The sequence below is a fragment of the Excalfactoria chinensis genome, chromosome 10 (assembly GCF_039878825.1).
Source record: "Excalfactoria chinensis isolate bCotChi1 chromosome 10, bCotChi1.hap2, whole genome shotgun sequence".
Taxonomy (NCBI): Eukaryota; Metazoa; Chordata; class Aves; order Galliformes; family Phasianidae; genus Excalfactoria; species Excalfactoria chinensis.
The window spans coordinates 12,187,815-12,243,702 of NC_092834.1; the positions used below are offsets into that span (position 1 = coordinate 12,187,815).

At 40.0% G+C, this 55,888-nt stretch overlaps 2 protein-coding genes across 3 annotated transcripts; one reads left to right on the forward strand and one right to left on the reverse strand.

Moving 5' to 3' along the window:
- Positions 1 to 11,096: 11,096 nt before the first annotated feature.
- On the forward strand, positions 11,097 to 29,165 carry TEX9 (testis expressed 9). Its single transcript, XM_072345360.1, is given in 13 exon segments — positions 11,097 to 11,183; positions 11,186 to 11,491; positions 11,599 to 11,684; positions 12,702 to 12,765; positions 14,151 to 14,221; positions 16,933 to 16,981; positions 17,963 to 18,048; positions 19,328 to 19,503; positions 20,932 to 21,014; positions 23,214 to 23,387; positions 24,962 to 25,096; positions 25,578 to 25,712; positions 28,505 to 29,165. Coding segments are annotated over 13 exon segments (1,530 nt in total). The 3' UTR covers positions 28,583 to 29,165.
- Positions 29,166 to 29,694: 529 nt separating this feature from the next.
- On the reverse strand, positions 29,695 to 35,028 carry MNS1 (meiosis specific nuclear structural 1). 2 transcript variants are annotated; one of them, XM_072345363.1, is made up of 10 exons: positions 34,963 to 35,028; positions 34,766 to 34,888; positions 34,537 to 34,664; positions 34,305 to 34,407; positions 33,603 to 33,832; positions 32,991 to 33,207; positions 32,805 to 32,912; positions 32,314 to 32,571; positions 31,627 to 31,752; positions 29,695 to 30,211 (listed from the first exon to the last, which is right to left on the reverse strand). In XM_072345363.1, exons 1-10 carry the CDS (start codon positions 34,963 to 34,965, stop codon positions 30,113 to 30,115), a joined length of 1,395 nt encoding a protein of 464 aa, XP_072201464.1. In that variant the 5' UTR covers positions 34,966 to 35,028; the 3' UTR covers positions 29,695 to 30,112. The 2 variants fall into 2 exon arrangements, with proteins under 2 accessions (XP_072201464.1, XP_072201463.1); XM_072345362.1 differs by lacking the exon at positions 34,963 to 35,028 and having other exon boundaries at positions 34,766 to 34,937.
- Between the last annotated feature and the right edge of the window lie 20,860 nt (positions 35,029 to 55,888).

Here is a 55,888-nt window from a genome sequence, read left to right on the forward strand (position 1 = left end):
CTTTTTTACTGAGGAAAGGCTGTTATGAATCTATGCCCTTGAAATTTGAGCACGATAGCTGGTATTCTCAAACTTTGTGTATGTAGTAACAGATTTGGGTTGTCAGACCCTTTGATGTTTGATAAAGGAATGTGGGTTCTATTCTTCATCTTTTCTCCCTCAACCAAAGTCATTTCCCACTATTCCTGCTGCTTTTTCCACCTGCTTTTGAGGTGGATATCTGGGAACTAGTTGACCTAGAACACTAAAGCTTTGTTTTAATACAAACTGTCTCCAGACCAGTGCTCTCAAGGAGCTGAACCAGATGCAGTAACAATGAGGTACCTCCAGGTTAAATGTTAAAGCCACCTAGACCCAACTATTGCAAGATACAAGAGTGGAAATCTGTGTTAATGAGCTCAGATCTACTCTGTATCTACAGCTGCAGTGCACATCGAAAAGACTTCAGACAACAAAGGATCAGTCCCAAAGGTAGTCCCTGTATCACGGTTTCTGCCACAATAATTTTGGAATTAAAAAACTTGACTTGATAAGGTAAAGAAATGGAAGAGTATAGGTTGTAAAGGGCTTGCTGAGGCCTTTTCTTTAAAACAAACAAACAAAAACAACCTCATATATGAAAGGGAATTCTAAAGAACTTGGAAATAAAAGGGTTTCATATCATATTACTAATCAAAAGAATATATAATTTGGGGATTGAAACATTAGGAAAAGATTCATAGTGAAAGAAGTAAACTTAATAAAAACTTAATAACTCAAACAGCACAGTGTAGTCATGGATCAAACGATGAAATAGGGCACTTCATATTACTTTCAGGAATGCTAGTTATGCTTTTCCTATCTCTTATACATTCATTACAAAATTCATTCTACTATAACCCAGACATAAATTAAACTGTTTCCTAAAGTTTGTTTAGAGAAACTTAACTTTAAAGACAAATATTAGCTCAACTAGCATGTCCTTCTGTAAATAAAGGTACAGTTTGGTTAGCATGAGCAGTATTTCAGATGGGTCCATTTCCATTCCAAAGTGGATGAAACAAATTTAGAAATCTGGCTCAGTAACACTGTTAGATAAGAGCTCTCATGCTTAGCACTGTATATGAGCTTAACCACTTTCCTGAGTTCCAGTTTGACATCAATCTCCATGAAAACTCACCTATTTTCAGAGAACCACAAAAATACTGTACAGGTAGGGAAAAAATATATTTTAGTTGTTGTACATTAAGCAGTGCTTCCTGTAGCCCTGCCAGATCATCAACCATCATTGTCACATAGGTAGCTTTGTCAAACTCTGATGCAAACATCAACAATCATCTCTAAAGTGCTCAACATTCCATTTTCTATTGGGCGGCTGACCACAGAAGGAAAAATGCAATTATACATGGCATGGAACAACATCATTTGCCGTTTTACTGCTAATGTCAACACATTTGCTAAAGCTGCATGGAAAATTAACCACAACCTTAGTTGAGGTGGTTTCTCCAGCACAGGCCAGCACTTAGTCATGGGCCAAAGCAACACATGGAAAGGATGCCTGATTGCTGTTCATGCTGTACTGACTTAAAGGATAAAGAGGAAAAATAATATATTTATTATTGTTATTACCTTCTTTTTCTCTCTTTCCCCAGCAACGCTGTATGTGAGCAAAGCCTGATTATATTGTTCAAGAAACACGGTCCTCTGCTAAGAGTTACTTTATCAAAAACCATTAAGATGATTTTACTATATTTTATATTCACTTAATAAGATTTTAAATTGAAAACATAATTTTATCTTCTGAAGTTTAAAATAAAACTAAGGAGAAAGATTAAGAAACTTCAGCAAATATAGTAAAACTGACTACATTAAAACTCATGTCAGAGATAACAGCTTCCTCTCCAAACACTGCCTTTACAGTGAATACAGCAGCTTTTCACTTTGCATGATATCATTTATTTTGTTTTACTGCACTTTTGAACTTGAAGTTTGCACTATGACTATCATTTATAACACAGCTGGTAGTTCTGTCTATTTAAGAAATGACAGGCAGGTGATGTTCACACAACTGAAGTCACCACTGTGGAGGTGCGACAAAAGTATCTATCAACCTCAGTAGAATATGATTGAGTTTAATCTTATTTAAATACATTTCAATATACAATGAAATGAAGCACTGCAGAAATGTGGTTATAATCACGTGAAGCACTACAGAATCATGGTTACAACCACAGCCACCTAATATGTTGATTTTGTCATTTAAAATAGATTAAATTTAACTTTATTCCTACTCTTTATGTGTGAAATGTTTAATTTATTCAAACTAGAAATAATTTTACAATGACTGTTTTCACTATTCAAGCTGTCAACAGTGGGAATTCAGCTTTTTTTGTTTGTTTTGCTTACAATCAGTTGTTTTTATCTCTATATTCCATTGGCTGTTTCTTATGCAGTGGCACAACCTTGAAAAATCTGAGTGGCAAACACTGTCCAAATGTAAGTAAACAAAATATCTATTCCAATGGATCTTTTTCTCTTGCTCAGATTTCAGGAAGAACCCACAGCCCAGTCTTTGAACTTAAACACCTTTGGAATGCTCTTTATGCTCAGTTCAGCCAACAGCATAAAAGCTGATGCATTCAAAATGAACACTAGCTAGGTTTTCTTCACTCCCACTATGTTACCCAAAGGTTCAGAGCACGTGAACACAGAAATTAATTTAATAATGCAAATAAATTATTTGACAGTATATCTTAAAGGAACGTACAGCCTTTTACCTGCTACTACATTGCTTGTAAATCTGTCCTACACCTCTCAGTGCATGTACAATATCTACATGAAAATGGGGATTCAACATCATTTGGAAAAGAGGACTATAGGGAGTGACAGGAGAGAAGCAAGAGCATTTTTCTGTTTCATTGCACATGTAACTAAGAACGTTTGTATTTATGTATTTGTTTTTGTCAGGGATTTAAAATTCTATGTGGTATTTATTTTCAGGAGGCCTTCTCAGTTATCTATTTACTATCGGCTGCTCAAGCACAAATCCTGGGAAATCTTAGCTCCTCTACAGAAAAACAAGTTGTGAGCATACAACAGAAACCTTCAAATCACTGCCAAATAGCCCCAGCCTGCAAATTCCGTATTCAATCCAAGGTTATATTTGCCATGGCAAGGTGGTTTCTTTGAAAGACAAAGTGCCTGACTGTCCCACAGTAGCTTCATCTCTGTATTCCCTCACAAATCCCCATTATTGAAGCCCTGGTTTAGTTTAAGCTAACCAACAAATTAAGTGTGACTGTTGCAGCGATACCTAAGCAAAGCTTTTGAATATGTTCAAGATATGTAACTTCCAAAAGGTTCAGTCCAACTTTAGTTCAAATGTTGAAAACACTTGTGCTTTTCCTGTGGCTGCCTTCTCATCAGAGATGATCACTAATGTTGTACTTGGATCTCAAATGTGAGGACTGCTGTAGAGTGCTGTGGGGCATCCTGCAACTGGAGATGACTTCAGTTGCAATTGTGGGTGCTCAGCATGCTTAAAAATTAGGCCATGCATTTTTAAAAGCTATCAAGTACTGTGCTGTTAAAATAACATCTCTTTTTCATGTGGCAGAAGAAAAAATATCACAAGAATTTCTGCTGGCTCTGCAAATAACAATTGCTGTCAGCATTTGTTTATGAAAACCAACAAAACCCAACAAAATAACATTCTCTCTCTACCCAATTCTGAATTACACGTGTCATTATAATTAGTGAAAAAGTTTATGCCTCACATAAGCTAAAAGAATTTTCCAAAGCAGTTTACTGCACTAGCAAGTCACATACATTCACATAACACAGGAGCACATAGGTGGATTTTTACTTCATTTTACTACACTGCTACCGGATTTCTATCACAGAGCAGGAATAAGCAGAGAAGCCAAGGGCTGAATCGATAATACAACACGAATTAACATTTCTTTTATCATACAGTATAGAATGAGCAAATGCCAAAACATGTTATTCTAGTTTAAGGCTACACTGGGAATATATCATTTGTGAATGCTAACACTGACACTTTAAACATTTTAGAACTTGTTTGTACTTGTTAGATAGCATTTATTTGCTTGGCAGTGCTACACTATGGTCACTGAATATTTCAGATTACATCTTACTCTGCACTGAATGAAAAATTAATAAAAATACGTAAGATGATAATAAAGGCCAGATCTGCTTTGCTGTTGACAACACTGCGAGGTAATTTTGAGTGAATTTATCTGCATTCACCCTTGATACACACAATCAAACATACAATGTGGCAAATCTCAAAAAAGCAACAGAGCACTAAAGTGTTTTCTAAATGATTTCTTCGCTGCCTACTGTGTACAGAACATACTCTTCAAAGTGAAGAGGAATGGGATACAAGTGATGGCACACTTACACAAATAAAGTGTTTGTTAAAAGAAGAGAAGCACATTTGGCTCATTTAGGCAATAGGGGTTTTTTTGGTACTAAGTGCATGACTGGATTTCTCACCAACACCACTGTGGACAGTAACAGCAACTGCAGACCAGTAATGAAAAATGGGATGAATGGAAATAGCATGAAGAGATTTGCAGGTGCTCCTGACCTAATTGCACAGCTCTGCATCTGGGTGATAAGACTGTTTCTTTTCCAAAATCTGCCATGTCAAGAGCATGTCCTCCCTTTGAAAAGTCAGTTCTTAATAGCAACTTGGTGCCTCCCTTAAATTTAAGTGACATGGGATTTTTTCCTTTAGACAAAAGTGAATAAAGTTGCAGTCTTGGTTCCAATGATTAAGTAAAAAAAAAAAAAAAAAAAAAAAAAAAAAAAGGAAAATATTTAGCTCAATATTATTTCTGGTTTGCAATAAGTAAAATTAAAGTTTGGTAGAAGGGGTCAATGTTTTATTTCAACTTCCGTAGTTTTTGTTTGAAATAGGAGGAGGAAATAACATGCATTAGAAAAAAAGCAGTGTACCTCCCAGAGGAGAATGATGAGCATCTGACAAAACCGTCTGGCAGTAAAGGGATGGATTTTGGTCTAAGGCTGAGGTGCAGAATACTTTTTTTCTTTTTTCTTTTTTAATTGTAACTTCTCACATGTGTGTATTTCAGACAGGAAACAGTGTAAGATTCCCAGTTTCCATGAAATTAATTATTACTTTAGCAACAGTGTATATATAATAGCAGTGCTTCAATGGTAGGCTCAGCTAGGAAGTGATGTATCTGACACTGCAGGAGGAATTTCCATCATCAGTGAAAGATACTTCTCCTTTGTTTTGCTATTGCCATGTCTCTGACTATGCTTTTTTATTTGTTTTCAATGAGGCAGACTGACAACTGTTGTATTGTTAAACTAAATTCTTGATGGTTTGGGTTTGTTGTTTTTGTTTTTTTGTTTTGCTTTTTTCCTGTATGTATAGGCTTTTTCTGTTTGGTTGGTAGGTTGGTTTGGCTTGATGTTTTCTTCCCATTCCAAAAAAACCAAGCATCTTACAACAAAAAATCATACACCTGTCATAACCTGGTAATATTACAGTGACTACTTTGAAGAGTGGTTTGGAAGAGTATTTGCCGAACCTTTTGATCCATAGTAATCAGAACAGAAGTGCCCAAAACCCAGAGATTAAAGGATTAGGCCTCAAGAAAGACTTGTGGTATTTCAAGAAAATGTGACTGATGCTCACCACTTATTTTTTACAGTGCTGATGAGATTTAGTGTTTAAGGTCCTTTCCTGTTCAGACATAAAAGCTGCTGTAATCAGAGTATTACTAGGGAGAACTACTCTGGTTGTGGGGATTCAATATGTTTAAATTGTTGAGCCAAGGTTATTGTTTGGATTAGGTTAGAAAGGATGACAGAAATAAGTAAGCTCCAATACTGCAGCAAAGCAGAGAAGAACAAAGAAAAATGTTTGTGTTTGTACACAGCATTCTGGAAACCCCAACTATGCTAGTGATAGCTATATAAAAATAATTCAGAATAGCCTAGCAACTAGATATTGTATATGTATATCTACACAGGCATTAGAAGCAGAGTAAACATTTCCACCAAACTGAAACCGATATGAAAGCAGAACTGGAGGCAGCGGAGATGGAAAAGACTTACTAGGTCAGCCTGCCCATCCCCCAGCCCTGTTGTCCCTCAAAACCTGTGTTCTTGGTTCACACATTCCTCCTCTGTGTGTTCTGCTTCACAACACTTAATGCATAAACAACAACATCCATTAGTGTCATCGTGCTACAAAACATGCAATAACAGGCTAAACTAACAGTAAACTGTTCTAGGTTATCTGTTGGTAAGGTCCAAAGATTTTTTGCAGACTTCATATATCCAAACAGCTAGCAGCTTTTTCATAAGAAATACACAGCTATTGGTAATACTTGGTCTTCTTTACAATTTAGAGAGGCATTGGAAAATGATGAGAAAATACCAGCATAAAACTATGCTCAGATATGCAATTGTACCATTTCAAACATTGCTGGATTATTATTACTGATTAGGGAAAACAAACAAACAAACAAACAAAACAGCAGCTGTCTGAGGAATTCCCTCCATGTCTGGATTATTGATTTAATAGCTACACATTGTCTAGATCTTACCACTCCACTAATGTCTGAAAATGCTGTACGTGAGTTTGCACTATTATCTTCTCTGTAATAGCACGAGAATTATGTATTTTATTAAAATCAGTCTGATCTGGGGGAGAGTTCAGGATTGGTTGTTATTTCCACTGAAGAACTCCACACAATAGAAATACAAAATACCAACTGTATCTTTGAAAATAAAAAATTAAGGTATTTGGAGCTAAAAAAATAAAATAAATTTTATAAAACTTTTCAGAAGACAAAATATTGAATTTCACTTACAGTTCACTCAAAAATTATCCTTCCTTTCTTACCCCTCTAGGCAACTGGAAGTAGAAAAATGAAGCAGAAATGTAAAACAGGAAAACTATTGAAGTGTAAAAGGGGATCTTAGTGTTACAGTGGCTTAGGTTACAGTGATACACTTAAGTTTTGGTACACGTAGGAAGGCTGGGTAGATATATGGTAGACAAAAATTGCCTGCTAACTTTACAACCCTTGCTTGTCAGCGCGTGCTGCAGTCAGCCTGTCTCTGCTTTACTTCCTTATTACTTGGTTCAGCCTGCTCAGGCTGTGGTTTTTGTTCTGTGTGAGCCTCCCTGTGCATGCCCTGCTTGTGAAGCATGCAGATAAAAAGCATGGTGTGAACGGCAGCTTATGTCACGTGCACAAGATATGGCAGCGTTGTGGGGTACACTGCTGCAACAGAGGCAGCCCCAGAACACAGGCCTTCTTTGAGAGCAGATTGAATTGCTTTGGATTCACTTGCCTGAAAACGTGGGTGTTGACTGAGAAAAGTAACAGTATTCAGAACTGAGAATGTAAACATAGTACAGTAAACAGTCTATTCATGACTGCTTAACCCTGAGCAGGGTAATCTAGCAGTACAGACTGTCCTGGTCAAAGAAACTTGCATACATGTGAGAATGATACAGTTTGTGTTTTATTGCCTCAGTAAACCATCCCTCTTTCCTAGGGATGGAGGATGCAGCACACAGCAGTAAGTCCTGTAAAAGCCATTTCCTTCTAGAGTTGGAATCAACTGAGGTGGCATTTTACTACAGGTCTCTTATATATGAATTGAATTTGTTTTACCACGTTAGCAAGGACAATACATAAAACCCTTAGTGTGATTATTGGTCTAAAAATGGTAACACTTGTGCCCATACATGATGTTACTTATGCTATTTATTTGTTTAGCATGGGCCTAAAAAACCAGCAACAGTGAAATCAAACCAACTTGAGCAGCTGTATCAGTTGGTTCCTTAACCTGGTATATTTGCAATGATTTTTGTGGAAGTATATATTGCCCTAAAACACTATTGTGAATATGTTGTCCTAAAATACTATAGTCTCTCTGTTTTTGACAACTAATGAGCATATGAATGAAAATCGTGCGTCTTCCTAAAGTGTTAGCTGTTGATAGTATTCAGATTTCTGCAAAATGTTACAAGGCATGGAAAAGTCAACATAATGAATCTTGGAGACACTAAGCCAGTGAGAATATACTATGAACAAAAACAAAACAAAAGTATTTAAAATAGTGAAAAGCTCAATATACAAGTATTCATATTTTTTTTTTGGAGGAGGGAAGGAAGATTATGAAATTAACGCCTGCAGAAGACGGCCATAAATAACAATTAAATAATGCCTGCTTTTGTTCTAATAAAATATAAACGCTGCATATTGATCCTCAGCTGTCTTCTGCAATAAACTATTCTAGCACAACAGCTATTTACAGCCTTCTGTTCTGAACCACTCCTACCAGCTATACTTACTCAGCTCTTCTGTTCTATGATTTACCTGCTCCTTTGCTGAAAGATCAGCAATGCAGTGAACCACTTGTAATGCATGCATTTTTGTTAGAGCCATGTAATTCTGAGACCTATCAAAACCTTCAAAAACAAAGAAAAATATGGAACACTTAAAAAACCACAGAAAAATGAAGACATGCTACCTTTAAACATCAAGAGATACTAGCAATAGGTCCTAGCTATAGCTCAGAATGATGGCAGGTATTGATCCACTTGAAATCTGCATTTTGTTTCAACACAAAAAAACACTTTGATATCACAGTCACAATGCTTAAATTAACTTTTTGAAAATAAATAAATGGAAACTGGAAATCTGTGAACAAAAATTGCTAGATAAATCTCAGACCTTACCAACACTAGGCTTTCAAGTGCTTTTTTGCAGATAAACAAGATCAATTTTTCAAGCCCCGTATGTATCTTGCTATTGGCTGTCCTCTCTAATATAAGCCTATTCTCTACCCAGTTACCAGCTAAGTATTATAGAATTAACCACAACTGTTAAGGTCACATGAAATGAACGTAAAAGTGATAAAACACAAAGGGATCAAGAATATAACACAATCTCTTATTTCTGTTTCCTAAGTCTCTGGAGAAATACTTTAAAGGTTCACTAATAAATACTTATCTAAGCATACAAATCTTTTCATATTATTTCAAATAAAGGTAGTTGAATTTTAAATCCAGTACTGATTGGATTTAAATATTTCAATAAATCATATTAAATAAATCATGTTGTGAATCATAGAAAAATGTGCAAATCCGCAATCCTGGTATACATTTATGTCATCATTCCCATAGGGCTTTACACAAAGAGAACTCTGTGTTACAGTGTTAACATATTTCATCATTTATGATATAACAAATTACCCCTCTTTTGTTTATTAACAGTTAGCTTAAAGCTGGCTAGAAAACTACTGGCTCTAATCTCTTTAATTTCAACCAGTGATTTTGTTGCCTGAGTATCTAGCTAGCAAAGATCCCCTAGCTGATATTTTTGGCATTTTTTGCCTGCCATTATTGTACAGCTTTATCAAATAAGAGCTTCAAAACCAGCAGGTATATTTCTAAAATATTCCAGTCTGAAAAAAAAAAAAAAAAGAAAAAAAAAAAAAAAAAAGAAGAAAATACTTTACTTTGGGAAAAAAATTTAAAATGTATTAATTGCTTTTGGAAAAGTGTATGTCTGTCTTTGTAGCTTCCATCCTGCCACCTCACTGTCATTCTCTAGCTCCTCTTTCTCTCTTAAAATCTTCCAAAATCTCACTCTGGAGGCTCAATCTTTATTTATAGAGGTTATGATGCTTTAATCTGTCCTGGAATCAACAACTTACCATTTAAAATCTATCCTTCCCTCTATGGAGTTCTGGCTTCTAGAGTTGCCGTCTCCCTTCCTTGTTTCTCCAAATCAAAAGCTTAACTCGCAGAGTTAAGCATGACATTTGTTAAAAGGCCATCACTAACCTATTGCTGTTCCTATCAGTCAAAAAAATAACTGTAATGGATTGACTTCTTAGATGACTATTTCTTCACAAAGCTCTGTAACTTTTTTTCATAGACTCGACTTATTCTCTCATATCAATACTAATGTTACCCTCAAGGACTTTCATTTTCCATATTGATAACTGTTTTTTGTTGTGGTTTTTTTGTTTTGTTTTGTTTTCCTTCTGCTAATTACATTTGTCCTGTCTTTCATTTCATTCCCATTTATCCCACTACACTTCATGTCTCAGAACTCTAGGTGTATCTCTTCCAAGCACATCTCCTGTTTTTTCAACTAATACTTCTGCAGAAAGCCTCCAACTATGCACAGAGCCTTTATATTCGGTCAACCAAGTCTTTATGAATTCCTCCTTGCAAACCTCTTAATTGAAATCACATACAGTCTATATAGTTCAGAGTATAGAGCTGCATTACTGTTGCTATACAGATATCCAGATATACATGTCATAGAATCATAGAATCACCAAGGTTGGAAAAGACCAACAAGATCATCCAGTCCAAACATCCACTCATCACCAATAGTTATCACTAAACCATGTCCCTCAACACAGTGTATAAACGTTCCTTAAACATCTCCAGGGTCTGTGACTCCACCACCTCCCTGGGCAGCCCATTCCAGCACCTGATCACTCTTTCAGAGAAGTAGTACATCCTCACGCCCAGCCTGAATCTCCCCTGGTGCATACGTGGCTGTATGCATGTTTGTGCTCTCAGACAGACAGAAATGCTGATGAACTGACCCTGTTAAGGCCATCTGGATCCATACCTCTGACCCTGGGACTCAGTGTTGCTCAGTAGGATGTTTTTCTTATTCTTCCTCAGAGCTGCAGCATATGGAGCAGTACAGGACTCAGGGGCTGCCAATGAGGGAATCAACCTTCGTACAGAGGGGCATCATCATCTAGAAACGCATGAAAGGAAATATCACTGAATGTGCAGATGAGGGGGAAAGCCATGTGTGAAAAAGGGAATGAAGCAGTGTGTGACAGGGAGAAATGCAACAAAACCAAACAGTGTGGAGATGAAAAGCAAGAGGACAAGACTACAAAGAGACAATAAAGCAGAAAACGCACAGATGAGAGAGCAAAAGAACAGTCTGTGGGGTGGGACTGAAACAGCTGCCATCATGAAGTGATGACAGAACCACAGGCAAGGCCAAAAGGCTAGAAAGGAAGAGTAGCAATAAAGATTTAGTACAATATCGTGTATAATGGCACCTCAGACAGCATCCCTTCTCTCTCGCCCCACTGGCCGGCAGCCCAGTGACACTCCGGGGCCTCTGGGCTGGGGTCCATCCACCCGCGCCCTCGGGTGGGCGCTGCTAGAGGGCTGCCACACGGTGAGGGGACGCATGACCAATGGCTTCACTGTCTCCACTTGGCACCAAGATCTGAAACGTGGCTGCCTCTCGAAACCCGGCGGCGCCAGGAGAGGCTTGCCAAGGCTTACGGACCGCGGCGGGGAGAAAAGAAAGCCGTGCCTCGACCCACAGAGGCGGAGGGGACGGGGGACGAGCGGGGACGGTCGGTTGCCAGGGAGAAGGCGACGCCGCGCGGCAGGCTGCGCGCGAACAAAATGGCGGCGGGCGGCAGCGGCCTGTGGCGGGTAAGGCGGCGGTTTGGGCGCGGGGTGACGAGCCGGGGGTGGGCGAGAGACGGGAAGCGATGCGGTGCAGAGGGTGCGGGCCGCACGCTGAGTCGCCCTCGTTGCAGGTGTGCAGAGCGCCGGGCGGCCCCTCGGTGCTCGCCGGGAGCGATGCGGTGAGCGGCGAGCTGCTGGCGCGGGAGGAGCACTACAAGTAAGGGGCGGCCGGGGGGCGGCGGCAGACCCTGCTCACCTCCCCGGCACCGAGCGCTGCGGGCTGGCGGGGAGCCGGTCCTCGCTGTCCGAGTCTCTGAACCGCTTGTCCCACAACGCACTGAGAGCAAGGCTGTAACTTCTTCCCTTCCATCACCGTGCCGTGCGGGGACCGCAGCGTGGCTGTGTACAGCGTTGGGCCTTGCTTCGCTCGGGGGCTTTAGGTTTTGCTACTACTTAACAAAATGGCGTTACTAACCTGCATATAAACACAGTGACACGTTTTAATTATATATTCACGTCATTGAACGCGACTGCTTCTCTAGTCCCTGCTTCGAAGTACGCTTCAGGATCGTGACTGAAAACAGAAGTGCTGTGGAGTTAAAGATGTAAAATATGGTTTAAGCAGTAACATGACAGAAAACAAGGGCACCCTTTCTGTGTCAGAAGGACTGTGCAGCCTGGGGGAGAGACCTGAGAGCAGCCTTTCAGTGTCTCAAGTGGGAGCTGTAAGAAAGAAGGGGGGACTCGCACTTCAGTGGGGTGTGCTGTGACAGGACAAGGGGAAATGGCTTCACGCTAAAGGAGGAGGGTTATACTGGATATAAGGAAGTTTTACAGAAAGGGTGGTGAGGCACTGGCACGGGTTGCCCAGGGAGGTGGTGCTGCCCCATCCCTGGAGGGCTCTGAGTACCTGATGGAGCTGTAGGTGCCCCTGTTCAGAGCAGAGGGGTTGGACTGGATGGCCTTTAAGCATTCCTTCCAACTGAAACCATTCTCTGATTCTGTTATAGTCTAAACATGCGTACATGGTGTTTTATTACTATCGATTTGATAGAAAGCCAGGACACTGAATCAACGTGAAGAATTTGCTGCTCCTTTGTAGGAGTTATTAACTATTAACATTGTAGGAGTTATTAACATTTCACTTAGTTCAGGCAGATGCTACCAGGCGCACACGTACATCTTTAAATCTCTCAGAAACTCATTGACAAGCATTATTACTGTACTTTTTCAGGAGACTGAATGCAGAATTAGAAGCAAAAAGAGAAAAGCTGATGCGTCAGACCGAAGAAGTAATGGTGAGTAGGTTATGCAGGCTGTTATGTAATTCAGCCTTGGTTCACATGGACACAGGCTCAAGTTTCAAAAGAAATTATTTTGACCATGACAACTAAAAGTAGTTTGGTTTCAAATTCAGTCTAAGCTTTTCTTGCCTCTTCCCAACTCCCTTCCTTCAAAACTGTAAGCTTCTACTAAAAACACGTGCAGTAATAGTTTTTAATAGAATTTCATCAGGTAAATGGATATTCGCATAACCATGTAGAGCATTTGCTAAAAAAGCTTTTTATGATGTTTAAGCATAGCCTCTGCAGACGGTTTTATATCTTAAATGAAATGCTATTTTGGTGTTTGAAAACCAGATGCTGAAATAACTAGTGAAATACATGGCTGAAGCTGAAAGGAGTACCGAGGATAAGCAATATAAATAGAAAATATGTATTCAGTTAAAAGGAAACTTTCTTAAAACAGGAAAAAAAGTTCCTGTTTATTGTTAGTATTATCTTTTAATGTTGGTGTGGCTTTGTGCCGATTTTTTATATGAAAAACTGGTCAAGTTATACAAAAAAAGAGAGCTGGGGTGATCTGTTTTATACCCAAGACGCCTTTACAGAACGTGCCCTTCTTATTAGAAATATTCAAAATATGGTTTCACTCAAATAAAAAAGGTTTGAAAACCAAAACATTTTGCCTATTATTGAACGTCATTCTTTGTGTCCTATGAAAGCATACATTCCTCTAGAGTTCTGGTAAGTTGAGGCTGTGTGGCATTTGAACAGAAGCAGATGAAGCACCCAAAATAGCATCTAGTCTCTTTCCTTTGAAAAACAGCAACCAAACTCCTCTAAACACAGCTGCGGATCAAATATTATTGGGACACTTAATAAACCATGTAGCACTGCCCGATCGCACAGATGCACATTTAACAACAAAAGAGAAACAAGTCAAAATTTAAAAAGGAAAGCAGGATAACTACTTTTAGCTCTGGATTATGCTTTCTAACCATTTCTTAGCAACACAGAAGATATCTCAACATTCAGTGTTTGACTAAATTCTTCTCTAAAGAACGTAACAACATATCAGTGTCTGAATTATGGCTGTATTGTATGAATGAAGGCTTATATTTAAGGCTTATGCTGCAATACAGCAAACTGAAAGTTTGTTCTACCTCCTATGCCCGAACTTCAGAGAAAAAGGGAGGGTAACAGCATCTCAGAAGATGAGTTTGCAGAAGACATGTACTCTGCAGCAGTTTTTTGATTCCACGGTACCTTTAACAATCCTTTTCTACAGTAGACTTAAGTTACCGTGTCTTCTATATTTCCACCATGATTTACGAATATATAATTTCTCTTTAATAGTTCATATTCTCCCCAAATTGACTTATTTCTTTTCCTTAATAAAGAAGAGCCAACAAGAGACACTGTCTAGACCGATTTCCGTACAAACTAAGTACTGTGAAGATGGCAAACAGAGGTATGTACTTTACAATTGCTGTGTGTATTTCATGGGGAATCTCTGGTAATCATCTGTGCTCCCTGACTTGTCCTAGCTGTGCTTTGTAGTGTAGACCACTGGATTAGTGGAGTCTAAATATTATCCTATTGTTTTAAATAACTGATACTAACCCAGTGTTCCTTGTTTTCAGAGAAGTCTTAATTTTGCTGAAGTATTCTATCTAGGAGACTAAGTAGTTCAGGTATCTGTAAAAATGCAAGTAAAAGAAGCAGGTTCATTTACAGTACAGAACAGTAGACATTCAGCAGTAGGTGGCTTTTAACCAGTTTAGCTTATAAAGAAGTAGTTTTTATCTTCATTCTAATTTTACTTGGGTTAAATGCTGTGGAACAGGAAATGCACTATTTAAAGAAACAACAACAACAAAAATCCACAACAAAGAAATCCAAGATAGACAAACATTCAGCTGCCACCGTCTGGAATGTTGCTGTCATTGCACTTTACATACTTTCGCTCTGTAAGAATTTATGCCCAGATGTGGGTTTTGGCCTTTATGTTCAAATCTGTTAGCTGTAGAGTGGTACCTGGCAGTATTCACTCAGTTGTTCAAAGGTACGTATATTGATAGCGCTGAAAGTGGCTAAGTTGGAGATATGCTAATATACAGTTTAATGGAGGATCTGATCTACTAGATTACTACATTTGTGTCAAGAAGTCTGTGATGGAAGCCTGTACACCAGCAAAAGCCTTTGCTATTATAGTAACAGTTATTCCTGAGCTATTTTGAGGCTGTCTCCCTAAGGTGTGAAGGTCAGGAAAAAAAACGAATTCAAAAAACACCATCTCTTGTCAGTATAGCCATGCACTGCAGGCATATTCTAGTACATAGATCTTCTTCAGTTTTATATTCTGCTGGCTGAATTTTGAACACTTGACAGAAGGCTTTTATGAACTTCAAAACCAAGCTGAATTATGAGTAATTTCACAAATGAATGTGATCAGAGGAATCAGCCCCACTAAGAGAGTTAACAAGTGTGGTGGTATACATTTGAAATGAACAGAAGTGCTGGAATCGTTACAAAAACGTTGGTAAGTAGTGCATTAGAGCAGCAGCTATTCTACCAATTACTTATATAAATTAAAAGGTCTTAAAACAAGCACTGTCTGTATTATGGTAAACATGTGTAGAGAGGATTGAAATCCCATGCTGGAGTGAAGAAAAAATACAAGAGTATGTTAGGAATCAGGCACAGTGATTATCCATGAGTAAACATTGAGGCCATTCAATTAGATTAGTTCCAAGTATTTGATATGTATTTTTCCTGCAAAATTATGCAAGCAAATTTGCCGTAAGTCCAAGGAAGCACCTAAAATCTTTTTGAAACAAGTTCCATTGTTTCCTGTATGGCAAATGAACACTAGAGATGCAGAAATGAGGGAAAAACATTGAGGTTAAGTAGGAGATAGAATGAGAAAAAAGACAAGCGGCAAAAATTAATAAGAAAATATTCAAGTCATTCTCTTTGGAGAATTATATTTTAAAATAAGTATAAAATCTCCTCCATTACTTATGTTTTTGCAGAGAAACGTGAATTACCTAGAGACAAAGCAGCTCCACTGACACTGCATTGAAATCAGCTTTTGTTTACACTACTGCTATTCAGAGCATCACCAGGCTCACGGAGATGGATCTGTGTGCGCATGGGCAGGCATGGTGTAGGCTTTGAATAGGATTAGCAAACACAAAGGGTTTGCTCATGCACATGCACCTCGTATTTACATGCTGAGATGGAATTGCTAAACATCAGCTTCTGTTTCAGTGTCACTGCAACTGTCCAGCTACTATTTGTATATCTTTTGGGGTTTTACACATTTGTTTCACTCACCAAGCAACTATAGAACTGGATTGCAAGGCTTTAAAAACGGGTTGCTGTGGGAAGGAGGAAAAAAACCCAGTAGGGATAAATAAATTTAAGAAATTCGGTGAGCAATGAGGTTTTTATTTATTTTGTGAGGAAGGCCAGGGGACAAGGGACTCAGCAGGACCAGATCAGTCTATTGATCATAAGAACACTTTGTTTTCTCAAGCATCAAATGCTGTATTTTCATATTATTCTGAAAACATAACTCTTATTTCTGTGGCAACAGCTCCTCACTTTCTACGTCCTCCATAAAACTAGCCAATAGGAGGGGAGCGTGAGGAAAGTAGGGTAAATAGACAAAAACTAATCATCCTATTCTTGAAGTCTGTTGCCAGCCACACAGATAATTTCTCCCGTGTTGGTTTTGGTTTTGTTTGGGTATGTTTTTATTTTGGATTAATACAATCTGGAGCTTTGTTCAGATCATTCTTGTTGATGAATGGGCATCTACATTTTTTTTAAAGGCAGGACCTAAATATTTGTCCAGATCAGCTGGGCCAAAATGTTGCGGTGACTTGACGTGCCTGACATTTAAAATTCATTACAAATATAAGCTTATGTGTTAACTGAGGAGTTAGAAGCTGTAAAAAAGAGGTAGAAAAAGGTAATCACTCAGGAGACTGATAGAGATGAGACTGCAAGAATGAGACTGAACTTATGATTGGACCTGGCATATGTTCCTACATACTGCTGATGGTAGATGTATCTGATGTTACTCTCCTAATTCAGGTGATGGTGGATTTTTATCACAAAAATGTTGATTTTTGCTATACACACTCAGTGAACTTAATTCTTCTTTTTCTGCAGAGATCCACTCTGTCTTAAAGTTTCATCTCTTACACATTCTCACACCAAGGTATCAAACTCAAAATTATTCTAATTTTTCTTCTGCCTATTACTTCTGTTTTTGAGGCCATGCTGCATAGGGGGGTTACACCGGTAGGAAGCCTGAGGAAAAGGATGCTCAGAGCAGACTGTTAGAGGGACAGATGGAGCAGCATCTCCAATACTTATTTCTACAGCTCCACCACTGGATAAATAAGCTTCCATTACATTTAATTTTTGTATTCTAAATTTCTCTTCTGTAAAAGCTTTCTGTCACTTGTCAGAAGCGCTCAGTGTTTCAAACATCGATTTAAGGATTCTAAGTACAGAACACTGGAACATAATTCATTCCTTCCTTTCCCCAGCATAAGACTAAAGGCAATACTACAGTCTTCTTGTAGTCAAAAGAATGTAATGCAGGATGGAAAATGCAATGGAAAAGTGAGATTTAAATTAGGAATGAACTAATGTAACTCCAATTAGAATTACATTGAGTCTTTCAGCAGATGAGTTAAAGTTTCCAGATTGTTCTTCACACTTATTTCTCAGAGTACGGTAGACTCGTTTTTGAAGATCATTTACGTGTGTGAAAGAAACAAAATATTGTTAGGTCTTTCTGTAGGGAACTTAAGATTACAACAATACTGTTTGGGTTTTTTTAAAGACATTTTTGCAGATATGATAAGCAGTGTTGAAAGAAATGCAGTCCACAACAAATAGTTGATAACTTGATAATACCTCAGAGCTTTCCTATCAATTAACTTATTATGAGTGCTTCTGAAAAAGATCCTACAAGGACTCAGTATATATAATTCGGACATATGGGCATAAAATATGCAAGATAATGACTAGTACAATTAAAACTGGAAAAAAAATTGAAGATACTGAGACTGTGGAAATCAGAGGTTGGGCTTGGATGTATGGAAAAGGGGGAAACAAAAAGACAAAACACACACTATCAAAAAGTCTTAACTAACTAATAAAAATCCCTATTTTCTGGGAAATCTTACAGCCATCTAACAAGAAGAAATGTGCTTCTGCACCCATGGCTCAGAGCAGAACGCATTCTGGAAACAAAGGGAGAAGAACAACTTTGAGGTATATTATGCACGTGTTTTGTTGTTGTTTATAATTAAGAATTTTGGTTTTTGTCTCATCAGGCTATTTTTATTCATACATGCTTCTCCATTTATCTATATCTGTACAGCTAAATGCACCAAACTTTTTCTGTAGTGCAGCTCCCCCAGGTAGCTGTCTGGTTACCTAAGCTCACCTCCACTCAAGCTTTTCTGGAGGCTGACAAAGTTAGGCTCTGCTAACTCCATAAGTAAAAGGGTGCCCAGTGAGCACACTCAAAGTACATCTGGGGCAAACAGAGTGCCCACCAGTGGTGCAGGCTAATTTGTGATCAGACCTGTTATGAGAAACGTGAGGCCTTCTAGTTTCTCTGCTATTTTGGTGAATCTAGGGCTTACAGAACTAGAGAAAGTCAGTAGCAGTACCACAGCATTCTGGGGTCTTCAGTTTTTGCTGAATAGCTACATCTCTAATAGCAAATTCAGGGTCATAAGACCAAGAAATCGGGTTCTGGACAGAAGAGTAGAGAAATAATAGCAAAATGTTTGTGGATAAAATCCTGAGAGCAAATAAAAACTGCCACAAGAGAAAGCATGGACACATAAAAATAGGATAAAAAATGGTCTGCATAGTGACAGAACATGGAATCACTGCAGGCCAGGAATATCTTTTTTGGGGGATGTGGAAGTCACTTGTGGACCCTTTCTACCCCTTTGATTCCAGTGAGGTTGTGCTGGCACCATATCATGAGATTTAGGAACGGTGTTGCACAGGTGCAGAAACTATAAGGTGAACCCAGAGCTGTAGGAGAAAGCCTGTGTAGCATCTGTGTTGTACACATTGTGTTCGCTGCTGTTATAACAACTATTGCAACTCCTAAGATTAATGAACTTTCCTATCCAGACATGAGATGTAGGAGCTAACAGACAAGGGAAAAAGAAGTGAAACTTAAGACAGTAGTTAAGTCCAAAAGAACATTCCTGTTTCTTTCCCTAACTGAGGTATGAAATTGTTGGATGAGAAAGAGACAGTACTAAAATCACAACAGTAGAAAATAGCAATGTATCTGCTTCTACATTATAATGCATAAGCTGCTATAATCGTGAGGAAGATAATAGTATTTTACATAAAGAAAATGAGAAATTGCTGTTGATTAGTTTTTGTGAGAGCAAGCAATGAAGTTATATATATAACTTATATATATATATAACAAATACTATATTTCTGTACGTTTTGCCTTATAGTATAAATGTAAAATAGTGCTTGTGTTTGTTTTTTTTTCCTTTCTGCTTGGTTTCAGTTCAGAAATCAATCTGGAAACACAAATTGCTGATGGTGGTGCAGTGTTGGAGGACTGCACTGATTTTTCTTTAGCAAAAACAGTGAATGAAATTGAAGGAAAACTAGAGAAAGGAGACTTGCCAGATTGTCTGGATGATGATATTATTCCAAGCACTGCAAGTGAAACTGGAGCAGGTAGGTTTCCTCCTATGGTTACATACGTTATTTGTACTCCCTGACTGTTAGTAGTGGTTTCTCCTGGGGGGGCAAAAGAAAGTTTTGTGCCCTGAAATTATGTTAAAATGAAAAGGTTTTTCTTAAGTATTCCTAAAGGAAGATGAGCCTTCTTACAAGGCTAAAGTGAGCATGAAGTCAGATTCACTGCAGCCATTAAAGGAACACAAAAAAACTCATGTAATCTAACAGCTGTGTGTCAACAAGCATCATTTCACAGAAATAGCTTGGTTTTTCACCTCATGTAATTGTATGCAAATCTTACTTTAAATCTTCCAATACAGATCCTCAGATTTTTATTTATTATAACTCCATTTCGTTGCTTTGTACTGCTTTGGAATCTTACACCCCGAGAGGAGTTATTATTGGTGCTCATGAGAGTGAGGATTATTTCTGTTACTTTAACCATGAAGTGAACTGAAAACACCGTGGAATGATTTATCCTTCTAAAGTTTGTCGTTGCCTGTTTAGAACGCCCCAAATGCCTCACAGGCAGCAGCAGTTCATCTTTAATGTAGAAAAGAAATTGTTGCAGAGCAGATTAGCAGCGTAATCTTGCAGAGCAGTAATAATTATCACAAGCAAGTAAACATAGATACTAAGTAGCCCCTGTTACAGAGGGACTGGGCCCACCCTTACTCTGAGGAAAGATTCTGTAACCAGGTCATTATAGGTAAAAGGAAAGCTGGTTGCTTGGTTTGGGTTGTTTGTTGTTTTCTTTTTTGTAATGGGAACAGTAGCAAACACCACCTTAAATGGGGTTTAAAGCGAACTAAACTGAGCATTCCGCAGTCTGTAACTGAATAAAATAACCTACTGCCACAGGATGTTGTGAATACCTATATATAATATGTTTTAAGAAGAGAAACGGTAACGCAGTATTGTTAGAAGTGTTCTTAAAAAAGCACAGACTGCTCTGTAGGGGGGTATTTACCTATTAGGAGGGGCTTGCAGCCTACATTCAATTCCTTGTTCTGAGCAGCATAACGTTAGTTGTAATGACACAAATTACAGCTGCAGATTGATGGCACTGTAGAACTGCCCTATGGTGTAATTTCCTTGACTTCAAGATTAACACATGCTATAACATATATATAGTGCAGTATGACAAAAGGCCCCAGAAAACTGGCTCTGATATTTTAGAGGTGCTCTTTCCAGTCCTTAAAAAGAAAAAATCCATCCAAAGCTTTCCCTAAGAATGAGAAACTTGCAACCTTTGTTTAGAAATGTTAGTTTCAATTTTCCTATTTCAATTTAGTGAACTGTCAACATAGAATGCTTCTATTTAAACAAAGAAGAAAATGAATTGTTCTTACATTGGTCTTGTCTCTTTTCTGCACTGAGTTATGAGTCTTTGGGGATATTAAGTGTAACTTTATATGTCTACAGAAGCACAAGTCAGGTTTCTTAAGGCAAAGTTACGAGTTATGCAGGAAGAGCTGGATAGCATCATGGGTGAATGCAGGAGAAAGGTAAGTTTTCTTATCTGTGAAAAAACCCTGAGCCTGTTACAAATAATCCCTACAAATAAACCCCTTCCTTTTACAAATAATCAGAATGTCCTCACCTTTATTTATGTTTTTAAGGGGTTTTTTCCCCTTCATTTAGTAAAGAACCAGGGCTCTGGGTGTTTTCTTAATTTCCCAGGAATTTTGAATTGAGATTAGTGATTTCTGGATAAACGTGACCTTGAAGTAAGAATGAGGAAAGCATTCTGCATGGGAAAAAAGAAACAGAAAAGAACGATTGGTGCTGAAGATGTGCCCAGCTCTGTGGGCACACACTGATGCAGAGTGCCATGTCTGTCACTGCCTGAGAAGGGTGAGGAAGGGATGGTAGCAGCCAAGTATGGTATACAGAGGGAAGACAAGTGCTGCCCAGGGCTGGCTAATAGGGGGAGAGAGATGGGATGAGACGATAGATAACTTGCAGCAGTTTAGTCAGGTACTGTGGGATATTTTGATTAAAATAGATTAAAAGACCATTCTCAAGATTATACTTGTTCTGAAGGACTGTGTTTGAGATTGCATATTTCACTGAGTCAGACTACAGATTTAATGCAGGATGTCCTGGTATGTTTCTGCTCAAGTATACTGCAAGTGAGCTTTTTGATCCGCACTGTCTGAAATGCTCAGACACCTCTAAAAAGGTAAAACCTGCAATAGTTTGTGTCTCTCTGCCAGAAGGAGCGCCTCTTTCTCAGACCTTTCTAAACAAGCACAGTCTTTGAACTGACTTTCTGTTTTCCACAATGAGATGATGGTTAGTTACAGTCTATTGATTTCAGAATGGTTTTTCCCTCCTGTCCCCCAGGACCAATTTGATGATGACTATTAGGACAAATGACAAACCCACGTGTTTTCTTTCAGGGTTTTGATTTAGAGTTAAGGAGCATGACAATATTTATTTCTTTTTGCTGGAGATAGATACCTCAGAAAATATTTCTCCTATATATTTTTTTTTTCCTTTAGTTTATATTTCTACTCTTTACTGTATTTCCTTTGTTTCAGTGCAGCTGTTTCTGCATTTTCATATCTCTGTGCTGTGATCTGAATGTATCAACATCAGATTTTAGGGACGTTTTCACTTCCAAATCAAATTCCATTTTGTCAGCAGCTATTGAACTTCATTGTTCCACACCCAGAACGCCATGAAGTTCCATTACTGTAGCAGATGGCAGCAGAAAACAATGTACCTATTCTGCTTCCATCACACTGTGCATCATTTTGGGTGCTAGATTATGTGGTGCAGAAGTAACCTTATTATCAGATAATTTTCATATTGGCAAATCACTGTACAGTTATATTAGAAGGAAGCCTGTTGGAAACATCCAGAAGTGGAAGTTTCTAAGGTGTTTGTGGTCACTGAACACTTAAGATAAAGCACACATTTCTCATGTGAGAAGCATGCATTCAAGCAAGATTTTTAGGATAGAAGGGTAGGGAGAGACTCCATTTCTGTACGTGCCTTGTTAAAGAAATGAAGGACATAATATATCCCTGAGATAACTTACATTAGAATTCACTTACAGTTTTTAAAAGGTCATAAAAGTAGAATGTCTTTAAATTATAAGGCTTAATGCGAGCTGTAATTGCCATTAGGTCACAGAGCTAATATAGGATTCTCTTGATGGTAAGAGAAACTTGGATTTGACGTATCCGGGAACATTAGGTTGCTTTTAAGTCAAAACCAGATAATCCCTTCAAACATAAAGGACTGATTTCTTAGTAATTATATTCTCTTCTTTTCCTGATGTGTACATTTAGCTCTTCTCACAAGAAATCACCACATATCTCTGTGCCATTATTCACATTACTGTTCACATCACTGTTTTGTTCTCACAGCCTTTGAACGATGGGGATTAAATGTTTGACGTGTTATCACAGGACAGGCAGGAATAGAAGACTGCAGAAAAATACACAGGGAGAAAAATAGGTGCTTTTTTCATAGTAGTGCCCTGCTAAATGGGTGGTTTGTTTTCTTAGTTTGTCTTCACACGCACTGTGCAATCCATCAGGAAGCACCTCAGGATTTAAAACCAACAGTGCTTTCCAAGATGACAACCTTCATATCTACAGCATGTATTTTGTAAATAAGAGTGCAAATATATGGCTATCGCATTTTTCTCCTGCAATGTTTTCTGTTTGCTTTTGCTCACTGCTGACAAACAGGATGATGAAAATCAGAATTTAAAATCTCAGCTTAAAGATACCGAAGAAGAAAGGAGGAGACTGCAACGAAAGATGAGCACACAGCAGTGTCAGGCTGAGAAGTACAAGATGTTATCACAAGAAGCAAGCAAAAAATGCGAAGGATTACAGCAAGAGGTTGCTGCCCTAGAAAAGGTACTGCAGATATTAATCTCATTTATCTCACAGTGGGGGAAAATCGTCAGATGCTCCCTTCAGACAAGTTCAACAGATTCATATCCATCAATTCCATTCACATTCCCATCTTTGACAACAGTTTGGGAAAGTGTATTTTGAAGTGTTTAATCACTTTGTAAGAGGAAGAAATGATCCATTTTGCTACTTGATTTTCTTCTGCTTCTACGGTCGCATTCTGTATTTTATGCAACAGATAAGCAGGAGACAAAGCAACCTTTACAGAAACTACCATCAAATCCATATAGAAGACTTGAAAGTGTAAAAACAACCAAAAAAACAAAACAAAACTACAAGTGGAGGAAAGGATGGCTCCTTGTTCTCTGAAATGGTCTTGTGTGTAAAGCAGCCACTGCGGGTTGGATGCCCAGTCAGAGCAGACAGCCTTACACCCAGCTTTGTTTGTTTGGAACTTTGTCTAAGAGCAGTTTTTCTGTAACTGCTGAGAGCTGGAGGGGTTGACAAGAAAATGGTGTAATACTGCCAGTACTGGGTGGTAAATGTAATGGAACCAGGAGAAGGTTTGACTCAAAACATGGGGTAGACAGAACACGCTGTACAGAATATAAGTCTCCTTCCTCAGTTGCCTTTGCTTGGCATTTACCTCACTTGCTTCAGTTATTCCTAATCTGGTGCGTTTTCTAGAAGCTGACAAGGTTTCTTACTTGATTTGATCATGACAAATAATGGTGCTACTTTAAAATACTGAGAAGGGAGAGCGTGGAGAAAGGCAATTCAGAAACAAGAGAGCCTGAGAGTTGAAGGCTAACAAAAAGGCCAGCCCCTTTCCTTGTTTGCTTAACAGAATGTCTTCAGGTTCCCAAACTTTGGTAGCCTTTCTTTTAAAGTCTCTTCACAAATGACAAACTGTGCCAGAACTGCTCATCCCTTCTACTTTGTGTTTTATCTACATTCCCCAGTCTTTAATCTCCATTACCGTGTTTCTCAGCTTGGTCTCTTTTCCTTATTTCCTGACCTGCAGCACTAATACTTATCAGAGATGAGAGGGAACTGTTTTGATTGTTGCCATAAACACTCGATGAACTATTTTCAGCTAGATGAAATAGTTGCTACCCTGAGGCACCTTAAGCAGGCTGTTTTAACTTCTTGTTGTTAATTACATGTGAGAATCTGTGAGAAAAAGAGGTAAAAAAGAAAAAGCAGCTGCAATATTAGCTGCTGTTCCGGAATCTGCTCCAGGTTGGACACAGCAGCACTTGCCAATTTTTACACTGCACATACAACTTCATTTTTTTCCAGGCAATCCCATGGTCTCACATGGTCAGTTCCACAGTGCATTTAAGGGAACTGTAAGAGAGTTTTAGAAAGACATACCCATCTTCAAGATGTACAAGGTGAAAGGAAAAGAAAAAGGGCACCAGAGTAGTGAAATTCACGTTCTTTGATTCTGTTTGCAGGCCACGCTAATCCGCTCAGATTCTCATGGAATCAGCCTCACTGTACATTGCTTTTGTAGCATACCCTAAAATACCACAATTCATAACATTTGTTTTTATCCTTTGCTTCCAATGTAGGAATTAGAGAATTTAAAGCGTGCACAAAAACAAGCTGCAAGCAGTCAGAGTGCAACAGAAGTTCGCTTAAATAGGGCCCTGGAAGAAGCAGAGAGGTGTAAAGCAGAGCTGAATAAACTGAAGCAAAGTAACAAGGTACGGTGGCTTAGAAAAACAAAGTCTGGGATTATTCAGTAATGCTAGAAGGAACCCGGAGGCTTGATCAGCTTTGGAAGTATGCCATCTTCTACAGGCTACCCCAGCAGTAACTTATAGCAGCTCAGCAAGGGGCCTGGTAACTTATTTCTACTGATAGCACTGCAGGAAGAGAGGCATAGAAGAGAATCGGAGCCTGATTTCTGCCCCTCATTTTTGAAATTAGACATGCCTAAAAAGAGAGGGAGATAGACTTAAACACCTAATAAGTACACAGGCAAACTACAATATTTATCTTGATAGAAGCCAGTAAATACCCTCTTTTGAGTTTTTATTAAGTTTTGGTGAGGGAATATTTTAAGGCATCCAGTTCATTTCCTGATGTTTTGACTAATATTTGCCATTTTATAATGTTACGCCAAGTTTCTCTGGTTAAAGCTTTACTTCAATGTATAATACATTTCTTGCCTTCCCATTGCAGGATGTAGCTAACCAAGAACTCAAAACAATTGAAGAATTAAAAGCAGAAAATAAGAAACTGCAGAAACAAAAAGGAGAACTAATAGCAGGTTTCAAAAAGCAGCTGAAGTTAATTGATATTTTAAAGAGACAAAAGGTAAGAACCTAAATATTGTTGCTTTTCAAATAACGTGGCTAAACTTGTCTGTTTTCAAGTAACGCACATAAACCACAGCCCCAAGAACAGGAATTTTCAGTGCAATGGAGCAGCTACTTCACTTTCATTAGCACACACAGCTACCATCCTCTTTGGAATTGACTCAGTTCCTAACTTGGAATATATCTTGTCATGGTGAGAGACACTGACAAGCTTTGAGACCAAGAGTATCTGTTTGTTTAAGAAGCAAAACGCTGTTCAGGCAGTACCGGCAGGCAGCTTTCTGTGGCACTGCATCAATATGATCCATTTTAGCATGTGAGGTTTTGCTGTGTCTTTTTCTCCAGCATGTTTCTTATTCTATCAACAGCTGTACCTTAGTGCCCTCTCATGATTAAACCATTACATTTCAGCCCCACGTTTTTCCTGGGTTCTCCAAGTATGTCCTTCTCTATTAACATTGCTTCTTGGTATTTGTGTTGTGAGGGGTTCTGTACATGTGAAGAGCTGGAACAAAGTGAAAGACTCTGTAGGTTTTGATGAAAGCAAATCAAAGTGAAAAGAGTTTGTTGTATAAGATGTTGCCCAAATTTGAAGTATCAGTGGTAAAGTAAAACTACCAGATAAAGAAAGCAAGGAATGGTGACTCAAGCAGAAGCATCTTACAAGGAGTAGCCTTTATGATAAGAAAAAAGAGCATTTACCCTTCAGAGAACTGTGGTGAGAACCTGACACTTAATAAACACTTGAACTTGTTGAGCCTCCATAGAGAAAGAACAGTTCTGTATGAAGTGACAACTTCCTAACACAGACTGCACATACTTATCTTAGGAACAGAGAACTACACTGTGGAAATACACCCTGGGATTTTGATTACATCTACATTGAACAGAGGAGGACAGGGAATCGGAATAAGAACAACTGGGACTGCTCATGCACCACCAGTAAAAGCATTTTTCTGTCCACAGCAGAACCAAGAAGAAACACTGGAAATAGTGCTAACTTAGCCCTGCCTTGCACTCCTAACTGCTCACAGTTATTTTGAGAACAGAAAAACCACAGCATTCACACAACAGATACTCTAGACCTGAGCTACCGCATTCTCTGCAGCGCCAGCTCAGAGAAAGGAGCACCAAGGGACAGCGCTTGACTGAACCCAAACCAGCATCAGATAAGCTTCACAAAACTTAAATTAAAAAGACCAAAAAACTTATCAATACTGTATCAAAACTGGTTTATAACATTTATAACAAGTTAATAAAAACACGTACTCACAGAAAAGCATTGCTGCTTGGTAGCTGACCCTTCAGAACAGGCAGGAGCTGGAAGAACTTGAGAATGCTACTAATGCTGCCTTTATCCCTCCCACCAGAAGGAGCTGGGAAAGGCAGCTAAGCTCACCTGACACCAATATTCATAATTACCAGAAGTACTTCAGGTTTATTTCATTTCACAGCAGCTCGTTGCTAAATTAAGGAAAACCTGGCCTGGCTCACTTGTGTAGTGTGTTTGTGGATTGTGATGCACCTCACCTGAAGGTGAGGATACGTTACTGCATGAATAGCAGAGGGAATAAAAAAAGCACCCAAAGAGTATCCATTAGCAGGATGAGTTGCAGTTGCCAGCAAGTAGTTGTTGGCATTCAAACTGGTCCCTTTAGATGTCCTCTGCCTGCCTCAAGATCACAGAAAGTCTTAGTTTTAAAAGGGATCTAGGGAAACGAAACCTGGGTTTTAGGCTGTCTGTGGGAATGATAGACACTTACCGAGCATTGTTTGGAACCAGCAGAGCGTCTGTACATACACAGGGAAAAATCAGACACCTGGGAGATGTGAACTGTTCCTGGTTCCTTCAAAATAGTCTGTGTTTAAAAAATGCATTCTAAGCAAGAACTGTTTACCCAGGACGCTTCCCTTGCCACTAGAAATGTTGATAAGAGATGAGGATGAGAGGGGTGAGAATGCGTGGCGTATTTGTGACATTTACTGTGAGAGCAGCTGCAAAGCAGTGAACTTGCAGGGCTTTCTGGCTGCTGCTCGTTTTTGAGTGGTAGCTCTGTGCAAATACACTGGCCTGAAAGTCCCTGTTTTCTCCTCAGTCACCTTGGTGACATTCTTGAGAACAATTGTATTTTTAAATCAGAAAGCAGCCCTGTAGTAAGCTTAACATTCTGTTTGTTCCACTCAAGGCACTGTTCTGTATCCTACGTGTATGTGCCATAATGGGCCATGACTTACAGCAACACAGCCATCCCTCAGCAAGGTGTATTAATTTAATGCTCTGCTTTATCCTTTTGCTAAAATACTAATTGAACATGAAATCACACATTTAGCAGCACTACTGCTCTGACTGAATCTTAGTGATACATTTGATTTGTATAGCTTTAAAGTTAGCTGAATGTTATTGGCTTGTAACAATGCACAGTATTCCTTATGTGCTTTTTAAGAGTCCACAGGAATGGTCAGTTTTCCAGTAATTTCTATGCTCTGTTAAAAATATATATATTTAAAGCTATACAAAGAATTAAGAAAAGCCTCCAGTCCTTTTACTAGAGCTGAAGTTGCGATATTAACCATAACATGTATCACAATCCTCACATTATAAAATCAAACTGTTGAAGAAAATACATACAGCAACTTCATCTTAAACAGGTGAGCCTCCATCAGAACCAGAGCACGAAACCACAGCACGATGGATTGGAAGCCCCTTCCAGTCATGTAGAGATCTCAGTGTTTGTCATTCATGCTGCTGTATCTTCTGCTCCTGATTTGTTCATTTTTTCTCTCTTTCAGATGCACATTGAAGCTGCTCGGATGCTTTCTTTTACTGAAGAGGAATTCATGAAAGCTCTTGAGTGGGGAAATGATTGATTCAAACTTGTTTGAAATACAAAACAGCCGGTAGGTTGTTCTGGCACTACAAGTGTATGCTAATAGTTAACAAATAGATCTCAGTGAATGGATTTTGGTCATTTTGCTCACGTTGAAATTATTTCACTTTTAAACGCCTGATAGGTTGCTTTGGAATGTCACATCAGTGCAGATTTGCTGTCTGTTCTGTAAGGAGCCAAGGGGCACAGAGAGCGGGTGAACTTTGTTATCTGTTCTTCTGTTTCAGCATTCAGAACTGATAGATGAGGTAATATTCCGTCTGAAGAGAAGCCAGAATGACTATAACCTGATTCAACTTATTGTTTAAAGTTCCTATTTTCTTTAGGGTAAAAAATAAATATGTATATTTATATATTTCTGTGGTCACTATATACTGGTATTGGATACAGACAGGAGCGATGGCTCCATATCACAGGTGCTCTACATACATTATCTCCTGGAAGATTTTATGATCTCATCAGTATAACCAAGTATTAGATAAAAATGTGGGTGTAGATGAGCCAAGCATATGATGTACACTAATGAACATGAGTAATAAAGGCCTGGCTGATGAAGTTTTGTTAAACCTCAGCTATTTCAGTGGATTCCTCCCTGAGAGTGATTTGGTAGAAACATGAGACACAAAGAGTTTGATTACGTGCTGAAGTGGTTATTAGCAATGACTCTGAAAGGTGCTTACAGTGAGAGCGGGGCTGGTCTCTTCTCACTGGTGACAGGACGAGGGGAAATGGCCTCAAGTTGTGCCAGGGTAAGTTCAGGCTGGACATCAGGAAAAACTTCTATACAGAAAGGGTTGTGAAGCTCTGGAATAGGCTCCCAGGGAGGTGGCTGAGTCACCATCCCTGGATGTGTTTAAAAAGTGTTTGGATGTGGTGCTCAGGGACGTGATTTAGCAGAGGGTTGTTAGAGTTGGGGTAGCATGGTTAGGTTGTGGTTGGACTCGATGATCTTTAGGGTCTTTTCCAACCTGAGCAATTCTATGATTCTATGACTGACCTCAAAATGAGAATTACATCTCAGGTTCTACTGGCAAAGTCACGGAGTTACTAGCAAAGTAACTCTGGTCTACCATTAGTGATTTACATTACTTACCTTTAGATTAGTAGTTTAATAGTACAGTGCAAATGTAGATACTTTTTAAACTTACAAACAGAAACAGTGCATGAAGATCATCGTATTGTCTGTCATGTGATACCCATCTGAGCTTACACTGCCTCAGGTTTCTGCAGGGTGGCTGAAGAAAGAAAGCATTTCTAAACATTGCTCCATCATGAACTCAGCTGTATTTGTGTAGCTGACAGATTATTGAGAAATCTGTAGCAGTTTATTCCTGAAAAATGTAAGTGCACTGAAATAAGACGAGCTGTTCATCAGTTCAGAACTCCAGTCTTAAAATGGAGATTTTTACGAGAACAAAAACAAGTTCCCTGCTGTTAACAGCAAATGGAAATCTTCATTAGCAATCAGGTGACACCTAGCGGCAAGGCAGGAGTGCAGACAGTGGGAATTTCAGCTCTCTTCCAAAGATGGATTACCTCTTCTCTTCTGATAAGCCAACCTGAATTCCTCACCAAGCATGTTAACATCGTCTTCACTTTTGAGTATTCCCTGGAGAAAGAAGCACCACAAAAGATAAAAAGAAATTAAAGAGATCATTGTGGAGCTCTGATTCTTTTTTTAATGGAAATGATTGTATAGCTTATATCCTCGGAACCTGTGTTACCTCTGAAAAAAACCAAATAGCTCTGAAAACCATCACCAAAACTCAATGGACGAGTTTCTAACTGCTGTACTTGGTGCTACCTAGAAGTGCTTTGTATTCAGGCAAACTATGGTGAGAATCCACTAAGGATTGTCACATAAGCACTAGACAAAAGACAGTGTTCACCTGCATTGTGTTTCTAATAAAAGCGTTCTGAGGCAGCAGAGCACATCTGTAAGTTTAGCAAAATCAAGAAACTACACTGAAAAGAGGCACTTTCTTGGCTGGGGCTTCATCTCCACCTTCAGGTGTGCTGCAGTCATATGGGAGACTTCGGAGCTAGATGGAACTTTGCTACCAATCCGTTGTGAGTGAAGTGCCATGCAGTGTGACACCCTGCTCAGGCAGGGTTAAAGGACGTCAGTACCACGGGGTGTACACGAGCCATGGACACTCTGAAACAGCCAAGGCTTCTCACAACAGTTCAAACCAGGAAATCACATCAAAAGCAGCAGCCATTTGTGTTGCGCTTTAATTGAGTCCTCATTGGAAATTAACTCTCTGAGTCTCTACTTCCAAGTCTTACCAATTCATGCACAAAATGAGGATACTGATTATTTGATGAAAAATAAAATGTGCTGTGTTTACAGTGTGTTCCTGTACTGCAGAACATAATCTCTTTAGACATCCGAGTAACTCCCTCCCTCCTCTAATCGCATCTTTACATCCTAAAGCAGCTCTCTGTTCATTTGGCTGATCTTCGTGATGGTGAAATGTAATATCAAAGAATTTGTACTTCACTCATGTCACAAGAGTTGCTTCCATCTTTATAACCTTTAAAAAGGATGAACAGAGTGAGTGCTGCCATTCTTCTGTGAGCCCTGCCATTTGTTGCACTGTAACAGGGAAGAGGCCTCGTTTCCATGCCAATATAAGACATACAAGGCAGCCAACAACACAGCTCCTAAAACCCAAATGGAGTTGGTCAAAACTGCCTTTTATTGGAGCCCTTTCTAGCTGGAAAAGGCCTGCTTTAAAAATTACATTCCACATCCCAAAGGCTTTGGTTCTGCAGAGGGCTGTGGAAGCAATCAGCAAGCTCTGCACATGGCCTCAATAGGGCAGTACAGCCCAAAGCTTCCCAGTGTTCTTTTACTGCTTTCTAATCCAGGGTGAGCTCACAAGAGCCGATACAATAAGAATACTTATTCCATGTAATTCACATGGCTGACAGCTTTACCTTAGACTAGCCAAGAAAAAAACACAACAGTCTCTAGAACAAACAAAACAAAACAAAAGCATTTAACAGACAATCACTTACTCTAGGAAGATAACCCAGTAATTTAGACGCGTGTTCTTTCAGGAGTTTCTGTCTCTCTTCTTCAATAACTGCACGAATGTTTGCTTGTCTTTTCTCCTCTAACTGCCATTCTTCAAGTTCTCGCTCCTACAATAAACAAGCAAGTCTTGCTGAGTTTCAGCTCCGTGAACATTTACTTCCACCAACAGAAACTAAGGATTAAAGAGGCGTGTGGTTGGTTGGTTGTTTTTTTGGTGGAGTAGATTTTTGAACTTTCATTTAATTTTGACTCTTGGTCACAAGCAAATAGGTTTGAAAAGAGTGAAAAGTGTGTGTAAAAGAAACAAAGTACATGTGAAGTAGAAGAAATATCTCTGACAAAAGAGACCGAATAGCAAGATACGCATCCTCAGTTGTGCTGGCTGATCAGGGAGGCTGAGCTGATCTCATGGCTCTTGAAGAGCTCCCTGCAGAGCATGCTGGGTATACAAGGATCTATAGGCTCTAACCTTTTAAGCTGTAACAAGTTAGCTCCAAAAAGATGCCCTTCTTGTCAACCAAACAAGGGCCTGCCTCCCACCCCTTCCCCCCAGCCACTTCTCCGCAGTTCTCCTGTCACCCTTCCCTACGGCCTTGATGTAGGATAGAGTATTCTCATGGTAAAATGTTTTGGTTCAGACCAAGGGTGAAACTGAAAACTTCTCTTACTTTATCTGCAATGAATTGTTTGTGACGGTCTTCGATAAGCTTTTCCACAGCCTTTCTGTGTTCAAGCTGTTTCATTCTTCGTTTCTGAGCATTCATTTGTTCAATACGATCATCCTCTGCAAACTTGGCCTGCATCTGCTGTCTGAAGGCTTCTTCCTCCTCTTGCACGGCTTGCTGCGCTATCTTCTTCAAAGCAAGCTGTTCTTCATACACTTGCCTTAATTCTAGGCGTTGCCTTATTCTCTTCTCCATTTCTGCCTATAACGAAAATTCAGAAAGATGCAACTTATTTAAGTACTTTGAAGAAATTCATCTTCAGCCAAACTGATTTCTTGGAGAAGAAAATGGCAGCGGCTGTTACTGTCTAGATAATAAGCAGCGTGGTACCTGACAAGTGCCAAAATACCCATACACCTATTTGCAGAAGTCCATGAAAATCGAGCTTCCCCACCGCCAGCACAGACGGTGCTTCAGCTGCTCCCAGCACTCACCAGCTCCTTCTTTCTGTCCATCTCAAGTTGTTCTTCCAGATACAACTCCTGGCGGGTTTGTTCCATCTCGTCACGCTTCTGCTGCTCTCTTTCTAGATTCTGGGCAATCTTTAACAAGGAGGAAGGATTTATAAGTGAGAGAGAAAAACACACAATACACTTTTCTACAGTTGTAACTTTTAATACCATGTCCTGAAGTCGTTGTCTTTTCTCCTCCATCTCTTTAACTTTGGCCATCCGATCTTCTTCTCTTTGTCGCTGACTGTTGGCAAACTCCACAATTTTCCTGTTTTCTTCTTCCATCTCTTCCCGTTTCCTCTGCCTCCACGCAGCTTGTTCCTTCTTAAACTCTTCGATATATGTCTGAGTTGCTCTCATCTTCTCCAATTTAAGTTGTTTTTCCCTGCATAAAATAGAAAACAAAAGAGCATTGTTTTTTACTATACTGGGGAGTGACACTAAGCAGACCACGTGCTCACCATTAACAGTATATTCAAGACTACAATTTAAATGACCATCCTTACCCATTCAGCTGGAAACCAGATGTCTGAATTGCAAATACTTACTAATGAACTCCCTCTGAAAAGGACACAAGGTGGGCTGAAATAAGTTGAATATTCTGGCTCTTAAAATAGCAAAATCCATGTGAGTCAATTTCTTGTTACTAAAATGGGACCAAGAAATACTTATTGAATAGGAATGATACTCTGAAGTGGCCTTTAGCCAAGGAAATAAAGCCTACAATCCTATACGAAACTAAATGCAATTAAAAAATGATCAAAATTCAGATTCACAAACATTTGATCTTCCTCGTAGATCTTCCTTATGATTTCATCAATCATGAGTTTCTCTTTCAGAAACTCATCATAGACTCCCTGCTTCTTCCGCTCCTGCTCCTCGAGCTGCTTCTCCAGCTCTTGTTGATACATTATTTTCTCCTCATTTCGCCTCAGTTCTGCCAAGCTTTCTTCTTTAGCTGCCCTTTCATACTCTTCCTTCATCTTTTGGGCTATTTCAGCCTCACGCTTCTATAGGAGAAAATAAAAGAAAAAGCTGTAAAAGTTTCCTTTTTACTCCATTACTGCCCACTCAAAAATTACACAGCACAAGGAAGGAGCGCTGTGTGATGAAACCAGCCTCTGTCTCCCCTCTACACACACTCAGTGCCTCACCACACAGAATGTCTCAGCTCAGGAAGAACCCTTGGAGAGAATCCCCATTATATAAATGACTTGAGGGCAGCTATCAGCACTTGAAGGCAGCTCTATGTTTATGTTTAACAGTCCTAACATTTCCAACCGCTGTGCTGCAATAACTGCTCACTGTACAACAGCAGCACAGTGCCGCATCCATCCCAGCCTCACTCAGTGTTACAGAGGCACCGAAACCACCACCGTGTCCCCCCACACGCAGCTTCTCACGCTGCTGCTTCCCCCCCGGTGCCAGCTGAGCCTCCCGCTGCGGTGGCTGCTGCACGCCGGGGAGGACACGCGGAATTACCATTTTCTCGCACTCGATGGCTTCTTTCTCAGCGATCTGCGCCGCTCGCTCTTTGTTCAGATAGGCCGCTTTTAGTTTGTTCTCGAGTTCTCGAAGTTCGAGACTGAGATGAGGGAAAAAAAAAGAAGAGATAGAGTGTGTTATGCTGCGAACAGCCCGGTGCCCACGGGGGGAAATGCTACTCGCAGTGCGGGAAGCAGCTGGAGGCTCTGCTCGGCTCTGCGGGCGGTACCTGTTCTCCCGCACTTGCTGCCTCTTCTTCTCATCGTTCAGCTCCTCGTGCTTCAGCCGCGCCAGCTCCGCCGCCAGCCGCTCCTCCTGCAGCCGCCGCCGCTCCTTCAGCTGCCTCTGCTCCTCCTCCTGCGCGGCACGACCGGCCCCCCGTCACCGCCCCGCCGTCACCGCCCCGCCCCGCACCCCCCCCCGGTGCTCCCCCCGCTCGCGGTGCCCGCCGCTCTCACCGCCCTTAGGGTCTCCTCCAGCCGCCGCTCCTGCTCGATCGCCGCCCGCAGCCTGGCGGCCCGCAGCCGCCCGCCCCGCTCCTCCGCCGCCGGCGGCAGCCCCACGCTGTGCCACGCGGCCGCCTGCGGACGACAAGAGAGCGCTGGTACCGCCATATCGCCGTACCGCCATCCCGCCGTACCGCCATCCCGCTCACCATCCCTCCGGAACAGCGCCACGCGTCGCCATGGCAACGGCGGAAGGCGACGGCGGAAGCAAGAAGCAACTTCCGGTCAGCCGAGGTGTGAGCGCCCCGCTCCGCGCGGCGTAACGGCTGCGGAGCGGTCAGTGCTGGCGGAGCTGAGCAGCGCGTCTGGAACAAGAGTGAAAAGACGCTTGTTTCGCAGGCAGCTGCAGGACGCCCCTCACAGCCGGACGCTCTCGTGTGTCAGACACAGACGTGTCTGCGCTGCTGCCGTTTGGAAAGTCCCGGCTGCACAACCACCATCAGCTGCTGCCCGTTCCAGCCGCTCTCCTTGCAGCGCTCTGGCTGCACCGCCCTCTGCCTACAGCAGCAAACAGCCCGAGGCTGCAAGGCCCGCTGCAGCCAGCAGCACACACGGCCCTCGCTCAGGGCAACGCAGTGCTGACAAATGCTGCCGTTTGCAGCCGCAGTCCCGCCGCCCTGAGCAGCTTTGCAGGTTGATTTTCCAGCGCATTTCAGCAGATCCTGCCTGGTGACAGTGACAAACGTGCTCCAGCTGAGATTAGATACTGGGTCGTGCTGACTTTGCAACAGTACAAAGCGCTGCGGGGATAACGGTGTCACTGTGGGGTAATTTACCTTCTTCAGATGAAAAGATTAATGCGAATTAACAGGAAAGGGTCTGAGGGATCTGAGCGGTGGTACTGATCTACTAAAGGCACAGATAAGTCACAGGGAAGCTCTTGCCTGCCTTCCCTGATGGGGGTGATGGATGGAACAGCAGATGTAGCAGCCGAGGGGCCGTCACTGCCAACACAATCTGAGCACTAAGAATAACAATTACTTTTTAAAAACTTATTCTGCAATAGAGGAAAACACGTCCCAGTGCAGCAGCAGGCAGGAGTTCACTTTGACTTATGAGATCATGGACTGTAGACAAATGTACTACACAGGATGAAGACAGTCAGTGCTCCAGAGCTGTTCAGCAGAAGTAGAGCTGCTCCTGATGATGTTTTAGTATTTAGCTACAGCGCTGAGTCCTCCAAGGAAACAGTTGTTAAAACAAGAGAATTACATACATTCCAGACCACACACAGGTGAATTCTGCTCCACACTGATGTTACACTCTCATGCTATACAGAGGATTCTCACTGGCCGTATGCACAATGATTACTGCTATAAGGGCAGGATGACACCAACACAACTCCTTAGCTATTCTGTGGGGAGTATCTTTAGAAACACAAACTGTAGAGTAGTGCAACTTCATTTGATTCTGTTTCTGTGCATGCAGGCAGCCCCTTCTAGCTCATGTGTTGACAAAACCATTTTTTCACCCCACAGTGTCTTACCTCTTTATAATACTTTCAATTCTTCATTTCCATATTGGCATTAAATGTAGGTACTTCTTGAACCTTGCAGACCAAACCCATTCGAACACTGTGAAACAAAAGCAGAGAATCAGGACATTGTTTCTTCGCTCAGTGTCAGGTCTCCTTTCATACAGCACTCAGGATTTGTTCAGGCTCAATGTGGGCACTCCCTTGGGCTCACTGCCCATTTCTTTCACATCTTCCCATTATGTTTCTGTTTCCCTATGGTTTCTGTCCTATTATTCTTACTCCAATCAACACCAGGTTTGTGGCTTTCTGCATCTCTTCCATTGGTCAGCATTATTTACCCCGCTTAGTCATTTTGTAAGTGTTCTATATTCTGTAGTTTCTTAATATTTCAATCTATACTGCAGTTCAATTTCTTCTTACAGATACCCTGCAAAAAGACAATGACGACACCAGCAGCAGCAGCAGCGCCAGGTTTCGTACACCATCCAGCAGGAATGTGTTCCATTCAGTGAGCTGGGAAATGAGCTCTTACAGCACACAGCACACTCCGAGCCCCCTGCCAGCTGGCTGCTGGATCCGCACGGGTTATGGAGCATTTTCCTCTGCATTTGGCACATCTTTGCTAGCATTTGATGATTAAAAAATAATTAGAGCGCCGTGTCCACCACGCTCTTTTTAATCCAAACAGCAAACACGGGGGAAAATACAAACTACGACCACCAGGCTTTCTGCTTCACCTGTAATCACTTCCTTTTTTTAGGCAAATGTCTGATGCAGAACACATATAGAGAATTTGGTACGACTACTTCTGTAATGGCACTTCTGGTTCGTGCAGCAAGAGCTTTATGCACTCACATCCAAACTCTTCTCCTCCCAGTTAAACTGGAAATGAGTTGAGATCACAAGTTCAATTCTGTGATTCGAGCAATAGGAGTGAGTTCTTTCTGATGCAAATTCACACCAATGTTTAGCCAAGGATCTAAATGCTGATGGGTGTGCAAGCTGGGCACATAAGACCTCATCCAGAAGCATTTATGTAGTTTATTCAGATTTTTAAATGTGAGCTCTGATTTATTTGTTCCTCCTCCCTATAGTGTCCCCCACAGTGCAGCACGTGAAAAGGCAGGAAGGCACCAGCACCCTGCACTGCCCGCTGCGTTGGAAGCACCAGACCCAGGTGTCTGCATGTGTCAACTGGAATGCAAAGACAACACCAAGAAAAGTGCTTAAAAGAAAGCAGCACCCTCTGCTTCCTGCACGACACCATCAAACACAGTAACTCCAAAGAGTTCATTTTAACATATGTGGATAATTAAATAGTTGAGGAACTCAACAGCAGAATTCAGCAGAGAGGGAAAAAAAATAAGAAAGATGTCATGTTCAAAATTCAACGTCTAACAAAGAATTGAACAAACTAATCTATAACCATAACCCTAAGCCACAACATCTCTGAACTAATGGGGAGGACAACTGAAGGGTAATAAACAGAAAAGAAATGTCAATCCCAGAAAGGGCCGAGAGCAACGTGAAAGTAATTCTGCTCCCTGTGTCCATCTCCCACACTGGCACCTGGCCCTGCAGCCAGCCCTGGCAGTGCCACAAGCCCTGGGCTGCTGGAAGCTCTGCTTCATGGCCCCATGTGGGGACATCTGTGGGTCCTGGGGCAGCTCAGTGCACTCCCTGATGTTTTATTCAAAACCCTTCAGAGAAAAGAACAGTACACGGTGGTTAATGACACATTTCACTGCTGCTAAAACAGCAAGTTGGTGGTAAAAGAAATGCAATTCACCAGTTGACTGGGCAGCAGCAGCTCAGCACAACACTCTCCACCTCACACGCTGCTTCTCCACACACTGCATGTGCCACTAGAAACCAAAAGCTGTGCTCACTTTCCCACCCCACAGCTGAGCTCTCATCCACCCCTTCCTTCCCCAGGTCAACACATCTCACCTGCTCACCTGATACATCAAGTAAGCCAAGCAGCTCACCTGAGATCAGATGATGCACACACACACACACTGCAATGAGTAGCTCCATACAGTTGGCTGTGTGCTGATGCTTTGTGCAATACACAAGCCTGGTACTTTTTGAAACGAACAGTTCATCTGGAATTACATTTCTACAATTTAGAAATCAAACTTAACCTAATTTGCTGCAGCTGGACACCACCTGCAGAGTGCTGGTTAAGTACTCTGAACATTACATACTTATCTTTTAAATATTGATAATGCCATTCTTCATTTATGTGACACCAAGTCCCACAGGGAATAATTATGCTAATTAAACCTTAATGATTCTTGCAAATAAATGATCAAACAAAATTGCTACTGTTGATTTATATTAATGGATGCCTTTAGGAGGAGATTTGTCAGGACGTGCTGCTTCTTGAATCCCAATTCATCTTATTTAGCAGAATAATGTACATAGTTTGTAGAACAGATTAAGCATTTAAAATATAATCTGTTCATAGAGTTTCTGCAGTTCATAACATTCAAGTGTTGTTATCTTGCCTCATGGCAATCTGCATTAAGTGCTTTAATGGTATAGAACTTTTTCTAGAGTGTTTCTTTCCTTTCTTCCTTAGGGAGATGTGGCTGAAAGAGACACATAGTTTCTACTTTTCTGTTATTACTGGGCATACTTGAAATTCCCACCTCACATCCATCTCTTCCTTTGAAATTTTAACCAAGCTCATTTGGAAACCATTTTACAGAGGCTTGCCTTCCTTCTAGATAATACAGACATTTGAAAGCAGTATCAATGTGCTTCTTTTATTGCTGACTGTAAGACAGGAGATGTTTTAATTGTGTGGGAGGAAAGGAAACAGCAAGGAACATGAACATTCTGAATTGAACTCCAGCGGCAGAATGAAGACATGGGATGCTTTGTCTTTGTGGCAAATAACACCATCAAGTAATCAGCAATTTGCTACAACTTCCACCTATCCACAGATTTTCAGGACTTTTTTTTTTTTTCCTTTTTATCTCCTTCTGCTTGTTTAGTTCAGCATCTCACAGAAGGGCTACATAGCCGTACTAGCATGTTGTTTCTCCCATAATGTACCCAGCTTCCACAAAGCTTAACACTGCATTCACAACAGGCTGTATTTCAAACAGTTGGCACAAATGGATTTCAATACTATCTGCATACTACAGTCATGAAATCCAACTGAACCTGAAAGCAACAGATTCCAAACAAGGCAGGACCCGAACTCCTACAGCAATTTTCTTACCTTCAGTGGATTAATAATCCTCTAATTCGTCAATTTCACTTTAAGCAGCAGTACTGAGTTCCTTCTGTTGCTAATTAGATAATTCTGCAGATCGCATTCTCTCATCCTGTGTTTCTTCTAACAATGTGAAACTCAGTCTTGTTCCTCCCTTACGTACGGGCTTTTGAACAGCTCCACAAGCAGCTAGCAGGGAATGTTTTCAAACATGTCATTGTATGTGACAACAGCATGGAGACTTGGAGTAATGAGTAGAATTGGACACGGACTGAGGATTAGGTGTGCCTGAATTCTGGTTCTGTCTGTACTTATCTTACTGCCCTGCTGTTTGCCTGCAACAATCACAGTCACATGGCAGGAACATCCCCAGAATGAGAATGTCTATACCTGTACTGCACTGAATGGGTACACCACCACTTCTCAAAGGACATCACTGTTCTATCAGAACACACCTCTCCAGGTGCATAATTGCCTCTGCTCACATCAGCCTCTGTCCATCAACATGTGGGTAAAAATCTTTATCTTGACTTGAAGTCAAAAAGTTTTTGCCACTGGCTTAAAGAGGGGCATGATCTCACTCCCAGGTTTATGCGTGTCACTTTTTGCCTTACAAAAACAACCCTTCTCTTCCTTTTTAATTTCCTAAAAGCTTCCTATCCTTGTATCTGTTCAGACATGTACAATGGACAGGCCACTGTAGGTCAAGAAGATCATTTTAGTATTTTCAGAGACATTGTCCCCTTTTCTCAGTCACATACTTAGCATTTCCTTACCATCCCATGGGCACTTGCACTGCAAGCACTCTTGCGGCCATTCCCAGTTCCTGACCTCAATTTTTCCCTAGTTGCAAAATATTTTATAGGCCTTGCCTCTCTGAATTTACACATCAGGATTATTCCTCTTCTTCCGCTCTGTGGAGTCACTTCTCTGCCAGTGGGTTTGGGATGACAATTCTCATCAGGCTCTCCAGGATCCCAGAGCACTGCTAGGACTTGGCTCCTGCAGACAGAAAAAGCAGGAAGTATCAATACCATAGCACCTGTGGGAAGCACATGCACCTCTTGAAGAATTTTAGGCAGTCATAGAATCATAGAATCACCCAGGTTGGAAAAGACCTTGAAGATCATCAAGTCCAACTGCAGACTAAACCAGTACCCCATCTCTAAAAAAACCTAGTCCAATTTAATTAGACTTTCTCTTTGCACCCCGAGTGTAGAGATTCTGCTTGGTTTTGGCCAAGATTATTTTTCAAACAATCACTTGTAGCCTCAAACAGCGTGTGGTGTCCAGCTGACAGAACTGCCGGAATCAGCCTGCCTCCTTTGCCACCATTTCTACTACAGATTTGCTCTCTTCCTTGGAGCAGTGTTAAAACCTTTCAAGAGCTGCACAGGGAGAGCCGCTGCTATCAAACCGCCTGTTCCCTAACTGACCCCACTCCATTTCTAGATGGTTGTTATTTATCTGAAATACACTCATCACTTGGGCAGACACATCTGCTTTCTTACACTGTGTCAAGTTTTAAGATACCTGATCCTTAACAGTTCATAAAGTTTACTTAAAATTTATATGTAACTTATTTACATTTAGACATTAAAATATTCACTTACACTTTGTTTGCATGCACGTAATATTGAGATTTCAAACACATTGCTGTAAATTTGCAGGGAATTAATACATGTCCTTTAGTGCTTATACAGTGAATGGATTCTATTTTAATACTCGTCCATTTCTATGCTGTCCCCTAAATAATTCATGCTTATTGATTGCTACTTGCACGTACCACTGCATTTTGCCATCAGACTCCTCACTTTATGCAGCTGGATAAAACAAAATTCCTATTATCTAGGCTGCAAGACTCACTCTCCTAAGTATTTTCTCCTCTTTTAAAAACCAACCTGAGAAGAATGATTTCTTCTGATCTACTTGTTAAGCAACGTGCTTGTTTCCTGAAGGACTCTAAATTTACTGTTTCTACCTAATTCAAAGAAGAAGAAAGAATGAAGAAAGATTTCTTCCATGATGTTAAATAATTCCAAATAAGCATCAGTCCTTGATGTAGGAAAACGTCCCTTCTGTGCCCTCAACTGGAGCAGAGAATTCATTTCTCCTAAAGCAGCACTCAAAAAGTAAGCATGCTTTGTATAACAAAATGGCTCACATCTCTGAATATGTACTTTCTGGCCAGTCCCAGACAATGTTAAGTCACTGTTAAGGCAGTATACGGAGTCTACAGCACTGTATTTGATCTCATATTTGAACAGTAATTCAAACTGAGCTGAGTAAAGACAGGAAAAAAATCCCAGGCATCTGTTGACATTTTTCTAAATAATACTGCTAAAAATTCATAACCCAGCAATAAAATGGGCAGTTTGCAAGCAAAGGATGTAACACCAGTAACCGCAAACTGATGTCATACTGCACATGTAATGAAATCATGAGACACAGGAGAAACATGGAAAAAAACCTAAAATGCAGCAAATGCAAAACCACAGATTGCTGTAGTCTCTCCTAAGTCACAAAGATGTGTTCCGTGAGTTCTGTTTATGCTGTGTTGATTTAATGCAAACAAACTGCAGAATCCTTCCTAGCTGGTAGTCTCCCACGTGTGAGCAGATGCAGTAACTAAATTGGTTAGCAATAAAGCCATGGAATCACATGACATTTGTGACACTTTCAGCAAAAATGCATCCATTCCTGTAGGCCCCTTTTAGGAAATATTGTTGTTGCTGATACTCTGGAAACAGGGAGATTTTTTAAAAACACATAGAGGACATTTTAAACTTAATTCTTTAAGTCATTAACATGTTTGTAGCAGAGCCGAGTCTCACACTGCTCGGGGAGTGAAAGACACAAGAAAGAAACACTGATTTACTACCAGACAGAAAGAAGATGAGCTTTTCTACCTATTCACATCAGACTGTGTTCAGCCTGACCATCTCAGCCCGGGCAGAGCTACTTTCACTGAATGTGCAATAATGCACTGACAGCAGAATGGCATTTCTCGATCCCGCGCTCCTGACTACAATTGTGCACGGTGACCTGGTCCCAGCCTTCACAACAGCGCTTTGCTAACACTCAGACACCACGCCTTCACAGGCACTTGTCATGCATTGGTTTCAAAGCAGAAGGCTGCACTAATTATAGCTGTCTGAATTCAGTACTGCTTCGGTCTGCCAGAAGATAACCAAAGGGATTTTTTTCCTACGAGGTTTATTTTTAAAGGCTGACTTCTGAAGCACACGGTTATAAGACGTGAAACACACTGTGGGCCTTGGCTTATTTTGAGAGTTTGCTACACTCCGTTCTTCCTTCAACCTAAAAAAAATACCAAAGCGTTCTGTTTTGCTGGCCAACTTGTCAGTGACTCACACTTTCCATAACTGCAGTTTCACATTCATGAACCCACCAAGGCTACTGAATATTTATCAGATTTTGGACATTTCTTTTTCTTTTCTTTTTTCCTGAAAGATTTGCATTCAAATAAATAACAATAAAAGAGTTTAAAAGAGTCTTCCAGCACCCTCTTTCCCTTGTGTTACCTCTTTCAACTTTTGTACTATCGTTGCCACTATTGTTTACCAAATATTCCCAGTTAGACAGAACACGGATTAATGCTGCAAAGAACAGGATCCAGTTTAGAAACAATAAGATCATATGATTACTAACAATTTCAACATGCATATTTTGAATTTTTGCTTTAATTATCAATTTTTTTTATTTATCTTTTTTTTGTTACCAAACATCTGCAAAATGGTGAATAATCACGAGAGCAGAGAAATGGACACTTCTGCTAAGAGAAAAGGCTGCTCAGGACGCAAACAGAGGTGGGGAAAAGCTGTGAAAGCCCTTCCTCTCCATTCCTACTCAGTAATACAGGAACAGGGATGTGGTGGTAAAACTACTGACACTAAGATTGGAAAGGTCTGGCTAAGCTTATCCTAACAAAAGGGATATTCCTTCTGACCAAAAGCATCAGCTCGGTAAGTACTAGATGAAAAAACAGAGCCAGCATTGAAAAAACTGAGGACACAGATTTCCAGTGAAGGAAAAACTCAATGAAAAAGCCAACAAGAACAATTCCAGTAACTTCTGGGCCAGCACAGTGTCCATTCTGGTGGTGAAAGCTTCAAGCTTTTAAAGTTTTCCCTTTAAAAATTTACTAGAGCCAATCTGTATCTTTCTGAACTCAGAGCAATCTCCCATCCTCAGGAAGAAGTGTCTTATTCTAAATCCGCTTTAACGATTGTGCCTACTGCATTCCACTGAGATTGTTCAGAGGGAAGAGACTAATCTATTTAGCTTCACGGAGGGTTTCTCTCTGACATGAGCTCTCCTCGTAGACCATTTATCAGGATGAAGGGTGCTCCCCAGAGGCTGCGAGCAGCAGGACAGGCCCAGTCTGAGTGACAGTTTGTCCTGCAGAGATTGACTTTAATGAAGCACAGAATAAACAGGAAGATTAAGAGAGTGCAAAAATCAGTGACAAGTTCTGAGTTCACCTGGGCAGCTTGAAGCGCAGCACAGACCTTTCACTGAGTTATAACACATATTTTGTAGATTATTTCTTTTGGTAGGATTTGTAAATATTCATCATGGAGTTTCTTTTGTGACAACACGGAGATTTTATGTACAAACCATTCTTAGCAAAGCTCAAATCACTACTGCAGCATTTCCAGCTGAGTCTGTCTGAGCCAATGAAGAGAAGCAGACACACCTGCCAGGTACATCTGCCTGAAGGTGAGGCACTGACTTTTACCAGGATACAATCAACTCAGACACAGACTTTCACTCAAACTGCAGGAACTTAAGTCTGAATTGTTCTTCATCAAACACGAAGAAAGTTGGTAACTGAGGCTGACAATGAAGTGATGAATGGAGGTAAGTTCATCACCCAATGACAATGAGCTACGTAGGTAGAAAAGGACCGTCCGATCACCTCACTTCACAGCTAGAGAAGTTTGATATGCTGTATGCACCTACTGCCAGCAAGTAGGACTCACTGAACCTTCTTGTCTCTGGATGATCTTCCAAATTTGAAAGCAAAGAAAGCACTCATATCTCCTTCTGTAAATACTATTAGTGAGGAGAACACAGAATAATCCCAGAGCTTTGACTCCAGTTTCTAGAGCTGCAGAATTAAGTCGACTGTGCTGAAACAGTTTTGTTCATGCAGATTTGAAACTCTTTACCAAAACAAAACAGAAAGGAGTTTCCAAACTACAACACACAATCTTACTGCAAAACTGCAGGAAAGTCTGTTGTTTCTGAAGAAGTGTCTACAAAAGCACAACTTACAGACGCTGTTATGTAGTTCACCTTGTCCCGGTTATCACCATGTCATACTTCTGCTTTGTCTCTACTGGTTTTCACATGTGATAACCAACCCAAGAGACAATGGCTGCTACAGAGTATGTAAATATATACATTTAAATATGTATGTTTTAAAAACAGCATATATAAGGCCTTTCTGTGAGTACAAGAATTGAAGTTACATATGAAACAAGCAACATAAGCGTAATCTTAGATGTTTCAGGATCCAAACAGGCCCATGTTGCCATTATACATTCTCAACAGATGATGGCACCAAAATTCAATCTGTAAGTAAAAACTACCAAGCAGCTGACAGATTGCTTGGGTAAGTACATTAAAACAAGTGCACCCCATTTAGCTAAGTTAAACGGTACAAAATAGACATAAACTAAGTAAAGGTTTTAATATGCCTTTTAAAATAAACTGCCCCTTTCTCCTGCTCCCTTCTTCTCCACGTCTCAAACTTAAATCCTTAACCATTAAACAGGGACTTTGTCTTGCAAAGCGTGCACAGCAAAATGAGGTAGGCCCTTACTCCTGAGGAATACTATGGATACACATCCTTGCTACCCTCACGCTTTCAGCCTTTGCTGATGTTTGTTACGTACAGCAGTGGGCACCCTCCTGAAAGCACAGGATCGGGTGCACAATCAAGAATTTGCAGCTCAACAAACCATCAGCAAATTTGACTTCCAAATCCATAAAGAATTAAGCTGTTACAAGTCAGAAAACCGTTATTCTATTACAGATATTTTCATGAGCTTCTTGCTTTGTTTTTGCCAAATGTCCTGTTTTAAACATCATCAGTTTTGGCAAGAAGCTTAAAGAAAACATCTGCTACATTAATATTCATCCACTAATTTATCAGCAATTGAGTCTGCCTTTATTGCTTCTCAGGTAAACGTCACAGACAGATTTAAAATAAATGAAGCTGAACATATGATTTAAAATTTGGTAACATGGTTAGTAGTGGTTTTCTGTTTGTTTTTTTTAAGTAGATTATATGTTAAGGTAGAAAAGAAGGTGCTAAATGACTCAACAGAAAATACAACAAATGGATAATTGGGTTATTAGCAATTTACTGCTCTTTAGTCTTAGCAGAGATTTAATGGAAGTTATGTTGCTTATACTATGAAAAACCAATTTATATTTACCATATGTTAGCAGAATCACTGATAGAAGAGTAACTTATTAACAGAATGAACCTCAAAAACATTATGCTGAAAGCCCAGAGCCGCGTCCTGGAAGCAGCGCTCAGATCAGCACTTTGTTCATGGTACCACTCTGATACGGCTCAAGGAAGACAAAGAGGTCCATGAACTCTGACAGAAAAAAACCCTAACGAGTTCATTTGTTGTAAGTGTCGGTAGTAGGTTGAATTCTCCAGATCAGAATAATGCTGGGGGCAAACAACTTTTTAACGGGCAGAACTAATATTTAATGAAGAAGTTTAAATTAAAAAATAATAATAACAAAAAACAACAAAAGACACTGGAAATAGCAAACAACAGAATATAAAGAGGAAAACATTTTTTGACACCTCAGATATTTGTATGTTGCTATTGCCAAAGAAACTGCACTGAAATTTGAAAGCTTTAACTGCATCTTCTCTGTTTAGAGATCATTCTGAAGGCAATTTCTATAAGCTGTCTATTTATTCCTTCAGGCTCATTTATTTACTGATAGGACTGTCATTTTCTGACAGGCAGCAGTGAAGGTATTAGGAGCTGCATTAACCTGCTCCATGCGTTCTATATACCTTTCCTCATTAAATAGCATTTTGATGCATTAGAACAAGACAACATTATTCTTTATGCATGGGTACTATTTTTTTTTACTAGTCTGTGTCTACTAAAAAGAGCAGGGTTTTTTATTATTAGGTACTGTACACGCTGCTTTTTGCTTTTAAGGTATGTCAGATAATGGCTTTCTGTAAGATGCCAAAGTGTTGGAGTTAAAAAGCCAAGTTACATAGCTCTAATAGCTAATGTTATTTCTCATTCTCTAACTACCTAGAATCAGGACAAAACAAAGTAGAACTGGTTTTGTTAAAGGGGAATATTTTACATCTTACCATTTTTTCCTCATGAGACCACTACATCACTACCTAAGTCTCATGTTACCCTCATTCTCATCAAAAGACCACATCTTCATCCAAGTGCAAAGTATCACTTTATCCTTAAAGCTATGCTTGCCTGATGAACTGAAGCCTACCAGCTTGACATGCGGGCTGTAAAATCAAACCCAGTGCCCAGAACCTTCATGCCAGCAGACTTTTCCTTCAGCTAAGTGGGCAGCGCTGCTGGTTTGGGAGAAGTGTTTGCAGAGAGGTAGATAATATTCACCAACATTATGTTATCCTTTTGCTCCCTGTTCAACAAGTAAGGGAATTAAATGAGCTACATAACGAGCCTGATTTCCTACTAAAATTGAATTTGACCAATATTGCAGCATGCAATTTCTATAGATTAAATTCTTAGTGACTACATCTCAGCTGGTCCCACACAGTGGAGTCCAACTGTACAGTACCAACATGACAAATGTGAAGAGTGGTGTTGTAAGAAACACAGCTGTGACAGTAGAAGAGTTTACATGGATTAACACCAGATCCAGACTGTTCAGTAGCCCTGCCTCAGCTCTACCAAACATTGTACCCAAGCTGTCTGTGAGTTAACTCAGGTGCAAGTACAACACTGGCACCCTGAACTGCTTAAGCTGGAGACGAATCAAGGCAGGTTTAATAATCATATACCAGATTAAAACACTCATCTGTGTTTCTCATTAACACATCATTTGCAGAATAAAGGTTCTGGCAATGAATAAAACCTTAAGGGAATACAGCACCCTCCAAATACGGTAAATCCAACCCATGAAAAAGTTGGCAAAGCCACGGTCCTACCTAACATAAATCGTAAGAGATGGACTGAAAGGGGAGGAAAAAAGACCCTGCAATCAGCACTAAAACACCAACAGTATAAATGGAATGAGTTTCTTCAACTCTGAAGCAGCATTCATTTATGAACAGATAGGGAAGAAAGAAACCTCAGGAGGAGCTTCAGGAGCCCACACCTTACTGGCCGCACAAAAGAAGTTTTGTTTCAAAGTTTTAAAGAAAGGAATAAGGATTTTTGCACTGTTTTTTTTTTCCTGAGCCAGCTTTACATTCCAGACCAACATTCTCTGCTCTACTCTTCTGGGATATGCGTGCACACACACATGCATCTGTGCATCTCAGTTATTTATATAAAAGTTAATCCACTTGGAGTGATGAGAAATCTACATTATATTTAAATGAGCAGAGGGAATAACAAAGAAAACAGATGAAAACCATTACAGGTGTCTGTGAGGAAGGGAATATGGATGTGAAGTCTGAGAATTTAAACAGCTGTCATTAAAATACCCCAGTGTGAATTAGGATAGTAAAGCCTTTAACAAATCTTGCAGGTTACTGATGTTCGGCCTATGCATCCACAGAGGGCTGAAATTAATGTAGCACGGTTTAAGCCCAGCATGTGAGTTTAGGCTAATTTTGTATTCTGATAACTGTGATCTTCATGCAGACTGAGTTTCTGTCTTTTACTAAGTGAAATCTCTCTTATGTAGAAGCTCAGTACTTCTGCATTCTGAGTATTCAGACGAATATATGCAGCCAAAGGACAAGAAGTAATCTCACTCTTATTAAATTTAGCACAAGCATGACTTTAACTGTAAGCTACCTGAAGTAGCTATACAAATTGGCAGCTTGCTCTTTGTTCATGTTTATCACTAGAAGAGTCAGCAAGGCTCAGTAATAAAGCATGCAAAATCTAAGTTCAATTAGCCTTCTTTCATTAACACCAGTAAAAGGAGACTGTCTTTAAAAATCAGATATTTGCCCTGCTTGTAGGAATTCAGTCCACTACAATAAATCAAAGGATTTCTATTTTTTTGTTGCTAATATTTGGTCTCCTCCCATACATTGCTCTACCCAGGAAAACATATTAAGGCAGGCAAATAATTTCAGGTTCCTAAAAGATGATACTCATTTACAGTTTTGCAAATCATTAGAACACTAACTTCAAAACAAAGTGAGCTTCTATTACACAAGTGCTGCTCTGAATGAATGTAATGCCTACTATTTCATCACACTGGCCTGCAACATCAGAGTAACATCAGGTAACATCAGGCACTGCAGTAGAGGCTGAACCTTCCCACCAATATTCTGCTACATTTTGTTACTGTGCAGTAACACAGCTGCAGATGGCAGCAGAGGGGCAGCCTGATGGAATGGTGTCTGACATGGAAGCAAGGAAGAAGCAAAGGGGTGGAACTGATCCCTCTATGTGGAAAAAAAAAAAGCACCCAATGACATTCATTGACATTTTCTGAACATTTATGGAGACTGAACAGTGGGTGTGAGTACAGTGAGGTGGTGGGTGGTGCTTTTCCGCAGCAGTGACAGCAATATGAAACACAAGCCATGTCCCAGACAGCCATGCACAGTTGTCACATCACAAAATAAAGAACATTAAAATAAATTCATCTGCATTATGACAAGGGAACAGTGCACAGAGCCGAGTATCGGCTTCAATGAGTTGGAAAGGATGATAGTAATGCTGGAATCACAACAATGTTTGTACCATGTGGGTCCCACAAATGCTCTCTCAGGAACAGAAACCCCACATGCGAATTTGTCAGGACCTGTTGAACTAATATGAGGCTAAAGATGGCAGTTTCCTGGATCATGTCATCAACAGTGATGGGATGTGGTGCCATTGCTATAAGCTGGAGTCAAAACAGTAACCCACTGAAGGGCAACGAGTGAATTCTCCATTAAAGAAAAAGTTTGAGATGCAGCCCTCAGTGGGTAAAGTAGGATGCACTGTCCTTTGGGATAAGAAAGGAGAGAGCCTTCTGGATTTCCTTGAGCCCAGACAAATCATGATGAAAACTAAGCTGAAGGCTTATTTACATTATACAAATAACTGCTGTGCTAAGGGATATGATTTAGTAGGGAAATACTGGTGGTAGGTGGAAACCTGGACTGGATGATGTTGGAGGTGCTTTCCAACCATGATGATTCTATGAAAAGAAGGGTAATTTGCACACCCAATTTCCAGTTGTGGAATAAAAAATCTGATATTCAAAAACATCAGCATCAGTATTCAGAAACATCGGTATCATAAAACTGTGCTTAAAATCCAATTTATTTAAAACATACTAGTACTTTGGTAATTGACATTTTACATCCAATTGTCAACCAACATGAGCAAGAAAGACATGGTCTGAGAGACTCTTTTTTGTAAATATTGCCCATTTATGCTAGGAAGTCTGAACTATGATCACAAAGCAATTTAGCTAATTACAATCCAACACAGCAGAATTTAGCTCAGCCTGCAGACAACCAAAAACCATACCCCCAGGGGTTATTAACCATCTTCTAGTAAACTTAATCTAATTAATGGAAGACTGAAGGAAGCAGGAAAGAAACCTACTGCAGGGAACCTGCTTTACCAAGGGGCTGGACTAGATGATTTCCAGAGGTCCCTTCCAACCTCTACAACTCCCTGAATCTGTGAAAACAGCTTGATTGAAGATCTAAGGTGAATAGAGCACAGCTCTGTTTTTGTAAATGAGTCAAAGCTGCATAGCAGCTGGAGCACAGGGAGCATGCTACTCATCTCAAACCTGCCTGAAGGTTATGTGAAAACTGGCTGCATCTTGCAACACAAACTGATCAACTGCCGTGGGGAAATCTGCCTGAGCACAGGCTGTGGGTTATAGCTTCAGAATGCTGTTGAAGTAACAAGGTAGTTATAAGCATATTTGAAAGAGAAAAGACATGACTGTAATTAGGAAATAAGTGTGCGTTAGATGCTTTTAAAATTTAATTTGGATACCAAATTACATCTCAGTTCTCTTTCCTTCACGAACAGCAACAGAAAACTTCTGACCTAAAATAAGCTTCTTTAGAACTGAGTACAGAAGCTGTTACTCAGCCTCTATATTGTACTATCACCCTTAAAATACCACCCAATTAGGTCTTATACTTGTCCTGTAACAAAATCCCTGCCCCAAAGCATTTGCAGTTTGGGTTATAAAGTCTAATCACAGTATGAATGTAAACCAGAAACTCTCCGACAACGAGCAAAATCAAGATAATTATAACCCTAGCTCATCCTGATTTGTGAGGTTATTTTTAGAGCAGCATAGGCTGCTGTGCTTTAAGCTTTTTTACATTTGCATTAAGTCCTCTGTGATTCCTCCTCTGAAATGTGTGCATATGCTGAGTCCATGTGAGATGCTACCACTGGCGCTTGTCATAAGAATTAAATCCCTCTCAAGCTTGTTTACAGCTCAGCACTTGTCATACTGCTCCCCTGAGCTTCATGGCTTACTGGTTGGGGTTTTTTTGTGGTTTTTTTTTTCCCCTCTCTCTGGCTCTGTGAAAGATTTAATTTCTTTTTTGTTTATGTGTGTACTTACGCTTGCAGGTGCAGAAGAGAAAAAAAACTGCTGTACCCAGATGTTCTGAAGCTGCAGTAGCATACATACAGCTGAAATTAAGGAGAAAAATTGTATTGGATAAGCAACGTTCTCATAGAGTATTCTATAGCATATTTAATAAACCTATCATGTTTCACTGACAAGAAGACTCTTGAATACAAGTTTAGGAAAATCAGAATATTTTACAGTTGCTGTCTCTACTCTTTTGCAAAGTGCTTTTCAAAGCCTGAAGGTGGTCCAATTACTCCCTACTTTCAATTTTGCTCCATACTGTTGCCGCAGTTACAGACGCAATCACCAGTACAGCTACTGCATACCAAGCTGTCTTAGCTCATTACTGAATTAGTTGAACCTTAGAGGGTTCAATCCAGATTTTCAGCCATACTTTGAAAAAATACACTGTGTTATTAAAATAAATAAATAAATAAACAACCTCTTGTTCCTGTAGTAACAGAAGAAATTACTGCCTGGATTACCTGTAGAGAATCTAGTTCTCACATCTGAAATCACATCCAGTTAAACACATCTCCATTTCACAAATGCAGCTGGATAACCTCGCAAACTCATTTACCTCACCTCATATTCTAACAGCCTATGAAAGGGTGCAAGAATTAGTAAGCTATTGCTCCATAGGCACCTACTGTAGCCATCCATCTGCACCACAGTAATGGCTTGCCTGCTTCACCTTAACAGCCTATGCACAGACAAAGGCTTTCTGCAATCAACAGAATGGCTCTTGAACATCTTTGTTCAAACTCAATACATGCGCTGGGAATCTTTCCTTAGACATACATGTGAAATAAGTTTATTAGCATAATTATGTGCAGAATAAAGTTCTTTCATAATTTTCTTTGATCAGCTTTCATGCCAGTTTTTCTAGTCATGTACAATCTATAACAAATCTTGCTGCTGATGTGAACAGTAAAAATAAAAGCATCTGACATAGAACCCACTGGAATTTTAAAGGATCCTGTTGTGAAATTCAGATGTTGAATTTGCTTTTTGCTTACTTGTTTTCAGCTTCAGTAACTTCCTCCAGAGCTTCCACTGGGCACTGCCATAAGAAAGCCTGATTATGTGCTGTGCAGTCAGTATTCTAACTACTGTTGCAGTGGGTGAGGTAAGATCTCTCTTTCCTTCTGTTCTTCTTTTTTAATATCTATACCTTCAAATGCTGGTTTCCTGGATTATCAGCCAACAACAAAATAAAAATTCTTTCCACAGTGAGGTTCAGTACGTTCCTGATCTTGGAACTGATCTGGCAGAGTATTCAGGAGGGTGGGGTATTAAAAGAGCTCCCATGAAATTGGTGAATATTAAGTCTATAAACTAGAACTATTTCTTCTTTCTAAACCGCCTTGGTTTGATATCTCAGCTTTATAAACTTCATTATACACAACTATGTACACTCTTAAACTCATGGCAGAGAAATAAGGATACGGTTGTATAAAAGCACAGAAGTCCATTTCCTAAGTTAGAGACTGCCATGACAGTAAAACTGTTGGTTCTTTGCTATAACTATTGGTTAGCGCATCCCTAGAATTCTAGGTGCTGTACAAATAAAAAAGTCAGTACTCGCTTAATATGGTCTCCAACAAATGTAATTTTCTACTCTTTACTCTTTTCAGCATACTAAACAAAAGGCAGATAGTCTAATGTAGCCATGGATGGGATGTAGAAAGCACTTTTCACCTACCCAGAAGATTTGGCAGTGAAATACATGCAGCTAGACAGACAGGATTTATCTGATTTCAGAAGTGACCTTATAGACAGACCTTTACCTAATTGGTGCACATTATACTTAAGAATATTAGACTACACTCAGGTCAACTTTCTTTGTGCTCTGAAGCCACTGATAAGAGTTTGGTCAGAAGCTTCACAGAATCTAGTGGTTCTTCAGGGAGATCTCAACTTTCAATAACTAAAACACAAAAAGCAGAAGCAATCTTCCCTACATATTCTGTATTCCACTCACAGTAAAGTTTCCATTTGCTGATGCTTCCTATTGATCTTTTATTGCAATGAGGCATCTTGACACACCAATCATTTGCTGCTTTGTATTTTCTCTGGAGATTCTGTTCAGTAGAAGTCCTACCAGCCAGAGCACCACCTACAAAAGAAGAGAATACAGCTGTAACTGCACGGAGGCTGAAGTTCAGGGTGGATATATTTTACCCACTATCTTGGGATAAGCAGAACAACTTTTAAAGCACTTTTATCACCATTCCTCCTCCATCTGTTTATTTCACATAATTGAATGGTCACATACAAAACGATGTAAGAGATACAATCAAGAAGCACTCAAAGAAGTGCAAGTGGATTGTAACCCCTCCCAAACAATGTATTTTCTTAATGTGGAAAAACCAACACATTTCTAAGGATTGTGCAAACACTGAATAACAAATGTATTACTACAAACTACATATGATGAGAGAAGACAGAAGATGCATTTTTTACTGCCAGAATACAAACAGCATTAAGAAGTCACAGTCTGTTAACAGCTCTGAAAACACCAATGCCAAACAACAATTCCCTTGTGCAGTTAAATCACTCAGTGCTATTCGCAGTAGAGGAAAAGTCATCTGCTTTCATGCAGAATTTTGTTTTGGTTTAATTTCAACACTGAATATTTCTCCTTACTTGTAACAGTGTCTATTGGCAATTACGCAAGGAAGAGTCAGCTTTATCCTGATGGAAATGCACAAGCCCATTAAGTGTTTTTATAGACATTACTCTCAAAAAGACAGAAACATTTCCCAGAGCCCTTAAGTAGCCTCATTAGCTCAACCTGACTTATCAAACTTACCTATACGGACAGCAGAAATGGAATCCAGTTTCCCTTCAGTCGTTGGCTCATCTCACTGAGAGCACACTTAGATTAGCAGAACATCCTAAATCAAGTACAGTGGCAATATTACAATGTTGTAGGTAAGTTTTTGCTCTGAAGAGTGTAAGAACCATTGCCAAAAACTACCTTCTTTTAAACATGATCAATTAAAAAAGCTTTCTTTTTTCTGTCTTCATCTATGTCAGGGAAAATAAAACCCAATTACATTTTCAGTGCAGTTGCCTATAAATACAAATGTGCGTACAAAGCAAAATTCGTGCATGTGCAGTAGCAGCTTGGCATGGCTAAGACTTCATTTGACCTCCTATCCCACCACCACTAACCCTCCACCAGGTTCAGTATTTCTAGAAGTTTCCTTTTGGGTTGAACTCTTCCTAATTACGCTCTTCCTAATTACTTAAGCTACATTTCACATCCCTCCATTCTGTCTCAGATTTATTTAGTAATGAGATTTCATATATGAAGTAAATAAAGATTAAAGTGTGAGTGATTAACATTTTCCAGGGTTGTAGACTAGTTTTTATCTTTCAAAATCCTATGCAAATAACATGTGAATTCAGAACTCATATTTATAATTAAATTAACCTTCTGTAACTTCTGCAGTAAGATGCAGCAATTTGCAGTAAACCAAATACTGTGAATTTGCTTACTGCTATAAACATGTTTTTTGCACACAAACAGTGGTAGTTCTATTATACCTTTTAAAGCCTTTACACCAAAAGATGGAAAGGCCATACATGAGATTCTACCTTTAGTGGCAGCATTTGATTGAAATATACAGAACCTGTAACATCTCTGGAGATCCAGCCATAAAAAGTGAATAGACTCGCATCCAAGAGCTTCATGACTTGCAGCTGTTGGGTACACTGTGCCTATTCCTCTTCTGGCAATGCCTTCTCCTCCTGAAACAACAGGAATTTGTCTGCAGTCCTCTACAATTAGTCCAAAAGCAGTATATTTTTTGCCCAAACTGCACGAGACAAACTGAGGCATCTGCTGCACTTGAGGAAGCACCAAATGACCATCTTTGGCAGGGGGGTTGGACTCGATGATCTCTAGAAGTCCCTTCCAACCCCTACAGTTTTGTGATAAGCTACTGATGTTCATAGTTTTCAACCGAACAGAAAAAAAGCTAATGTGCATATGGCATGCATCTTTTTTCAAAAATACTAAGTTTATACCCAATATGAAATTATTATTCAAGTAAATATTGTTAATCTCTTCAGAAGTGAAACATATTCAGCTGGTACGGAGACAGAGATTTAAATTGAAGTTGCTTCTTTTGGCAAGGCAATGTAAACTTGAGGTAAAACATTCTCCTAAGTTCAAAGAGAAAGGTGGCACAGAGAAAGAACTGCTGATGGCTGAAGAATAAAAAGCTTTCACACAACACAGAAACAACAACAAAAAAAGTGAGTTATGTGTAGTTACATACAAATAACTCAAATGTAATCAGTGTAAATTATCTTTTGGAGTGACTTAAGCCTAAAGCACCTACTTGGCTTTGCTCTAGGAACCATACAGAATACATTAAAGGGATTAATTTTCATAATTACGCAATATCCTGCAGTGTTTACATAACAGATTTCTTCAGATAGGAAAAAAAGAAATACATTTTTCGTTTTTCACAAAAATAGCATACCACTGCTTTCATTACACAATTTAATGGTCTAGTTAAACCATTTGATGGTCTTGCTACAACTATCTAGTACTCTCTTGCTC

Bases quoted from the DNA above. Each gene is read 5' to 3' on its own strand.
- MNS1 (XM_072345362.1), bottom strand. From the start codon at position 34,921: ATGGCGGTACCAGCGCTCTCTTGTCGTCCGCAGGCGGCCGCGTGGCAC. The intron at 33,833-34,304 runs GTAATTCCGCGT...TTTCTCCTATAG, and splicing joins CCATCGAGTGCGAGAAAATG to AAGCGTGAGGCTGAAATAGC. The intron at 33,208-33,602 runs GTTTGTGAATCT...TATTTTATGCAG, and splicing joins ATCTACGAGGAAGATCAAAT to GGAAAAACAACTTAAATTGG.